Below are 67498 nucleotides of genomic sequence, written 5' to 3' on the forward strand. Positions count from 1 at the left end.
ACGGATCGCAAAAACATTTGCACACTACCGCCACCACGAGTGTGAACCGATACTACAACCTACACATTAAGCAAACCAATCAAAATCTTCTGTTGGTTTGTACAGCCCACTTGCAGCTTAAGTCCCGCCCACCTGCGGCTGGCACCCTGGCTCCGACCTCCGTTTATACCCATCTCATTTTACATTTACATTTATTCATTTAGCTGACGCTTTTATCCAAAGCGACTTACAATTGCTATATATGTCAGAGGTCGCATGCCTCTGGAGCAACTACGGGTTAAGTGTCTTGCTCAGGGACACATTGGTGTCTCACAGTGTGTAATGAGTATCTATTGTGATGAGTACTGATTTAAGCCTGTAGGTGGCAGTAATGTAGGGTATAAGATGAAGTGCACTCTCCAGAGGAAGAGGTTGTAATGGAGACATGCTTTGTGTGCCACATGGAATAAAGACGCCAGTACCATCTATTCTTTTTATCTTTATTTGTTGTATCTGGAACAATACATGGTACCAGGAGTGGGGTCCGAGAAACCCAATGGATGCCATTAAACCACCGGGATCGTTGAAGTTGTGTGGAAATGTTGATGCACATTGGAGGACTTTTAAACAGCAGTTTGAGTTGTATGTTGTTGCTATTGGACAGAAAGCGGCGGTGGATGAAAGAAAAATCGCCCTGTTACTTACCATTGCTGGAGCTGATGCCGTGGAGGTCTATAACACCTTTAATTTTGATGAAGAGACAGACAAGAAGAAACTGGATAAGGTACTGGAAAAATTTGATGCTCATTGTTTGTCAAGGAAGAACGAGACATATGAACGATATGTATTCAGAACACGTGTGCAGCATGAAGGAGAGGCTTTTGATTACTTTCTGACTGATCTCAAGATAAAGGCAAAGACTTGTAACTTTAATGAATTGAGAGATTCAATGATTCGTGATCAGATTGTTTTTGGTATCTATGAGAAGAAACTGAGAGAAAGATTGTTACGAGAATCAGAACTCACCTTGGATTATGCTGTCAAATTGTGCCAATCCAGTGAAGTAGCGAGACAGCAAGTGAAGCAGTTTGATGGGACTAATACAGCCGCTATGTCATTTCAGAGTGTAGAAGTTGATGCCATTTCCTTCAGAGACAAGAGAAGAGGTAACACACGAGGTTTCAGAGACAATGATACAAGAGGTTTCAGAGATAATGACAATGAAACATTCTCATGCAAGCGCTGTGGGACCAAACATAAGTTCAGACAGTGCCCAGCTTTCGGAAAAAGATGTTCTAAGTGTAATGGCCCCAACCACTTTGCAAAAATGTGTTTTTCAAAAGACATGAAGAGGGAAAATAAAGTGCATTTAGTGGAGGAGGCAGATGACAGTGATTTGAGCGACTCATTTTATGTGAACATGGTTTCTGAAGAGAAAGTAAATCTGGATGCTGCAACGTGTGTATCAAGTGATGATTCAGTCAAGTCTTCGCTGTGGATTGTTCCTCTTGTAGCGAATGGGACCGTAGTACCCTTTAAATTAGATACGGGTGCAAAAGTTAATTTAATTAACATCAGAGATGTGAAAGCACTGAAAGAAAAACCTCTAATTAAAAAACGTACAGTTCCCCTCAGAGCCTATAATGGACAACCAATTGAAACACGAGGAATATGCAGACTAAACATACAAGTAAAAGGAAAGATGAAGAGTTTGATGTTTGTTGTAGTTCCCAATGGTCATGAATCTCTTTTAGGAGATAAAGCGTGTGAGGACCTTCATTTGGTTAAAAGAGTGTATCAAGTCAACAAGGAAACCGTAGTCTTACAGCCTGTATGTGACAATATAACTGACATTGTCAAACAATTTCCAGATGTTTTTGAAGGTCAAGGCACACTGCCATTTACCTATAAAATACAATTGAAAGATGATGCTTCTCCAGTCATACATGCTCCTCGGCGGGTCCCTGCACCTCTGCGTGAGGCCTTGAAAAAGGAATTGGATCGCATGACCCAATCAGGAGTAATCCAACGGATTGATCAACCTACTGACTGGGTAAATTCTATAACTTGTGTGAAGAAGCCTAATGGTGACTTAAGAGTGTGCTTAGATCCTAAAGACCTTAATGATAGCATCAAAAGAGAACATTACCAGATACCCACTCGTGAAGAGATCATTAGTGACATGTCAGGAGCTAAGTTTTTTAGCAAATTAGATGCATCTCAAGGATTCTGGCAGATCCGATTGGATTCTGAGAGTAGCCAGTATTGTACATTTAATACTCCCTTTGGGCGATATTGTTTTCTTCGACTTCCTTTTGGAATCAAATCAGCTCCTGAGATTTTTCATCGAGCCATGGAAACCCTTATTGAAGGTCTAGAGGGTGTTCGAGTATATATTGATGATATTGTGGTGTGGGGGTCCACCATTCAACAACATAATCAGCGATTAGTAAAAGTGATGGAAAGAGTTCGAGCACATGATTTAAAGCTCAATCAGAAAAAGTGCCAATTTGGAGTCACAGAGATCACGTTCTTAGGGGACAAGCTGTCTGCAAAAGGTGTGGAGCCACATCCCGCAAAAGTGCAAGCCCTCCTTGATATGCCTCCACCTATAGATAAGAAGGGAATTCTGCGTGCTTTGGGAATGGTGAACTTCCTGGGAAAATTTTTGCCAAATTTGTCAGCTAAAACTACCCATATGAGAAAGTTGTTACAAAATGATCAGGAGTTTGTCTGGACTTCAGTACATGATCAAGAATGGAAGCAGTTAAAGGAGTCTCTTACTACTGAACCTGTCCTTGTTTTTTTTAATCACACACGACCAACTAAGATTTCTACAGATGCCTCTCAGGATGGATTGGGGGCGGTACTTCTTCAGGCCTTTGAGGATTCCTGGAGACCTGTGGCCTATGCTTCTCGATCTATGACAGAGACTGAAAGACGATATTCACAAATAGAGAAGGAGACTTTGGGTTTAGTATTTGGCTGTGAAAAATTTCATGGATATGTCTATGGATTACCTACTTTTATAGTGGAGACAGATCATAAACCATTAATCTCCATCATTCAAAAGAACTTAAATGATATGTCACCCCGAATTCAACGTATGATGATGAAATTACAGAGATATGATCTGAATCTAGTCTATACACCTGGAAAGTATATCATTGTGGCTGATGCACTGTCTCGAGCACCAGTAGCTTCGGAGATCAGCAAAATGGACGAAGTTGAGAGACATGTGAGTATGGTGTATTCAGCGTTACCAGTTTCAGATGAGATGTTAAAGCTGATCGCAGAGGAAACTGCAAAGGACGCTGAATTGCAGAGGGTTATTGCACACCTTCAACATGGATGGATCAAAGGCAAGTGTCCACAGTACTTTCCTTTAAGGGCAGAACTGAGTGTGGTTGAGGGCATGCTGTTGAGAATTAACAGAATTGTCATTCCAGTATCAATGGTAAGGATTATCTGGTGGTTATCGATTATTATTCCAATTATCCTGAAGTTGAACAGCTCCATCACATAACATCGAATGACCTGATTCAACGCATGAAAAGCATCTTTGCAAGGCACGGAATTCCTCATATTGTGCAAAGTGACAATGGTCCTCAGTACACTAGTTGTGAATTCAAACTGTTTGCGGAACAGTATGGTTTTAAACATACTACTTCAAGCCCATTTTATCCAAAGGCAAATGGTAAAGCAGAAAAAGGGGTACAAATTGTAAAAAGACTTATGAAAAAAGCCGCAGCAAGCAGGTCTGATATAAATCTGTCTCTTCTGAGTTACCGTTCTTCTCCACTCAGTTGTGGATTATCTCCTGGTGAGTTATTGATGAACCGAAAACTGCGTGATACACTGCCAAAAGTATCCCTGAAAACAGAAAACAACAGTCTATCATTGAAAGAGATGCAACATCTTAAAAAGAAGCAGAAAGAATATTATGACAAGGGAGCTCGACATCTGAAACCTCTTTCTGAACGAGATACAGTTAGAATTGCGGAGCCTACTGGATGGAAAAAGAAAGCTACAGTCCTAAAAGAGGTAAACCCAAGATCATATCTGGTTCAAACAGAAGATGGACAGACATTGCGGAGAAATCGACAGAGCTTGCTTAGGACTGCAGAGAAGTGTCCTCTTGTTGATGAGACAACCCTGTCTGCAGAACTGCAGTCTTGTGACATGCCCCTTGTTGATCTGCAATGTCATGAAATGCTATCTCCAGGTATGTTTAATTCTGCAGAACAAATTCCTGAACTCGAATTATCTGTACCAAAGACTGATATGCCTCTCTTGCGGAGAACTAATCGAGTTCGAAAAGCTCCTGTTCGAATGGACTTATGAAAGAAAAAAAAAAAAAAAAAAAAAAAAAAAAAAAAAAAAAACATTGACATTTTTTACAGTTGGGTTGATGTGAATTATTATTAATTGTGAATCTAATGTGTTAAAAAAAAATGTGTTAAGATTGTGTTAAAAAAAAAAAAAAAAAAAAAAAAAAAAGGAAAAGAGATGTAATGAGTATCTATTGTGATGAGTACTGATTTAAGCCTGTAGGTGGCAGTAATGTAGGGTATAAGATGAAGTGCACTCTCCAGAGGAAGAGGTTGTAATGGAGACATGCTTTGTGTGCCACATGGAATAAAGACGCCAGTACCATCTATTCTTTTTATCTTTATTTGTTGTATCTGGAACAATACACAGTGGATTCGAACCCGGGTCTCTCACACCAAAGGCATGTGTCTTATCCACTGCGCCACCTCCACCCCATCTCAATATCATTGCGTTCTCACTACGGCTCCGAATGTGAAACTTGACATACTTAGTCGAGCTTGGCTCCATCGCTGTGACACGGCGGGATTTTATACGTTCCCAAAGCAATGTAGAGTGACTGAATTGAAGGGGAACGCTCTCGGTTACTCACGTAACCTCGGTTCCCCGAAATGAGGGAACAAGACATTGCTCTTATTGCCGTGTCACCGAGCTCAGGATCTTACAATGCCTAGTTGCTTCAGTCAAAGATTCTGAATGGATGACGTACAAGCGCTGCTTTATATAGTGACGAGCCCCCTCATATTTCGCGCGCTTGAACGCCATTGGCCAGTTTCACTGGCGTGATTCAATAAGGCTTCAGTAATATTCGAGGAAAATGTATTTCCCAAAGCAATGTCTCGTTCCCTCATTTCGGGGAACCGAGGTTACGTGAGTAACCGAGAGCGTTTCCTTCCACCACTGACACTGACACCACTTCATCTGTCTTGTCTAAAACAGAAAATGAACTAATTGTCTTAGTTTATATTGCCATCTGGAAGTTACAAACACATGCAGTGACAAAAATGTTTATGGCTTGGGTAAAAACAAACAGCAGAGATGTGATTTTCATTATTATTTAATCATCCTTTGTTGACCAGTTCCAAGATAAGAATGACTTTCTTTCCAGAAAAGAAGATATTTTGAAAAAGGTTTAGGTCTAATCAGAAACCGTAGAGCATGTGCTGATCGACTGAATATGAAAGAAAAGACTTCAGTTAAAGAACAACTTAATTGCAGAATATACAAAACAGTTCCTACAAAGGTTATGAAAGGGGTTATTTTTTTCGCTCTCTTCTGCTATTAATGGCTCCATTCCAGTAGGTGGCGGAATATGCATCAAAACTGGTTTCCCAACCGCCATTAAACGTCGAAGAATAAGATCAAGCTCAAGAGGAAGAAGAAGCAGCAGGAGCCGCCATTTCGAGCGACTGTTGTGCGATATCTAATTTCCTCCTTCGGATATATATTCATTGTCGCTTTCTGCATAATCTAGTCGTTGATAAATAATAATAATAATAATTCTGTCGCACATCTCAGTTGTAATTAGGTGGCTTGTTTGCAGTAGTTTCGGCGCGTCGGAGGGTTTGGGCGCGGCTCAGAGACAAACTCAACCCAAATTCAACAGAAAAATACTTCAATAATCCACATCGATCATTTCTATTAAACTCTGACTTTACAGCAACATGCATAACACGATGTTGCTCTTGCTATTCGTTTTGTTTGTGGACGGTAAGTTATGGTTTTATCTACTTTCGGTTTCGTTTTCGGTAATATAAACTGGAAAAATGAGCTTTCATCTTCAGTTTATTCTGAGAAATACATGTCAGTATAAGAACATAAGACACGATTAAACGAGTCTGAAGAGGGGTGGATGCGATGGGTTTTCATCTCATGAATGGGGTACAGTTCGGGTAGTTGTTGGGTAGAAAGCCTGTATTTTTCGAGCAATGGAAATCCAAAGGATGGGCATGAAAATGAGTTTCTGCATCGAGAGTCTGGGAGAAATTCCCATGCAGTGTATTTATAAAAGAATAATTAGAGCCGTTCCAGTTTAATGATCATTTTGAACTTCCTCAGAAGTTTTTATTTTATTTATTTATTTTAGTTTGATCTATATATGTGTAAACTGTTCTTCTTCCAGGTGTGTCTGGTGCAGACACTGATAAGACAGTGATGGAGGGAGATCCTGTCACTCTACACACCGGTCTTACTGAAATACTGAACGATGATACCATAGAGTGGATGTTTGGACCCAAAGGCTCTTTAATATCTCAAATAGCGAGAGAGAACGATTTCACCTCATTTTCTTATGGCAATGATGTGAGATTCAAAGGCAGATTGCAGGTGGATGAAAACACTGGGTCTCTCACCATCAGAAACACCAGAGAGAGACACTCTGGACAATATCAACTAACCATCTCTAGAGGAAAAACTACATCCAAGACATTTCATGTTACTGTCCAACGTGAGTATCATCTTTTCTTCTTTCTCTCTTTTGTGGGGGGAGGGGGGTTGTTAGTACAGGGTTGTTCTAATCCAGGGGTCACCACACTCGGTCCTGGAGGGCCGGTGTCCTGGAGAGTTTAGCTCCAACCCTGATCAAACACACCTGAAGCAGCTAATCAAGCTCTTGTTAGGCATACTTCAGACAGGGCAAGCTGGAGCTGAACTCTGAGTCTGGTGACCCCTGTTCTAAACTCTCGCTACGAGTAATTCAGGTGACCTTTTTATGTTAGTAATTCATGTTTTTGTAAATGTTGTTAAATTCTTTAATTTGTTTTTGATTGTAAATGAAATGTGAGATCAAAGCTGCATTAAAGGGTCATGAATGGATGTAAGTGCTGCACTTGATGGAAGATCAGCATCTATTGTTTTAAACAGATGCACATGTCTAGATTTAGCACCAAGCAGGGCCTCATAAAGGGTCCAGCCCTCTTTTGAAATTATAAGTGTGAATGGTTTTAGAAAAGTGGACTAAGTTTGGTTATTAACACAACCTTAAAGAATGGTAACCTAGGGTTATACACACCCACTGCTCCGGGTGTGTGTTCACTGCTGTGTGTGTGTGTGTGTGTGTGTGTTCACGGTGTGTGTGTGTGTGTGTGTTCACGGTGTGTGTGTGTGTGTGTGTGTGTTCACTGCTGTGTGTGTGTGTTCACTGCTGTGTGTGTGTGTTCACGGTGTGTGTGTGTTCACTGCTGTGTGTGTGTGTTCACTGCTGTGTGTGTGTGTGTTCACTGCTGTGTGTGTGTGTGTGTGTTCACTGCTGTGTGTGTGTGTGCACGTTGGATGGGTTAAATGCAGAGCACGAATTCCGAGTATGGGTCACCATTCTTGGCTGAATGTCACTTCACTTTCACTTCACTTCACTTTCACTTCACTTCACTTTCACTTTATATACAGTGTGAAAAACCCTGATGTGTTATACTGTTCTTTGATTTGTGAAAGTTGTTACTTAAACTAAATAATTGTAATAATCTGATGAGAAAAGTCACAGTGGTGCTTTTGATACAAGCACTCCTTTATAAGGAAGTGCACTCCATTTCAGTCTGTTTTCTGTGAGTGTCATGACACCCTGTTATTCATTGTTATCTTGTTGCCAGGTTAAAGCTACCTGTATTAGCACTGTTAAATGCAGCACGAGGCTCTTTCTGGGCTTTAATATTAACTAGAATTAACAGATGTAAAGGTATGCCATATAAATGAAGTTAGATTGTAACAGCTAGCATGTGGTTTTGTAAGCTAATCTCTGTCTGAGAATCTGTTTGTGTTTGTTCTCCAGGTGTGTTTAGTGGGACAGATGGAGTGAAGGCAGAGTCAGTGTCAGTGATGGAGGGAGAACATGTCACTCTAAACCCTGATCTCACTCAGATACAGGGAGTTGAGCTGATGCTGTGGAGGTTTGGAGATAAAGGCATCCTCCTGGCTAAAATTGATGGAGAGACTAAAGAGATCTCTTTAAACGATGCTGATGAGAGATTCAGAGGCAGACTGCAGGTGGATCATCAGACTGGATCTCTGACCATCACAGACACCAGAACCACAGACTCTGGACTCTATCAACTACAGATCAGAGGCAGTGGGAGCTTGCAGCAGTTCATTCTCACTGTCGACCGTGAGTAACTCAGGCTTTAGAGAACAGGTTTTTTAATGTAGTAACACATACAGTATATTTACATCAGCACTTTAGGTTAGAAAACAATAGATGACATGTTATTCACAAATCAAGGCTCGAAATTGAGACCAGTTTGGTCGCATAGGCTCCCATAATTTAATCTGTGCGACCTCAAAATATATTTAGGAGCATCTGTGCGAGTGCATATAATTGTTGTAGTGCGACCTGTTTTCATTTCTCTAAAAACGGTCACAGTTATGTGCCTTCTGTGTGCTGATACGGTAACCAGTCTGCCGTTCACAACATCTTTACATTCTTAAATGTAATGCAGATTTTAGATTGGTTAATATTAGCTGTCAATCACTCAGTCACAGCTTTCAGCTGTCAGGTGACAGAGAGCTAACTAACATTAGGGAAATGCAAACGGCTGAAGAAGAGAGAAAATGAAAAAAACACTGACAGATTTCTTTTGTAAACCACCTAAAGTTACAAATAATGCTGGTGATAGCGATCATGTGGTGAATGTTGATCCAGCAGCTGAAAAGGTGTACAGAATTCGGAGAGAATGGTTGAAAGGCCATTATGAATGGTCTTTCTATGAAAATGCACTAAGCACTGCATTCACTTTAAACCCTGTGGGACAGCGCAGGTAACACTAACAGCATTCTCCACTGAATCTACACATTTTAATCTCAAGAGCTCAGTTAAACACTGAGAGAGTGCCAAACTCAAGAAATCCAGGGACAAGTGTGTGGCAAAATGTTCAGGATCATCAGGTTCAATCGTTAAGGCCTTTAATCATCAGGATGCTCACATAGGGGTCTGCGCGATAATATCGTAATTGTTGTTTTAACAATTTGCGATTTGACATTATGGAGTATATTGCAAAAACCAAACAAAACACCTACAGAGAGTGCACACATGCATTATGTGATGAAGTCTAGGTTAGACTAGTGCGCGTGCGCATTTAGAGTGCGTTTTTTTTTTTTTCACTGCATGATTCAGTCTGCTAAAAAGCATCACAGAATTCAAGATATCGGGGCTTTATATCATTTCATATAGTTAATATCACATGAAGAGTGCCGTTTTTTTCCTCCAAAAATCAGCATGATTACAAATGTGATATTGATTTTATGCAACAGCTCAATAAACAAGAAGTTAATTTTTAAGAGAATTACGTTTTAGATACCATATTTCCTTTTTTGTTTTTGTTCTATTTTGACCAAAATAATTCCAAACTAAGCCTCAGCACTGTTTTGTGTCTCTGAGCAACATGACGGTGTTTCGTTCCTGAATGAATCAACCGTTTAAATGATTCGGTTCAGTCGCAGTGACTCACTTATTAACAGTGATTGGTGCCACCTGCTGATGGTTTTAATTTCACATTCAAAGTATCTTTTCTTTTCTCTTTTTTTTTAAATAATTTCAGATATCGGTATTCAATGTTTACAGTATTAAAACATTATATATGCATGTGTAACTGCAGGTTAAATGCATTCATGTCCTCCATTAAGCAGTATGTAAATGCATCTTACACACTTAGTTGGTCACACTTTCCATTCCTCCTCGCCCTCTCTGTTCTGCTGATTGGCTCTCCTTGTATCAGCCTCGTTGTAAATGAGGGGGGGGGGGGTCTCTTTCTTATAACGGGCCTAAGCTATAGAATGCATTACCTGTCTTCATTAGGAAGGCTGCTTCCTTAGATACGTTTTAAGAAGTTTCTTAAAACAATTATTTTAGTAAAGCTTTTAATTTGATTATTTACTGTGATTCCATTTTGATATTATGTAGTTTTGGTTGATTTGTTATTTTGTTTGTATATGTTGTGGCGCTTTGAGTTTAAGAAAGGTGCATTATAAATAAAATGTATTATTATTTTTATTTTTTTTATTATTATCTAAATGCCGCTTCAGAAATTCAAAATTCAGATTCAAAGATGAATTTTGTTTATGCTGATTTAATTTGCTTGATAATAGCCCAAATGTCTTTGGGCTATTCTAATTGACTGATTAAATGTAAGAATTTGACTCAAATGATGATGCACACTTTTAAAAAAAATGGCTTAATTGTAAAATTACCATAAAAGGTAAAAATCAATTTAAACTTATTGGAAAATATTAATTTCTTTCACTGCTGTGAACTGACCACCACACAGAATATGAATAATATCAAACTGTCCACGGTAGTCCTTAAGATCAGTACAATAACACACTCACCAAAATATCGTCTCATTATCGTTATCGAAAAAATCCTAGAATATATCGAGATATAATTTTTTATCAATATCGCACACCCCTTGTGCCACACAGCCATTCTGCACAATTGCCAGAGCTGAATGTAAAATTCAACACCGCATACACCATCCTAACCCTCATCAAAGAGGAGCTCTCTCTCTGTGTTTAACCAAACTCAGATTAATTTATGTGGTTTACGAAAGAAATCTGTCAGTGTTCTTTTCATTTTCTCTCTTCGTCAGCCCTTTGCATTCAAGTAGAGGTAACTGCAGGCTGGAGCAATGGGCGTGCCGTAAGGTCTTTACAATTGGACGCATAAAAGCATCCTGATCCGCACAAACTTAATCACTATTGGCCAACAAATAATTATACAAGACCAAATACATTTCTTTCACTGTAAAAATAGCAATAATGATATTGAGAATACATTCAAAAGTACGTTACCTTAGAAACCTTCTGTATGGCGCGGATTACATGACGTCATCACCACCGCGACTTTTTTAGGATCAATCATTAAAAAACATTCATACTGTTTGTGATAAATGCACTTTTTGTAACACAACATTTGAAGATATTGAACATTTATTTTTGTTTTGCCCTTTTTCTATTTCTTTTTGGACTGACTTTAAAATAGATGACAAACAAATGTATCTTAATTTAGAACCTCATGACATTTTACTTTGTTTCCAAAACCCATATTTTTCTGAAAAACAAAATTACATAAATTATTTTGGCAAAGTTTTATATTCATAAGACAAAAATAACTCAAAAGAAACCCTCCTATATTACCTTTTATAACACTGATCTCACAGTATACTTTGAAACCATTTCAAACATGAGATCACAAAACAAAGAGTTTCTGAAAATATCTATAACTCTTGATATGAACTTTTATTTTTGTATTTATTTGTATTATGTTCATTTTATACTTCAGTTGTTATTGTTATTCTCTGGTTTACACATTTTGAGCTGTATTTACAATGTATTCATCTTGTTTTTTTATTGCATTATACTTGAAATGTCTGTACATGAACTAAATAAAATAAAATCATTAAAAACTAATTATTTTAAAGATAAAAATGTCTCCTGACACTATTAAAGTCATACTAGTTTTGTACTTTCATTTTAAGTAATGATAATAATAATAATGGTACAGCAAATGTTTTTGCTGTATAAAGGCATACATGTACATATGTTTGATCAAACACTCACCATATAATTATAAAATGAAGTAAAAACGAACACCATTTTATCCAAAAAACATTTATTTTGTTGTCATCTTTACAATAAATTTTTTGAAACGTCAATTGAATTTGTCATCAAAGGCTTGTGTTCCAAGTCAAAACTCATTCCTTCACTGATTCATACTGTAGTAGCAGTCCATAGAACAGAAGCCATCAAACTCTTTGTCTGAATAGAACGCAGTGAAGACCCCCTTCTTTCCACTGCTGCAATATCCAGTGGTGTTTTTGTAGAGGAATCCACAGGCATCACACCTGGTGAGCTTAAACTGCACCCTATATTCGCTTAAACTGCACCCTATATTCCTCCCTCACATCCGGATTGACTGACTTCCAGTCAACGATACCTACAAGATAAAAGAAAAAAATATATTTTTAATGCAAAAAATGAATTTAAGATATTAGCTTAACTTGTTCATTTCATAAAGTAATACTTATACATACTGTCCAGCCAGGCAAAGTGAGCTTTTTTAAGAAAACCTGGATGGTGGACTGTTTTATTAAACTTTTTGCACACTAGTGACAGAGTGTGAAAGGCTTTGTCTCCTTCATAAACAACATCAAGAAGAATGTGACTGAGGATTTTTATTAAATATTTTTAAGTTATATTTCAAACTGTTTAACATACCAGTTTTGACTTCACATGGGCCTTCAACCTCAGCATCTTTCCTGTGCCTTTTCCAATGAGAGAGAGAGAGAGAGAGAGAGAGAGAGAGAGAGAGAGAGAGAGAGAGAGAGAGCAACACTTCCTCACCAGCTGTCCTAACTATCAACACATTAGAGAGGCATTTTATCCCAAATTTGAAACACTTTACCCTGACTTCAAAATGTTAAACAAGAAAACACAACTTCAGTATTTATTAGGTGAAAAACAAGATTGTATCTCACTAGCAGCAAGATACATTGATGCCTGTCACAAAAAGAGGGAGGAGTCAACAAATCAGTGATGAGCGCCCTCACACACACACACACACACTTTTAAACTGTTCACAGAATTCTAGAATTGATTTGTTCTATTTTGTTTAATTATATCTACACATGCATGTATTTTTTTTACATACTTGTTCTATATTTAATGTAAACACTATGCTTTGGCAATACATTGTAACAATTGTCATGCCAATAAAGCACATATTGAATTGGGGAGAGAGAGAGAGAAATTACAAAATGCTAAAATGTAATTACTTTAAATTTATATTAGAATTAGAATTTACCCTGAGTCTTCAAGTAGCAGTACAACACACCACCATTTCTTTATTCTTGACATGTTAGTCTTGAAAAAAAAAAAAATACTACAATGTTTAAAATTATGTTTTTATCCTGGCTTGCAAAACAAATGTGTTGAACAACGATCTGAAGACTCACCTCTGAAAAGTCAAAAGCCACTGTTAAGGTTTCATTTCTATCCGTCATGTCTATGTGCAATATGTTGTTGTCATCCATCCATTAAATAATAATCCAGATATAACTTCTTAGTATTATTTATTTGTTCGTTTACATCTCAACGCACTGGTATAACATCAATGCCCGAGGGAGAAGCATCACACACCAAGCATATAGTACTTAGTTTTTTTTTTTACATTTTTAACTAGTCAAAATAAAAGTCCCGTTTGTTAACACATGCGCACAATGAACTCTCGCACATTTTTGGCATACAACAGTCAGTAGTATAATCTAAAAAAATAAATACATAGCAAAACATAAATTTATATGATTAATGAGAACATATAATTCAACACCCTCACTTGTTCTCATCATCTTAAGCCATGTACAATGTCATCACAAAAATTTAGTTCCCAAACAGAAATCCTTTGAACTTTAGAATTTTAATTTTTGAAACAGATTTTGTCAAAATGTCTGCCACCATGTCTTCTGTTGGGCAGTACACAATATGTATTCTTCCCTTACTGACAGCATCACGGATAAAGTGATATTTCACATCAATGTGTTTAGATCTAGATCTATTCACTGGATTTCTACTCAGTGCAATGGCCCCCTGATTATCACCATATATTGTGGTGCAAGTGTAAACACTACTGTCCATGCCATTTAGCAGTTGAGTTAGGTACATGCTTTCCTGAGTAGTGTTTGCTAGACCAATGTATTCAGCTTCGCAGGTCGACAGTGCCACTGTCGGCTGTTTCTTAGACTTCCATGAGATAGCAGGGCCTTGTTCTGTCAGGCTGAAACAGTATCCTGAAGTGCTACGCCTATCTTCTACAGAAGATGCCCAGTCAGAATCACTGAATGCTATTAGACTTAAAGTCTTGTCTGTTTTCTTGTAACACAGCTCGTAGTCAGCTGTACCTTTTAGGTATCTCAGGACATGTTTAGCAGCTACTAAGTCATGTGTTTTAGGCTTTGCAAGGGTTTGTGACAGTTTACTGACTATCCAGCTAATGTCTGGTCTGGTACAGATCATTGCATAGATCAAGCTTCCAACAAGTTCATGGTATTCTTTGGGGTTCTCAATCTCGTTGTTGTTTTCTTCCTCATTCATATTACACTCCACTTTTAACTCACTTGGGGTAGCTTTTGGTTTACAGTTTGACATTCCAAACCTTTCAAGCATTTTGAGGATGTACCTTTTCTGATTCATTTTAATTTCTCCCTCTTTTTGCTCAAACTGAATCCCCAAAAAATAAGATATTTTCCCTAAATCCTTCGTTAAATTTGGACTTCATTATTTCTTTAAAACTGTTGAGCTGATCGTCACTGCTTGCTGCAATTATCAAATCATCTACCCAGATGATCACTATGATTGTCTCATTTTCAATCTGCTTTCTATACACACAGTGATCAGACTGATTTCTCTCAAAGTTGTTTTGTTCCAAATGATCATTTAAAAGTTCGTACCAGTTTCTTCCAGACTGCTTTAGACCATACAGAGATTTTTTTAACTTGCATACTAACTTGTCTCCTATGTCAGATGTTTCTTCAAAACCCTCTGGTTGTTCTAAGTATATGTCTTCCTCTATTGGAGCATGTAAGTATGCTGTTTTGACGTCCATCTGATGAACTAAGAAGTTGTTCTGAGCAGCTATCTGCATTAATGCCCGTACTGAGGTGAGATTTGCTGTAGGAGCAAATGTCTCATGGTAGTCTATGCCTTCAGTTTGGTTGTATCCCTTTGCAACATACCTAGCCTTGAAGATTTTTCCTGTTTCTGCATTTTCTTTAAGGGCATATACCCATCTTCCCCCTACTGTCTTTCTGCCCTCTGGTAGAGTTGTCAATTCAAATGTGTCATTTTCTTTAAGTGAGTCCATCTCTTCCTTCATAGCGTGCTCCCATTCGGGAGCCTCAGGTGACATAAGGGCCTCTCTATAAGTTTGGGGGACTCCACACACTGCCCTGTAACAATAATCAACACTCACATTGGTTACGTCATCTTTGGAGTATGTCAGATAATCTTGTAAATACTTTGGGGCTCTCTTTTCTCTTTTTGAGTGGCAATGTTTTTGACTAGCCGTGGCTGTTGGACCTGTACTGTCTTTGTTGTCTTCTGTGTCTACTTTTTCTGTAGTTCCATCATGTTCTGACACCTCTGTATTGTCTGTATCAATACTTTCCATGTTTCCATCTAGGACCCTGTTCTCTGTGCTTTCCTCACTTTGTGGGGCATCACCACTGTTCCCACTATCCTGTGTCCTGTCTCTGTATTGTATTTCTAAGTAATCTTCATCGGTTTGTGTCTGCTGTTCAGCACTGCTCTTCCTAATGAATTTCACCAGTCTATGTTTTGACACCTTTTCTGTCTGTGGATTGTATACCAGATAAGCTGGGCTATTTTTACTATACCCCACAAATATTCCCTTCTCACATCTGGGATCCAATTTCTTATGATTGTGTTTGTACGCATAGCATTCTGATCCAAAAACCCACATTTTAGAAAGGTCTGGCTTTCTTCCTGTCAACGTGAAGTATGGAGTATTCTTAATTCTGTCATTATAGCATCTGTTTCGGATGTGAGTTGCAGTTTGGACAGCATAAGGCCACAGAACTTTTGGTAATCCCTTCTCTATTAGCAGACACCTTCCCATTTCAAAGATGGTTCGCCATTGTCTCTCAGCTGTACCATTTTGATGGGGAGAGTAGGGAGATGACGTATCATGTCTTATACCCTTTTCTCGTAAAAGTGACTGAAATGCATTGCTTGTGTATTCTGTGCCATTGTCTGATCTTATGCAGTTGACTCTACCGTATGGTGCACTGTCTGCAAGGAACTTCTCTGTCGCTAGAGTAGTGTCACTCTTGTTCTTAAGGAAGTAAACAGATACTGCCCCTGAAAAATCATCTGTGAATGAAACTGCATACTTATATCCATCTTGAGAAGTTGGTTCAATGGGACCTGCTAAGTCAGTGTGTACCAACTCTAGGGCCTCACCAGCTTTTGTGTCAGTTTTCCTATTTCTGTTGTTGATGAACTTTCCCTCAGTACAAACATTACAGTCTAATTTGGTATTACCTGTGATTTTCATACCTTCAACCACTTCAGGTAATTTCAACACATCACTAACATTACAATGTCCCATGATCTCATGCCATGTTTTAACATCACAAGTTAGACTCACTTTGTCCCTGGACATCATATCAGTAACTGATGCATCAACACATTGTTTGTTGTTATTTCCCGTTTTCAGATAGTACAGTCTCTCGTGCTCTTCTATGCGGAACACAGCTCCATCCTTGCTTATCAGCTCATTCTGTCCTTCCAGGAAGATCACCTTGGCTCCATCTGTTGTAGCAGCTTGAACGGAGATGATGCTCTGTGGGTATGATGGTATGAACAAGGCCTTCTTTAGAGTGATCCTGACGCATTTCCCTTCCACGTCCAGCAGTAGCACCTCTGCGTCGCCCCGCTTTAATGCCACGTTGTTCATCCTGGTTCCATCCGCTAGCTCCATATAGTGTGATTTTGGGTCGAAACTCTCGTCAAATTTCGTGAAATCGTTTTTCTCTGTTAAGATGTGGGATGTTGCTCCACAGTCTACCATTAGTCCATTTTTCGTAATATTGTCTGGAAGAAATGTTTGACTGACTTTGAACACAAATGTTTGTTCTTTCTCATGCTCCTCTTGTTTTTCTGCATCCTGTTTTGCTTCATCTTTGTGTCCGTCCTTTCTTCGGCGGCATGTCTCATCACTGTGTGTTGAACTTCTATGGTAGTTGCACCACTTGGGTACGCCTTTTTGGCGGCAATCGCGTGCAATATGACCGCGGTTTCCACATCCGTAGCAGGTCACGGATGCTATGTGCACTTTCATCACATTGTCAGATTTGGATTTATCATCAAATTTTTCTGTCTCTTCATAGCTTCTTAGTTTGCTTTTGAACTGGGTAAAAGTCAATTCTTCACTACTCTGTGTAGTATGGATAGCGAAAGGTTTGTAGGACTCTGGCAGGCCCTTTAGGATCATAGCTATTATCAGACCGTCACTTATTTCTTCTTTTGCGTTTCTTAGCGAAGTCACCGCTTTCTCAGCTCGGATAATGTAGTCTGTTATCGTCTCATCAGATTCCTTCTTTAACGAAGTTAGTTCAGTGTATAGGGCGATAATTCTAGGCTTTCCCTGACTAGCGTAGTGATTTTGAAGTATTTGCAGAGCTTTCCTGCCATCATCAGTCGCCTCTCGCATCACCAGTGACAAGCTTTTATCATCGAGAAATTGAATTAGTTCGGCGTAGCACTCCTCATTTGTTTCCTCGTCTATATCCCCGGTAGACAGTATTGTTTCTTTTAAACCCATTATTCTCAGATGACCAAGAAATTTTACTTCCCATAGTTCGTAGTTGTTTTCGTCTCCGTCGAAAACTAGCCTCTGCCATCTTCTTCCTGTAGCATTGGCACGCCTGGGCCCATAACCTGTTAAGGTTTCATTTCTATCCGTCATGTCTATGTGCAATATGTTGTTGTCATCCATCCATTAAATAATAATCCAGATATAACTTCTTAGTATTATTTATTTGTTCGTTTACATCTCAACGCACTGGTATAACAGCCACCCCCAGAGAAATGTACAGGCCATACTGAAATTCAAAGGCTACTTGTTTAGGCCTTTTTTTATTTGGTTTCTAAATTAAACTGATGTTACTGTCCAAACTCACCATGAGCACAAAGACTCCAGAATTATTGGAGAAATGCTGCATTGGAATCTCCTGGATTAGGTTTGCAAGCAAATCAAGAAATGGTAAAAAGTTAGCAAGCAGTGGAAGCAGTGAAAGCGCTTGCTTTTTCTGCATTCCAAGTGGCAGTCAAAGATGATCAAATCTATAAGAATAATAAACAAAAAAAAACATTTAAAATAGGAAAATTCATATAAAGCAAAACATGTTTGACATAAGTTTCCAATTATGATATGTAACATCACCGTTCACATTATTATCTATAACCTTAAGTTATCTGTAAGGTAACAGGCATGCATATCACAACTGAACTTATACTTACGTTCATGACGAACCACACGAAGTCTGTGGCTTTGCAAATGACTATGTATCTTGTGTATTTCAGGTCTAAAAACTCTGATTGCACAAAACGGACATCGATATAAATTGCCGACTCTGAAGTCTTCAATGCAAACGCAGTCATTGCTTCGTCTCACTGTAATATGTGTCTGTCGATAAAAATTAAATAATTACCAAAGCTGAAAGATCTAACGCAAAGAAAACAACAAATTATGATATGGTATACTGGGGTCGACAATATAATTGGCCCGGTGGCCCGGACGTGCTTTTAAAACCGTCAGGGCCACCAGATCGCTCCAACCACTAGCCCGGTGGGGCCAGTAAAAATAATGCCTCGATTAAAAAAAGTCTAATTTCACATTAATTACCTGTGGTTCTGTGTTTTGATTTCTGTTAAATCGTCTCGGTAACCACCGCTAACACGTTACGTGATCCCGACAGCCTTACAGATGCAGCGGTTTATGCGCTCCGTCTGCACCGCCTTGCTCGCTCCCGCGGTTACGCGCGCAAACTGCACACTGCTGCTCAGCACCTACCTATAGCTACTATTAAGCTAGGTTTCTGAAACCCCCATCACCCGGCCAAACGCCGGGTAAAAAAGAGAAGGCAAGGAAGAGAAAATCACCAGAGGAATTGAGGGAAAGCGAAAGGGAATACGAAAAGAAAAGGCAGAGAAAGTTTCAGCCCCAGTGGCGAGACCGCTGGAATTGGCTGGGCTTAGGGGCTTGTGCGATAAAACTATTTTTGATCGTGGACGATAAAAATGTCTCCACGATCTGCTTTTGAAGAAATATGGTAGTATCGTGCTGCAGCACACATTATATCAAATACAGTTCTGGCCTCCGTCTCTATATACTGTACAACACCACATACAGCAGTAGAGTTACTCTGACAGGACACTGCACTTATTCACGATCGCAGAAGTACATTATTTGCATACAAGCCTTGCTGGTTAAATGTTTAATTCACGCGCTGGTCTGAGGTGCCCTTTTTCTGATCGCATACACCTGAAGCACGCGCACTAAAAACCCTGTCTAACAGCGCCTGATTACTCAACTAACTTATCTTTTGCGCTAATACTGTCAAAACACACAAGGTTTACATACAGACTCAGTTGGTTCTCTCTAAAATGAAAGTAAATAGTTAAGAGAGAAACAGATGCGTGTCTGTATATTAGATGCGTGCAGCTCTTAAAGGGACAGGACACTAAACATGCTGTCGACTGTCATTAAATGGATAGTTCACCCTAAAATTTTATTTCTGTCATTATTTACTCACTCTAATGTTGTCCCAAACCTCTATTAATTTCTTGTGCTGAACCCAAAATAAGATATTTTGAAGAATGAGGGTAGCCAAACAGTTGCTGGTCTACATTGACTTTGATAGAAAGAACAATCCTGTGGAAGTCACTGAGGACCAGCAACTGTTTGGTTTTCCACCTCCTTCAAAATAGCATTTATGTTCAGCAGAAGAAAGAAACTCATTCAGGTTTAAAACAACTTTTGAGTAAATGATGGTATAAAAATACAACATTATGACAGAATTGACAGACAGATGACAGAATATTTATTTTTGGGGGAAATATTCATTTAACGTTAACAAAACAACAAAACGCAAAGAGAATCACTCACTATTCTTGACTGAAAAACTTTAATACAGTTGCTTTAGGAATCTAGTGTTTTATTTTTATATTTGTTCATTCAATTTCATTGAATGCTCTGTTAAATACACCTATTGTACCTGGAAATAAAGCACTGTTTGTTTTATTTGTATATTATGTGTATTTGTAATGTGTATCTTTGTTCTTATTTTTTAATAAGAAAGATAAAATGATGACAGATTTTTATCTTCTCCCACTTTGGCCTAAATATCTGCCATGTCTTTTTTTTTTTTGTTACCTTGAAAGGCTTTGTCTTTCTAGTTTGGCTGTAATGCTCAGACAACTTGTAAAACCAACATGACAAAGAATCGTGATAAACTTGTAAAACCAACATGACATAAAATCGTGATAAAATCGTGAATCGTGGGCCAGAGGGCCAGTGGCAAATTTCCCTTATTGTCTACCCCTGGTATACATGCATTACCTCCGCCATATTCTTTCAGTCTAAAGGATTTTTTTTAGCAAAAGGAAAGGACGTATATAAGTATGGTTACTACTGATTGGCCATCGCAGTAGCCGGGAGGAAACTCCTTTCACCAATGAGAAACCTTTCTACACGCCCATTACTCCAAGCTGCAGCTACCCCTGTCTCTTTGCATTTCCTGTGGTAGTTAACTCCCTCTCACCTGACAGCTGAAAGCAGTGACTACACAGTAAACTCCCCAGAGTAAAATTAACTCTATTCAGAGTGTATTTGGTCCCACTCTAAATAGAGTTAAATTAACACTGAAGCAGAGTTAAAGTTCATGAGATAATTAAGTGACTAATTAAATGATGCTTGAGCATTAGTGATGAACACCTGCTGTTAACGAGCAGAATCACTGAAGAAAAGAGAAACATAAGAACTACAACTGACTTCAGCCACAGATGAAATCAACTGAAATAAAATAAAACATTAAATCTCTGAAGATCTGATTAAACAACTCCACAAACAGCATCAGCAGCTTCACTCATTACTAACCAGACTGAGTTTATATCTGTTAGAGGTCTACATAAGATGTTACTGAGAATCACAGAGGATCAGATGTTGATGTTTTATTGGTTAAAATGATGTCACCATCATGGAAGTCAGTGTTTGCTTTAGTTGATCTCTTGACCCTTGACTCCTGTGTTAGATCTCTCTGTAGCAATGCATGTGCTGTTGTAAAGCAGAGAGATCAGTGTTGTTGCAGTTCTGTAGCAGGTGAATGTCAGTCAATAAACCAAAGAAAGACCACTTCATGATGTTCCTTCAAATGATTTATAAGCAGAAAGCACAAGTTAATCTGCTGCTTCAAGCTTCTAGTTCAGTAATGCAAAAATGTTTGCTGTGAAACAATACAGCAACTGCTTAGAAGCAAGCAATTTTAATTATTATTAAAAGGGTTCAGCGCCCAACTAAAGTAAGCACTGACCACCATTATGGTGGCATCATGTGTGTTTTGTTTTTTTCTTAAAAAAACATCTAAATCTCTGTTAATTCTCAATTACAGTTTCTGTAGACATACAATAAACTCAGTCTGGTTAGTAATGAGTGGAGCTGCTGATGCTGTTTGTGGAGTTGTTTAATCAGATCTTCAGAGATTTAATGTGTCATCTCATTAACTTTAACTCTGCTTCAGTGTTACTTTAACTCTATTTAGAGTGGGACCAAATGTTCTCTGAATAGAGTTAATTTTACTCTGGGGAGGTTACTGTGCAGTGGCTCGAGGTTAGTCAGTCTTTGATGAAACAGCCTGCAGAGCTAACAGCACCACGATGCTCTGAAGGGAGGAATTTCAGTGAGCGAGAAATATGAGTCAATGGATTACCTGAACGAGAACGATTCGTTCACTTAAAGATTCGTTCAAAAAGAACGATTCGCTCATGAATGCAACATCACTATAACAGCACAATAACCAAAACCAACAAGACACTGGCCAAATACATAAATATAGTAAGCAATGGGATCAAATCGACAGATCATTTCCATGTTTTGCCACAAAATTATATTTTATTATGTACGTAAAGCACATAGACTACTCTAATTCTCCCGCTCTCCCTCCCTTACATCCACACACAGTTTACACACATGAAAACATACGTGCTAATGTTGTTAGCGCCGCTCTGAGGACTGCCAGTAAATAGCTTAGCAACTTAAAAGTACATGACATTTCTCACAAGCCAAGCGAGGTAACAACGGCACTGTTTGTGAGGAAAATGAACTTAAAGTTTCACTAGTAGCTGCTGCCGAACAGTGATGAGAAACAGACTCAGAGACTAATCTCAATCTCTCTCTTTCTCTCTCTCATAACTTGGTTATTAGCTGCATTTGTCTGCTATCAACGGCTCAAGCATCCATTGTTACTACTTTACTACGTCTAAAATTATGTTTTTGAATTAGCAACAGAGGCGATGGATGAGATGCAGAAGAAATAATCCTCCTCACAATAGCGATTTAAGTAGAAAAACCGGACAAATCCCTTGAAATATATCATCTGATCAATGTGTTGAGGTGTGGTAACTGTAATATAAGTGGAATAATTGACTTCGGTCCGTTGAATTATTAGGAAAACACCCGAGGTGGTGATGCAGCCACGACGCTATAACCTGAGTGAAGATCCGATACGGTCTCAGCCTCAGTTAGTGAATAGACTTTAGCAGGTCTGTGAAAAAGATATTGAAAACACTGTATTGTTTCAATATCTTGAAAGAAAAAAAAGGTTTGACATGACATCTAAAGGATAATATTTATGGTTTAGGAACATTATTTTATTCTGTTATAGTTGTAAAGTGGTTATTTGGGTCATTACATCAGACTATATTCGCGTGATCACTAATCAAAATAACAAACATGATGAGAATTTAAACAAGTGTGAAACATTTTGCTCCGGTTTCTCAAAAAAGGGGTCTTTAGTCAAATGTCAAAAATCAATTTGTATGAGGAACTATTAAAAATGTGTTACATTTGCAGGGCTCGAAATCAACTTTTTTACTTGATAGCACTGGTGCTCCCAGCTTTAAAAATTTAGGAGCACCCACCAAAAATGAATGAGCACCACAACTACAAATTATATATTAACAGATATCATCTTTACATTCTTAAATTGAATGCAGATTTTAGATTGGGTGATTGACAGCTATTATTTACCATTCTCATTTGTGAACGTAACAACCAGTTGTTGAAGGATAACGATGGCGCACAGGTAGAGCTCGGCTCATGTAGTTTGGCATATCTGCAGCAAAGAAAGAAATTTATACTTTACCATTGTAATGAAAACTGACCCACTACTGTGTTTTAGACTTAGTTTAGTGGTATATTTAGCACTTTAAACCATTTAACTGTTTTTATTAACAATTTACTTACAGTTTACTGTACGGAGTACTGAACGAGTAACAAGAGAGATTTTGAGATAATTGTTCAAAGTGCAAAAAATACTACAAGACTGTCTAAAACACAGTAGTGGGTCAGTTTCATTACAATAGTAAAGTGTAAATTTCTTTCTTTGCTGCAAATATGCCAAACTACACGAGCCGAGCTCACCATATCATTTAACAACTGGTTCTTCTCATTCACGAACGGTTGTTACTGAACAAACCTGCTAGATTTATGTCAGGACAACCAGCGAAGGATTGAACTGTTTTGAATGAGCGCACCTTTCTTTAAACAACCAAAAAATGGCTGTTTCGTTGTCTGTTGAGGAAGTACAGACGATCCTCTCTTTGATAGCCGAGGAGCGGATCCAGCGAGAGCGTGATGAACGACACTGAATTAAAAAGTTTTTCAGGAGTCACAGCATTAGAGGCGGCGCAACTATAACACGTGAATAATCACGCTATTAATAAACAGACATGTGAATAATCCCACCCACGCTAAAGCAGTGCTAAGCTGCAGTGGAAGCACAAGCCGAGCCGAGCCGAGTCGTACCACGCAGTGGAAAAACACCATTAGATCTCTTTAGCAATGCATGTGGTGTTGTGAAGCAGAGAGATCAGTGCTGGACAGTGAACAGCTGATTTTATAAGACTAAATAATCATCAGGCGCTGCCCTGATTACATCCAAAACAACTTTTTATATAATTTACATGTTTAGGTATGAACAATCAACCCTGTGAATTTACAGCATAGAAGGAAAATGTTTCTCTAATAGTCATAATTAATTCATTTTAAATCTACTGTACATAATGCATATAGATCTTCAAACCTTTGATTAAATCAGCCACACAAAGACATCAAGAATCAACATGTCAACAATGGTGACAATCAACAAAATGCTTCATGCTGCAATGCATGCTGGGTAACACCATTGTAAAAACTCCCATCAGGCACTGCTGTATGAATAATTAATGTCACCACTGTTGAGGATCATATGATAAGTGTTCATCACTAAAAGCCTGAGCTGATATAGTTCTTCCCCCCAGTATTTAATCATTACAGTGGTATTTGTTTAATAGGACTTTCTTCACAGTTCAGCATCAGCTGAATATCAGTCAACAATCCAAACAAAGACACTTTCATGATATTCACTTGTGTCTTGAAAGAAATGACAGATGAAAACCTTTTGATTGGCTGTTACTGTCAGTGGTGAGGAACTCAAGCTTTTTGAGATGATTATTGCTCATCAGTTGTGAACAGATGATATTACATTAATGGAATCATTATGACAATTCAAACCATCCTTTTAAATAAAAATAAATAAAATTGGATTAAATTAGAAAGAAAAAGTGTCTGTGACCCATTAAAAATACTAGCATTTGTTTTCCGAGATTAATTTTCCATGTGCAAAAAGCAGCAAGCATCAGAACATGAGGATTCACACGGTCATCATAGCTATCACATCACACAGCATATATATTATAAGCTATATATTATAACCAATAAATAGGCCTATACGAGAAATATGTGCTCACTTAAATAATAAACTGTGCAACAAGTAGCTTATGCAGAGTTTCGGTTCATTTTTGTGATGCGCGAAAGGAAACTAGACGACAGAAAGTGGCATCCTATTGTTTTTAGGCTTATTTTACAAAAGTGCATAGATTTGTTTTTATTGTGAATGTACACGAATAAACGCAAACCTTTACAATTCCCATTATCTTCATGACTAAAAGGAGTAGGCTTGTTGCTTCCACTGTTAGAAGGAAATAAATAAACTGTTGTGTTGTAAAAATGATAGCTCAGACACACGTTCACAGTAATGACTGTCTCTCTCTCTCATTACAGGACCAGGTCTGTCTCCAGGTGCTGTAGCAGGGATTGGTGTTGTAGTTGGTGTTCTAGCTGCTGCTGCTGCTGTTGCTGGTGTGATTTACCATCGCCGCAAGATCGCTGAACTACTAAAACAACTACGAAAACAAACCTGTAAGTATTACAGTTGATACAGCAAGACAAAAACATTCAGCTTTACTGTTGTTCAGCAGAGTTTAAATATGATTTAATAATTGATGCAATAATTAATGAAATGTGTGATTTTCTAATATTGAGCTGAATTACATTAATAACTACTGAATCTCAGTCTCTTTGAAATGCTGAATTTAAGATCTGTCTTTGATTATGTCTGTTTGTGTGTGGCTTCATTCATCTTGATCATTTAAACATATAGACTATTAACTCAGAACTCAAAACTCAAAACCAAGAAAATGATCTGGAGAGAGTGTTTGTGGGGATGCAACAATGCCACTTTTCTGATCCGATCCAGAGTATCGGCCAGTTCCGATCCGAGCCAAGCACAGTTATTTTTATTTATCAATGTAGAATTTCTATACTTCTGTGTCACTCTTTTGTGTGTTAAACACAATCTACTAGACTTCATTTCAATGAAAAATAACAAGAAACCATATATAGAGGCTGTTTACACCTGGTCACTTCATGTGTTTTGTGATATAAATCCCTTCAGGAGGTGGTCTGGGCCGCATTCCAGATGAAACTGGACGAGTGTAAATGCATCTGGTTGGTGAAACCACATATAAATGCATCTGGTTGGTGAAACCACATATGTGTCACGCGTCGTGGTTGTAGGAAAAAAGGCGCACGAAGAGAGAGTAAATGTAAAGGGGTTTTAATAATCATCAACTCACGTATTGCATTAAAATAACATTACATTAAGACAGGACAAAGAACACAACGAAACTGATGGCTTATAAAGATCAGGAAACAAAGGAATAAACGAGATGATTAACGAACACAGGTGGAAACTAATAAACTAAATCAGGGAACACAGGAAAATGACCAAAAAAGGGCAAACCGGAAACTCAACAGCAACATAAACTTAATATGTACATTTTACTCCTCCCTTAAATGTTAAAATAATAAACCTGTGAGAGTGTTTATATGGCATGTTATAGTCAGATATGATAGCGCTAATGTAACGAGCATCAGTGTGGATGAGTAGCTGAGTATCTCTTCAGCAAGCCGACACACAAACTGCTGTGAATGAAACAAAGTAAGCCGCAGACGCTCAACACACAATCATCTTCATTAAAAGTAGTGAGACTAACCTATCTTTCCAGTCAGTGGCGGCTGGTGAAAAATCTTTGAGGTGGGGCTGTTTGTGCGGGGGGGGGGGGCTCCTCTGGGGGTCTGGGGGCTCCTCCCACATAAAATCTTTTATTTCATAGATGTGATTTCCTGCATTCAGGTGCATTTTAGGCCACCCATGTCCCTTGCTTATACCAATAAAATAACTCAAACCAGTCAATACCAATGGTCTAAAAAGACAATATTATTTGAACTGCCATGTAGAAATCAACAGTTTCACAGGTAATGATAATGAACAAGTTGCATGTTTATTATGCTCCGTGTCCAGATAGAAAAAGTGCAAACGCATAACGATAAATTATTATAGGAAATACAACAATCTAGTTCTTTAATCAATCCCCAGCTGTAGACTACATATCTTTAAAGTTCACTGTAGACAAATTGGATAATGGATAACAGTCTGTGTTGATACTAGAGAAAGAGAGAAGGCTCTCAAAGAAAGGGTGGGACAACATTCTTGAAGAACACCAAGTATGAGAAGAAAAATTATTTTAACATTTTAACTAGTATGAAACACAGTAATCCAGCTCAGAACTCAGAAACAAAAAAAGCAAAGCAAACATAAAGTTACATTCCTATTGAGATCACTATTTTAATGGCAAATGTGTGTGAAACGTGTGACTGTGAGTGAGAGAGAGAGACTGAGTGAGTAAGAGAATGACAGCATAAAAATCAATACGCTATATTCACTCAAAACTGTGCCAACAGATTACAAGCAATATTATTAAATACATTTAACAAATTAGAATTGAGTAATAATTAATCTAATTAATTCCTTAAAAGTTAACCATTTAAAATGAGTAAAATTTACAAAAAATGTTTTTAAACAGAAATATCTGAATTAAGAATTCTTTCTTTTTTGTTATTTACATTAATGCTACTGGACGTCGCCGGCGCTGCCATACTGCACTCGCGCTCCTCTGAGGTAATGTCCCGCGCAGCAGGTGCACTGCTCTAATCTTGGTACTAGGGGCGATATTTTCAGAGCCCCCAAACCATAAAATTCGACGACGATGATTGGCAAAATATTTTTTTTTTGCGTAGCAACAGGGGAACCATTGGCTTAAATTCCAGCACTGTAGGGCTGAGCGAACTGGCGCCCAGGGAAGACAGCCTATTGGCTACTACTACACCAACATGAAGTGAATGCAAATATCATTCTGGAGAGTTCTAAACACATTCTAAACTAAAACCATTAATAGCATGTCATTAACACAGATCAGTTTTCAAAATGAGAGGTTATTAAAAACTTCTTATTATTAAATAATAATAATAAAAACTGGCAGGGAGGTCGGCGCCCCAGAGCCGCTGCTGATTCCAGTGCTGATGCTGCGCTCTCTCCTGTTGCAGTCTTTGATCTTGAAATTAGCTGATAATTAATCAAATGCAGCGCTTATCTTTTGATTTCGTTGACGTGAACTTTGTAAAATTAGGACTGACACACCCACTATTTTTAAGATTTTCTCCTAAATCATCGAGTTATGAGCTACTTTTAGCCTGAAGATGTTTTGTGAATACGGGCCCAGATTTATATCTGTTTTGTGAAAACACATTTATGTGACCAAGTGTAAATGGAAACGATTTAACAAATCAGACAGATATCTGATTAGAGAAAACACATGAAGAGACCAGGTGACCAGACACACATATTATTATAAACTAAGTTAGTGGATAATTTAGCAGCAAAAGTTATTCTAGAAAAATCATGAGTGCACAATTTAATAAAATCTAAACATTTAGTGATAACATTATTTAGTGAGGAACAAATAAAAGTGAATAAGTGTAGGACTATATCTGGTCAAATGTTACACATTGCTCTTTGTATTGTTGTAAAATACATTAATGAAAACAAGTAAATGTGTTTTAGAAATATAAACTACAAAATTAAAAGACATTTCTTTTAAATGTAGGCTATAGCACAGTGATGAAGGCAGCAACATGATAGAGGAGTCCCATCTATCATATATATATACAATCATATATGTCGCTGCCTCCATTACAGTGCTATACATTAGATTATTAATAGCCTTGATAGGACAGAACAAGAAACGCTATAAATAATCTTTCAAGCTCCAATACTAAAAGTGCTTATGCACATCCCGTGCGCAGAATGATGCTCTTGAAGCAGCACGGAGTCACAGCGCGCAGCTCCACAGAGAAGTTCAGAGCACAAAGGAAACAGATATTGATGCGTAGCTTATTAAATCTGTGCGATTAGTTTATTGTAGGGATGCACCGAATCCAGATTTTTGGGGTTCGGCCGAATACCGAATCCACAGTTTAAGATTCGGCCGAATCCGAAACCGAATACCGAATCCTACTCGCATCCTTAGTTTTAACATCGGCGATGTTGTGTACTGCTTAGGGTCCTTGCCAAGAGGGCTGCATTGGGATTGGGACCCGCCGGGTCCCGCGGGACCCAATGCAAATCTCGCGGGAGCGGGCGGTTTGAACTTTGCTGCGGGCGGGAATGGGCGGCTAACCTAGCGACATGATGTCATTGTCAACAAAATCAAAGTACTTGAAGTCTAAAGAAACGCGCGGTAGCCTAAGCGTTTTAGATGTCCCCGATAGCCCAGGCTATATTCATCTTCCCTACCAGTGCATCAGAATACATGCAGGTCAGGGAAAGAAACAAACATGAATCTCTTTAATAATAGCAATACAATACGTTTTTTTTTTTCCCTGCGGGACGGGAGAAGACACAAAATCAATGCATCTCTATTATCGTGCGGGAATAAATTCTCAGAGTTTTGCGGGTGCGGGCGGGAGTGGACATACATATTGCGGCTCGGAGCGGGCGGGAGTGTAACACACACGTTGCGGGAGCGGGCGGTAATGGTCAGAAATTCGGCGGGCGCGGGATGAAGAAAACAGTCCCGCGCAGGGCTCTACTTGCCACCACGAGACAAATTGGCATTGCAAATTGAACATAAAGCTCGACTTGAATCGCCTTCTTTTGGTTGAAAGTACTGCCAAACAAAACTTTTTTTGCTTACGAGTTCCATTTTCAGATTCTTACAGCCTACTAAATTCGAACGGGTCCTATGTAAACACCTTCACGTAATCAACGGCCGTGTGACGTCATAGCGCAAGTCTAGGGTTCGGTTTCGGTGGAAAATAAATCTAAGGTTCGGCCGAAACCGAACCCCGTCAAAAAGCCCAGGATTCGGCCGAATCCGAATCCGAATCCTGGATTCGGTGCATCCCTAGTTTATTGATATATATATATTACTCGTCATAGTCGGTTTTATCCAAAGCGACTTACAAATGAGGACAACAGAAGCAATCAATTGTAGTATAAAAAGAACTAAAAACAGATCCAAAAATAAAAGCTAAATCTTTACAAATACCTATACACATTTTAAAAATAAAGAAATTAAATAATAAATATAGCTGCGAGCAGCGATGACGGGCCCAAGCCGTCAGCATACGCCACCCCGGTGGCATCGATAAAACGGTGCCCAGCGAGCACACACATCACAGTAACCCTCTGGCAGTTTGGTTTTAAGGGATACGGCAATTAAAGGGTTAATCCAAACTATCAACTCTGTGAAGCACACACACACAGAACAACATATAAAACTTTAAATTCTGTCAAAATATATTTTTCATTGGTAGTTGATGTTAGTTAATGCATTTACTAATGCTAACAAATGAGAAATTATTATACTTACCAAAGCTTTTAATGATTTATAAGCATTTTTTAATTATTTATTTTTCCATTAACTAACATTAATAATTTACTAACAAAAATTAATAAAGTAAAAAATATATTGTTAATATTTAATGTTATTTGTGAATTAACCAATGTTAAAAAACAACATTATTTAACTGTTGTTAGTTAACATCATTAATAAATATATACCATTTAATGTTTATCAATATTAATTCCAAAATGTGTTAATATATTATTAAATTTGAAAGTTTTATCTTTTGAGCATGACTATTTTTCTAATAAAAATATTTTGTTCATTGTTAGTTCATTGTAAGTTCATACTATCAATGAAGAATTAACATGCTGTAAAAAATATATTTTTCATTGTTAGTTCATGTTAATTAATGCATTCCCTACTGTTAACAAATGAGACTTAATTATAAAGTGTTATCAAAACCTTTAATGCTTTATAAGCAGTTTTTAAGGATTTTATTGAGAAGTTTAAACAGACTCTCTCTCTCTCTCCCCCCCTCCACACTCACTGAACTCACACAGTCAGTCACCTACCGCACACATTAGGAGCGCAGAGACAGGAGATCTCTAAGTTTTAAAATGTTCCTTTCGCCATAGTGTATTGTAAATTCATGAAATTAATCACATATCCTCAGACGGTATTGTTCTGTGTATGTAATTTTTTATGAAGTGTTTGGAAGCTGCTATTAAAAGAAAAAAAAAAAAAAAAAGTGTTCTTTTTTACTGTAACTTTAATAAATTGCCATTAAATCACCGTTCAAGATATCCTAAATCGGTCCGCAATTTAGCATCTTCAGTATTTTGGCATCATGAGAAAAAATGTTTGGTGTGATTTCCGTGTTTCTGTTTGGAGGAGTATTAATTTGTTTACAGCCCGTTTTTTAAAAAAACCCACATTAAAATAAATAATGCCGACTTCCTGTTGGTCGTAGCTAATGACTGTAAATTAGAAAGTTGTCCGGATTAATTAGAACAATTTATGTACCGAGTTTGGTGTCTGTAGCTATCATATATATATAATCATTAATAATTATATTCCATTTAATGTTGATCAATATTAATTCCAAAATGTGTTTATATATTATTACATTTTAAAGTTTATCTTTTGAACATGACTATTTTTCTAACATTAAAAAGATTAATAAATGCTTTAAAAAAAATTGTTCTTTGTTAGTTCATACTATCAAGGAAGAATTAACATGCTGTAAAAATATATTTTTCATTGTTAGTTCACGTTAATTAATGCATTTCCTAATGTTAAGAAATGAGACCTTATTATAAAGTGTTATCAAAATCTTTAATGATTTATAAGCATTTTTTAAAGATTTTAAAAAACAGACCCTCTCTCTCTTTCTCTCTCTCACCCACTGCCTCAATCCACACAGTCACTCACACCCCACCCCACCCCCACCCCCACCCCCACCCCTCACTCAGCTGCAGGCTGACAGGGAGCTCTCACTCAGCAGTTTAATAACTCTCTGATAGTTTTTAAATTTTCTGCTCTCCATAGTGTATTGTAAATTCATGAAATTAATCACATATCCTCAGACTGTATTGTTCTGTGCATGTAATTTTTTATGAAGTGTTTGGAAGCTGCTCTTAAAAGATAAAAAAAAATAAAAATTATCTTTTTTACTGTAACTTTAATAAATTGCCATTAAATCATCGTTCAAGATATCCTAAATCCGTCCGCAATTTAGCATCTTCAGTATTTTGGCATCATGAGAAAAAATGTTTGGTGTGATTTCCGTGTTTCTGTTTGGAGGAGTATTAATTTGTTTACAGCCCGTTTTTAAAAAAAACCCACATTAAAATAAATAATGCCGACTTCCTGTTGGTCGTAGCTAATGACTGTAAATTAGAAAGTTGTCCGGATTAATAAGAACAATTTATGTACCGAGTTTGGGGTCTGTAGCTAAAACTAACCCCCTCATTTTTGACAAAAGGTGGCGCTATAGAGTGCCTCTTCCACGCCCGTTTATAAACATGTTATCTGCCTCAAAATCACCAGAAACGAATTTTCAACTTTGACACGTTGCCATGGCAACATAATTTTAGATATCAATATTCCCTTCACAGTTTTACATCGGCCGTGTTTTGACATTATTCTGGTGAAGTTTGAAGCAAATCGAGTAAAAATAAGATGCTGAATTCAAAGCATTTTGAAAACGACACACTTCCTGCAGCCAGTTGGTGGCGCTATAACTTTCAGTCATAATAGTCACATCTATCCGATCGGCATCATACAACGAACAAATCACTGAAGTTTGATCTACATCACACAATGTATGTGGACGTTATTAGGCATTTCCTGGGTCTCATTTTTCGCCATAACTTCATCGCCTCGCCACGGGCAAACCGTTCGACATATCAAAAATATCTTCGCAATTTAGCGTCCCCAATGTCTTGAGATCATGTTGAGTTTGGTGGCAATCGTATGGAAATCCTCAGAGGAGTATATCAAATTCCAGAGCATGCGCTTTTTAAACAGCCCTGAATAGCCGACTTCCTGTTGGGCGGAGCCTAAGACATGCTGTGCGGAAGTTGTTCAGCTCAATGAGTTCTATATGTGTACCGAGTTTCATATGAATACGTGCAAGTATGTGTGAGCTATACATCGTGTTTTCTGACAATTTTCCAGGGGGCGCCGTAGAGCCCCTGTGCCACGCCCGGGTCCCAGCCTCAGCGGCGTCCTAATGGCCGCAGGTTCCAATGTGCGTGCCAATTTTCAAGAGTTTTCGAGCACATTAAGGCCCCCAAAAGTGCCCGGATGATTGAAAAAAAAAATAATAATAATCCTTAGAAGAACAATAGGGCCCTGCGCCTTACTGGCTTGGGCCCTAATGACAAATGCATTGACATGAAATGAAATTAAAATAGATAACAAATCCAGTAATCCTGAAAAATAACACTGAGCCACATAGGCGTAATTTACGGGTGGGACATGTCCCCACCACTTTTTACCAGGCTCGATATTGTCCCCACCACTTTTAAAAAGTAACTGAAAAATAGATTGCGTAAGGTATATATTAAAGGAAAAGCACCATCTACAAATCGTCACTCTTCATAATCTAATTCATTCATTTAACACATTTTTCCGCCGGTCAGACGCTTTTCAACGTCCTCAAAGATGAATATTAAGTCTCGTTGTGAAACTATCGCGAGATACGCGATATGCGTCATGGGATATGTAGTTTCCTTTCCCTATAATTAGTCTACAGATCCTGTACCTTTCTTTTTACGATGTTCGTATTGTTTGGATACTGTTTCAAGGTTGAAATATTTTATTTGAGATTTTTTAGAAGATTAATTGGACAATATCTCTGGTCCACAAGTCAAATCATCACTCACTGTAGTCATCAAGTGATCAAGTGATGACTAGAAGGTGGACGACGGTTCTTCTTCAACCACGCAGCGAAGTGAGTTCACTTGAGGCATTGTTAAAAACTCACAAGTCACGGTTATTATTACAAGTCATGATTAAGTGTTATAGGAAAAAATAAGTTATGTAAGAAGTAAATAATTCATTTTGGGATCTAAATGTTTACATTTGCAATCATAAGCAATATATTGGCATTTGTCCATCATTGAAGGCACTTTCAGGCAACAGGACAATTCTATGTTATGACTGGGATTTTCACAATTAAAACAAAAAGTACACAAGTCTTTAGTTCATAGTCCTTTAATTCAGTTTTGTAGTAAATCACAGCGCGCTCCAGTGGCCGCCAGAAAACATGATTAGCGACAGTATGTCTACATTCACGTAAGTTAAATATAATATGTTTTCGTGTTAAGCAAAGTAACTTACTGTGCGTGGCTGCTTCACTAAAAAGCTTCTGATATCACTTCCACACTTTCTTTTGGACATGTTGTTGATGTTTTAACATTTATGCTATAGGCAGCAACATTTACCGTTAACTAGCCTTTACATGTGGGGTGGGGGAGGAAAAAATAGAGCTTTTATAAAAACGTCATAAAAAAAAGATTTGTTAAAACAATTTCATTTATTTAATTAATAAAGGTAGTTTGACCATTTTAAACACAAATGAACTCTCATTCATGTTTTACACAAGGTTTTGCGTAGTTCAGGATTGGTTAAATTATTTGATTGGATGAGGAAAATTTTGTGGGCTTGTCTTGACTCTTGACGTAATGTTGATTAGAAAATATGCAAGTAATTCAAAGTAGAATGAATCGTAATACACACACACACACACACACAATTGTGCAATTAATGAATACGCTGCAGCTGAGCTGACTATTTCCAACTCTGAACTCAGTCCCCAAGTAAATTCGGTTATTAAATAAACAAATAGCAAAACGAGTTGTGCGGTGTCCCCACCACTTTTCAAAGCAAAGTTACGCCGCTGCTGAGCCACATGCTAAAATAACACAACTTACTTAAACATAGTAAATGGTTATAAAAACTGAAACAGAAGTGAAACAAGTAGTAAATATAAAAAGTGATACTTATATCCTCTGCCAGTGTCCCTGTCCGGTGGAGTCGCACGGTAGAGACGATGGTCTTTACACTCTTCGGTCATCAGAGTCAGACTGACTTTATTTCTGTCAGACGTCTACAGAAGCTCTTATTGAGAAATAACATGAGAATTAAAGATCCCAACTAAAGCAAACACTGTCCACCACAACGGTGACTCCAAATGAAACACATACCAACATCTAAACCTGTTAATGCTCATGATAATTCTCAATAAGATCTTCTGAAGATGTCTAACAGTTATAAAGTCAGTCTGGTTATTAATGAGTGAAGCTGCTGATGCTGTTTGTGGAGATGTTTGATCCTCCTCTACTGAGATCTTCAGAGATTTGCAGTTGATTTTAACTCCATTTCTTTTATTTTCATGATTTTTGGACAAACACAGTGAGTTGCTGTGCCATTACAAATGGAAATTACATTGAAATAACCTGAGTTTAAATCTAATGCATCCTGAGAGTGTTTATTTGGTCCAGAAACAGTATAAATGATGTCTAGATGAACCTTAAATGATGTTAAAACATGTCCACTGAACACAGTTGAACTAGTTTTAATTTGAACGTCTAGATCAGACGAGCAGAACACGTCATAAAGACATCATAAAAACTTTCATTCTGGCTCCTCAGTGGACGTCTCTTTAACATCTACAAAGACATAAAAAGACATCTAATGGACGTAACTTTGCCCAGTGGGCACCTTCCTTATTTATTCACAACAAATGGCCACGCAAGTGCAGACACTGAGACAGAACGAGACCAAATGCGATAACCTTTTCTTTGAACAGTTTTACATGTTAGTTATTGTGTGCTCTTGGAGAGAGTTTAATCATCGTGACTGTCTTAACCAAACGTGACACAGACAGACGCGGCAGAGAGAAGAGTTTACCTGAACTTGAGTTTAATGGCTTAAATACTCATCTGTTCCTCACATTAAACTATGGAAGGGCTTCAGAACACTCAGGACTTTGACTCTATGCTGCTTTCTAATGTTTTTGTGCTTTCGGGTCTTAACAATAACACAGTAGTACACGCACAATATGGATTTGGGTCGGTCTCTTCTGACCGATACCCGATCTGACAGAATATGCCAGTATCGGAGCCGATACCGATCCTGAGTATCAGATCGATGCATCCCTAAGTGTTTCTACTGTAAACGACACTCATGGTTATAATTCAGCTCATATCTCAACATATCTGCTCAGTTAGTGTTAGTATTTATTCCTATAAGAGGATAGTTTATTCTAAAATATAATTTCTGTCATTTACCCACCTTCATGTCATTGCAGACGTGTATGACTTTATTTCTTCTGTCAAATACAAAACAAGATATCTGGATAAACATTATGGAGCTCTTTTGTGTTCAACAACAGTCTTTAGAGACCATGTCTGTCAGACTGGTTTATATAAGTGTCATCTGTTATAAAAGTGTGACTGGTTTACTGTATTCATAGTCTTCTCAATCATGTGATGCTTTGTGTGAGAACAGACAGAAATCTGAGTAATTATTCACTGATCATCTTCCTGCTCTGAAATGCAACACTAACGTTATTTGAGCTACAAACATGATAGAATTAATTAATTCGTATTTCATAGGTGAACTCCACACGTTTGAGTATGGAAATAATATAAGCAAACAAACAGTTAAACGGCACATAAAGCTGCTGTATGAGTTCAGAAGACTTCTTTTCTTTCATGTTATTTTGTGAAGAACACTAGAAACATGTTACATGGACAAGAGCTGCATGAAGATGATCAAAATCTACTCGTTCATTTGAACAAACATAAGGACGAGTAAATAAGTGTTTGTATTTAGCTCTATGATGATGTATATTAGTATTAACCTGAATGAACAGTTTAACAACAAGTTTGATCCTTACACTAAAACCTGAATTGTTTTTTCTTTTGTAACTGTTTTATTAATTATTTAATTAATGTTAACACATGGCACATTATTGCAGATTGTTATAAATGTTCAGGTGAAGGTGATCAGAAGATGAAGTGATTATTATCTGAAGAATCACACACTATCCTCTCAGTCTTTAAATGATACTGACATGTTCATCTTCAGACTCAGTAATAATCTCCTCATTTCTCTGTTTCTGTGTGCTGCTGTCAGTGACTTTGACGGTGAAAGAGGGAGAAGATGTCACTCTGAAGCCTGATGAAGAAATAAAGAAAGATGCTGTGATGCTGTGGATGTTTGGAGAGGTAAGGCAGCGGACTGGCATAGCTGAAATCAGTGGAGAGACCGGAGAGATCGTTATAAATGATGCTGCTGCTGGTGGGAGATTCAGAGGCAGACTGGAGCTGGACAAGAAGACTGGATCTCTGACTATCAAGAACAGCCAACCTGAACACTCTGGACTCTATTCACTACAGATCAGATCCAGCGGTGGGACTTCAGAACAGAGATATTTCCTCACTGTCAACCGTGAGTAGCTCAACTCAGTATAATAATGATCACAGATCTTCACCGGCAGTCATTACCCATAATCCTGCTCTTCTGCAGGGAATTCAGTTCAATGTTCAGACCCCATTCAGAGTCTGTTCTGTAGAAATCTGTGATTAAAGTTTGAACATCTTCTGAAATGAACACTGCTCTGTTGCTGCTCCAGAAAGTATCTCCTTAAGCGTTTATTGAGATCAGCTCTCTGTATAAAGCTCACTTGCATTTATAGTTTTGTCTTTGAATGATCAAATCTGAAGCAGAGACAGTAATATAGTTTAAGAAAACAGCGAAGCGTCTTCATTTCAGATAAAACAGCATCTGAATGTTCCTGATGTTCACTTGATCTAAACACACATCTGTCTTTGTTTTTCTCTGTTTCTGTGTGCTGCGGGGACAGAAAATGTGGAGGAGATATCAGTAGAAGGAGGTTCTGTCACTCTAAACCCTGGTACTGAAATACAGAGAGATGATCTGATCCTGTGGATGTTTGGATATCAATACAATCTCATAGCTCAAATCAGAGGAGACACTAGAGAGAGATATGATGGTGTTGGTGGGAGATTCAGAGGCAGACTGGAGCTGGACGAGACTGGATCACTGACCATCAGCAACATCACATCTGAACACACTGGACTCTATAAACTACAGACCATCAGCAGCAGCAGAAGGATCTTGTGCAAGAAATTCTGGGTTGACATTAAAAGTAAGTAACTGTCTCTCAGTTTATTTTATAAATGTACTCGAGTGTAAGAGTGATGATGATGATGCTGTGAATGAACAGTTCTACTCTGAGCTGAATTTGGTGCTCATTATAGTGTTTACTGTAACAACATTCATTTTGTCTTTTACTCAATTTATAAATTATCCAGGTCAAAATTATGATTTAATGCAGATCAGAACATTAACATAGTCTTGAGAAATCCAACTTACTTCAATGCTATTTAAACTTATTAGTTTTCTTACTAAAAACATTGACTCTATCTCCTCCTAGAGCTTTAACTCTACAGACTCCAAACTCAGCGCAGATCTTCAGACTGATCTCACTTAGTGTGCTTTATCTTTTCTAACTGATCAGACTTACGGTTTTCATAAAACTGAAGATTAAAAATCATAAAAATCCCATAGACTTACATTGACGGACTATTCAGATGAGCCAAGACTATTCAAACTCCAACTGTCAAAATTCAAACTTAAACTCCCAGAATCCCTTGAGGCTCAATCAAGCTTCCCTTCTGTGAATGATTCTTCTGTAAATGAGACCATCTGGAGGATGCATCCTTCTAAATGAGACGCAGCTTATGCACTATTTCCAAAGTCTCTTTAAAACAAGTCTCTGTCACTCGGCGGCCATCTTTGAAACGCCTCTCGGGCGTCCAAGAGCAGCTCCTATCTCTTTGTATGAGGAAACATTAACCCTCTGGGGTCTGAGGTAATTTTGGGGCCCTTGAGATGTGTTGACATGCCCTGATATTTGTGCTTATTTCAGCTACTTATAATATACTATTGACTAACATGTATTTTTTTTGTATTCAGCACAAACTATGCTACAATAATATGTGACCAAGGTGGATGTACATGTTTGCATTTGTTAGAAAAAAAATATTATGCATGGTTAGTAAGTTTTGGGGGAAAAAAAGTAGCTGAAATAAGGCATAAAAGCCACACTAAATCGTCCTGAATAAGACTTTTGTGTAATCAGTCTTCTAGGCTAGAATATTTACTTCACAATTATGTGAAAATCATTCAGCTTACTCATTCACAGAAAACAATATATTGATTTAAATTTTTAAAGACATGTTTTGTGATAGGAAGCGTATATGCGAGGGAGTGGTAATAGCCTTGAATATTAAGTGATTCTCACCTGAGAGACAAAGGGCCCTCCCCTAAAGCTGCTAATGGGCCATCAGTGTGACTGTGACTGAGGCAGGTAAGACAGAGAGTGTGAGGAGACTGAAAAAATGGGGTTTTTAAATTATTTGTATTTTATTTACAACACAGTATAATCAAAGCATACATAATGAAGGTCAAATACACATTATTGTGCACACTGATCTAACCACAGAGATGTGAACAGACTTCGACTCGTTCCTGCAACAGATTCTGTTCAACAACATTTACTTATTTCCATGTATTCAAGAAGAAAAAAAACATAATCAGTAGTCAAGGATCTTGTTTTACCATAGAATATCAGTGTAGTTGACCATCTGATGTTGGTACAGCGCTCTCAGAGGAAAACATCTTGAAGAAAGTCATCAGGATTCATCTGTGGTTCAGGTACCTGATTCAATAAAATACAAACAACCAAAAACATTTGTGAGCATAGACTCATGCATGCTTTGTACTATCATACACAAAAAAATACATTTTATATCTGAGAAACTAATTATTATTGTTTAGTACGTTATTAAAATCTATTTTTGAACAGAGTAGGCTATTAATAATAAACATGTTGTAAACATACTTAGACTCGTAGCATTCATCATTACAATGTACTCTCATATTACTTTTATTGTTTTATATAGAGCATGAAAACAACAGTTTGGGGGAAAAAAACAAAAAAAAAACAACTATAATTTTGTAGTCATACAGCCTAGTATGCATGATTTTATAGCAGCTGTTATGATTCTGCAGCCATAGACTCATGTATGCTGTGAACTACAAAAGGATGTAATTTGTACTATAAAAAATATTTTATATCTGAGAAACTAATTATTATTGTTTAGCACTTTATTTAAATCAATTTTTTGAACAGAGAAGACTATTAATAATAAACATGTTGTAAACATACTTAGACTCGTAGCATTCATCATTTTACAATATACTCTCATATTATTGTTTTATATAGGGCATGAAAACATCATCGTGCCGTAAGAAATTGAAATACAATGAATTGTCCATCATATTCAAACACTGTAGTCTGGAATTACAGTTTGGGAGAAAAACAACTATGATTTTGCAGTCATGTAGTCTAGTATGCATGATTTTATAGCAGCTGTTATGATTCTGCAGCCATAGACTCATGTATGCTGTGAACTACAAAAGGATGTAATTTGTACTATAAAAAATATTTTATATCTGAGAAACTAATTATTATTGTTTAGCACTTTATTTAAATCAATTTTTTGAACAGAGAAGACTATTAATAATAAACATGTTGTAAACATACTTAGACTCGTAGCATTCATCATTTTACAATATACTCTCATATTATTGTTTTATATAGGGCATGAAAACATCATCGTGCCGTAAGAAATTGAAATACAATGAATTGTCCATCATATTCAAACACTGTAGTCTGGAATTACAGTTTGGGAGAAAAACAACTATGATTTTGCAGTCATGTAGTCTAGTATGCATGATTTTATAGCAGCTGTTATGATTCTGCAGCCATAGACTCACGTATGCTGTGAACTACAAAAGGATGTACTTTGTACCATTAAAAAAAGGATATTTTATATCTGAGAATCTAATTGTTATTGTTTAGGACGATATTAAATATATTTGTGAACATTAAACATTCTTAGATGCGTAGCATTCATCATGTTGTCGTTTGGGGAAAACCCAACTAAACGCGTTCAGGTTTGTCACAATAACACGCTAACTAATGCAAAAAAGAAGCATTTACTTACTTATCAGATCGATCGATGTATTCTGGACTCTGTAACTCTCCTCTCATTCTGAGGTAAAGCCAGCCTTTACTCGGCGCGTCTTCTTCCAGAAACAAACAGCAGCAGAGATGAAGGAGTCTCGTGACTGTGTGTTTGTTGTTGGGCGTCTCCAAGCGCGCGCGCGTCACGTGGTTATTTACATGTGAACACGAGGGGGCGGGATCACATTAGAAATAATGAGTTAGACTGGACAGACTGAACATCGTGTCGGTTTCATACGAATTACTTTATCACAGAACATTTGTTTTCGGCAACACTTACTTCAGTTGAAAGCAGACACTTTAGGCTTTCTATAGATATAACTCTCATGTTTCTGTGTTGAGTATTTGCTGAGTTACACTTCATTTTAGTGACGCGTTACTATAAACATATCGCGGAGAAGGAGAAGACCGAGAGCGCATCCTGTTTGTTTTCTTTTTTCCCCAAAACCACAAAGTTTTGTTGTAATCGTGAGTGTACTGAAAAAAAAGTAGACACTTAACAGTTTCGATTGATGTATAACACTTATTTGTGTGACCAAAATCAACAGAGCATTTTTAGTGTCTTTTGCACTTATCGTAAAAAAACCGAGTTCGTATCGCCGGCGATACAGCCGACCCCAAAGGGTTAAATTCTCCAACTCTTCACTAAGCTTACGATTAAATTTCATATTTGAAATCACCGACGAAATCTGATAACAGCTGTGTCATGAATGTTGTTTCTTTTGCTCAAATAGTGTTATAAAAAGCGTATTTCTCAGGCTAGATATGTTTCTATAGCAACTGTGACTTCTAACAGCAGCTGCAGTGATGCGCTGACTTTACAGATTAGCCATTGGCTCTTTGATTCAGAAGGCGGGGCTTCCTGCGATTGAGCGGCCATGTTTAGTGTTGCATTTTTCCCCATTCAGAACTATACGAGTGACACGTCTTGGGTATTCTATAGTCTTTGATATTTCTAACCCATTCACACTCATCTATCCATCCGTCCGTCTGATATTGTGATAGTAAATGTTCCTCTGTTTCCAGCTCTTTCTGAGAGCACAGTGCAGGGGTGGACTGGGGATAAAAAGTGCCTCTGGACTTTTTTGGCACAGAGCGACCCACTAAACCCAGTCCACAACACACCGCCCCTCTCCATAAATGACTGGCATAGTTCTTCACATTACAATTTGTCTTGGTGTATATGGCAAATAGTATTTTTTTTTTAAAGAATTTTTATGAAGGACAGTTTAATATCACAAAAGTTAAATATCTATATTATCAGTCCATATGACACGATGCTCTGGTATCGTCCAGAAGACTTGAATAGTGCAGAATGTGGACTGTTTTAATAGGCCTTTCTATTGGTCATATACAGTATCTGTCCTTCTGCAGGAGCTTGAGATCTATCATTATAAGAAATAGAGCTCCAATTGTGGAAAAGAGTATACTAATTATTTTGATGATGAAAAATACAGTAAACAGTACCGTGAAATATATAATGTTACAATTTAAAATAGCTGTCTTTTATGCAAGTATATAGTAAAATAATTTATTTCTGTGATGTGCAGCTGTATTTTCAGCATCATTTCTCCAGTCTTCAGTGTCACATGATCTTCAGAAATCATAATAATATACTGATTTACTGATCAACAAACATTTCTGATTATTATCAACGTTGAACACAGTTGTGCTGCACAATATTTTTGTGGAAACTGTGATACCATTCAGTCTTGGGTAAGACTAAATAATATAAATATATATTTTTCTTCAACAAGGTTGCATTAAATTGATTTAAGTGACAGTAAAGATATTTACACTTAAGTATATCAAATAAATGCAATTGTTTAACTGAGAACCATTATACCAATAATAAAAACCATTATTAATAATTGATCACAAATAATAACTGATTATAATTAAGCAGCATTAAAATGATTTCTGAAGGGACACTGAAGACTGGAGTAATAATGATGATGAAAATTCAGCTTTGAGCACAGAAATAAATTACATTTTTAAAATATCCTAAATAGAAAACCACTATTTTAACTGTAATATTTCATAATGTTATTGTTTTTACTGTGTTTTTGATCAAATAAATTAAATCTTCTTTCAAATAAATAAATAAAGCTTTCATTATTACATACTTTTAACACCTAAAATAATGCATGTGTGAATTAATAAGCAAATGATATTTTTATTAGACCTATAAAATAAATCACTTTTTTATGCACAGCACTCGAAAGCAAAAGTCTTCAGATTTACAGTGTCCTAGAGTAAGATTGAGTAAGATTTTTATAGATTTTTAAACTTTTGTTCGACACGTGAAATCACAGAAGAAAGCCAGAGATATACATTAACTCTTGTCTCATGTCTGCTGAAAACTGCTATATTATGTAGGGAACATTGATGAATAACGTAAATGGCATTACAATCTCAGAAATTTGAAAAGGCCAGTGTAGTAGTTTACATTCCTGAAAATGAATGTCTTTCGTTTAACATTATTATTATTATTATTTTTCATCGTAAACGGTTGGCAAATATTGCTGAATGGTCTCGTCGTGTTTAGCTGCTTACATCTTACCTCAGCTGTAAAAGTGCTCTCTTCTGCAGGGCTTCAGTCTGGTAAGAGCTCGGATCACTGCATTTCAGCTGCTGCTGGAATCTCACAGCTCTCTTATCAATATGAATTAATATTGTCCTAATTCAGCTCTGTTTGGGGTTGCTCTGTTCATTTTTAAGATGTTTTTACAAATTTGGGTGTGCATAATTTCAATTTCTTCTTTTTCCCATTTAGAGAAATCTTGTGTTTTTAGAGGTCCCCATATCTCACTGCTATAGTGCAATTGGTTGGATTATTGCTTTTAGGATTTTTAGCCAGGTTTGAATTGGAATTTGATACTGAATTGTATTTGTGATCATGTAGAAGCCTTTGCTTTCAGTGCATTCACAGCCAGATTGAAGTTTCCTGTTGAGCTGGTTTGTAGTCCCAGATAGGTGTATTCATGGGTGTGTTGGAGGACCTGGTTTCCTGCTCTGAAAGTGGATTTATTTTCCTTACACCTGGGTCTTTTGAGCAATCATTGTTTTTGTTGTTGTTAGATTCATTTTAAGAGCCCATGTTTGATTGAATGTCTCTATGATGTCGAGGAGCTGTTGTAGTCCCTCTTTTGTTTTGATTTCTGCTTCAGTTAGGTTTGGGCCGGGGGCAGTCGAATTGTTTAATTCTTTGGCTAATTAATGTATATAAATGTTAAACAGAGTGGGGCTCAATGGACAACCTTGTCTAACTCCTCGTCGTTGAGACAGAAATTCTGTTTGTTTGTTTCCTGTTTTTACAGCACATGTAGGGCTGCACAATTAATCAAATTTCTATTCACAATTACAATTACGGATGCCACGATTACATAATCGGTCAAAGCAGCGATTACAAAAATAAAAAATTAAAAATGGCCCCTTGCATTACTCTGTGTCCTTAAGAGGTGTTTGCAGCGCGGGGTTTAACAAACTCAAACACACTGGATAAAATACATTTAGTCTAACTGATAGTCGTTGTCTCTCTGTTGTGCATGATAGATATGTTAAACGCTAAACGCGTCAAAAGCAGAACAAAATATCTTCTAAGAGACAGAACTTGTAATATTACATGTTCAGTGCTACCAGATCAGGTGCTGCTGCCACTGCTCTCCAATGTTAGTCTGGAGCCCTGATAATATAAATGGTACTGTAAAATGTTACTGTAATTAGAAATTTTGTCTGTTCAATTGTAAAGAAAATATAGCTTTAGTAAACCTTTTTTTTTCTTTTAGTTTAAGTATACCATTATTATACCATGCATAATTTTACCTTTTTTTGTTTAAAGAAGAAACCAAACCAATGTACAATTGAAACCAAAAAACACAAAATTGTTTTCAGCCTTTTTTTATATTTTATATAAAAATATGGCATGCAGCTTCAAACAATGGCATAAATCTGTTCAAAATAATCATTATTAATAATGGCAATTACAATCTCAAGGGAATAATTGAGGGAATTATGTGTTTTTGTCATAATCATGCCGCGCTAGCACATGTATTGTTTTTATACATGGTGCTGATTAGATGTAAAGTTTTCCCTCCAATCCCGTTCTCCAGTAGTTTTAGAAAGAGTCCTTCATGCCAGATTGAATCAAAGGCTTTCTCAAAGTCAATAAAGCAAGCACAGATGTTGGTTTTGTTTTGGTGTAGGTGCTTGTCAATGATAGTGTGGAGGGTATAAATGTGGTCAGATGGTCTGTGTTTGGGCAGAAATCCAGTTTGACTTTTCTCCAAGATTTTGTGGGTTTTGAGAGTTTTGTAATCGTATATTAATAATCGAGCAGAATATTCTCCCCAGGTTGCTATGGACACACATGCCTCTGTAAGTGCTTGGCTTGAACTTGTCTCCTTGTTTAAAGATGGGTGTAATTAGGCCTTGATTCCAGGTGTCTGGAAAATATCCTTCACTCAGAACAATTTTGAATAATTAATGCAGTTTTGAATTTGTCATTTGTGTATTTGATCATGTAATATTCCATCAATGCCACATGCCTTGTTGGGTTTCAGTGCATGTAGTCTGGCTGTTAGCTGGGAAATCCAGCGCATTCGGATTGGCTTTAATGTTTTCTTTCAGGATTTCTAATTTGGTTTTTATTTCATTTCCAGCAGGATTTGTTTCAATTGTTTTGTACAGATTGTCAAAGTGTGTCCTCCATATGTTTTCATTTTGAATGGCCAATTCTTCCTTTTGTGGTCTATAGAGAGTGTTCCAGAAGTTATTGGTATTTATTGATTTGGTATTTATTGGTGGTTTTTGGTTTTCTTTTTGATGATTTTTTTCAAATTGCACATGGATGCTGATTGGTGGAATATATCTGTAATGTCCTTTAGTGCCAGATTCTACTTTATTTTTTGGATATGTTTTAATTATTAATTTGTCTTATAATAATTTGATAGTTTGACTTTCTAGTGCACTTTGATAGTTTTCTGTGCTGTTTGTTTTCCATTTGTAGGATTGATGTATCTTAGTAAATGAGAGGGCTGTCTGCATATTTGATTGTTTTGAGTTTGTTTTAGTTCGAGGGTAATTTTACAGCGGTCTGACAGAGGTGTTTGAGGACTGACTGTGAATGCTCTGAGAAATAATCTACAGTACTGTTACTAAGAAAAGAATGAAAGGTATTACCACCAAAAGCGTCTCCTCGTATGCGATCGTTCTCTATATACAGGCCCAGTGATGGACAGAGCTGTAGTAGGCTTCTCACACTTCTGTTTGTGAAGTTGTCGTCATTTTTCTGAGGTGATATGAGGGCATATCTATCTGTCTGTCTGTCTGTCTGTCTGTCTATCTATCTGTCTATCTATCTGTCTGTCCGTCCGTCCGTCCGTCCGTCCGTCCGTCCGTCCGTCCGTCCGTCCGTCTCTCTATCTGTCTATCCGTCCGTCTGTCTCTCTATCTATCTGTCTATCCGTCCGTCTGTCTCTCTATCTATCTGTCTGTCTCTCTATCTATCTGTCTGTCTGTCTGTCTGTCTCTCTATCTATCTGTCTGTCTGTCTCTCTATCTGTCTGTCTGTCTGTCTGTCTGTCTCTCTGTCTGTCTGTCTGTCTATCTATCTGTCTGTCTCTCTGTCTGTCTGTCTGTCTGTCTGGCTGTCTGTCTGTCTCTCTATCTGTCTGTCTGTCTGTCTGTCTGTCTGTCTCTCTGTCTCTCTATCTCTCTGTCTGACTGTCTGTCTGTCTGTCTGTCTGTCTCTCTATCTGTCTGTCTGTCTATCTGTCTCTCTAGCTCTCTATCTGTCTGTCTGTCTGTCTGTCATGACAGCCTTCAAAACTTCAAACTATTTCAGACTGAAAACTTTTCAACCTTTTTCAAACTTTCTGGTCCAGCTTTCTCAAGCCAGTTTAAAGTTTGTCTTGACTAAATTGTGTATCTAGTTAGTTTGGCTTGGCAATGCCAGCATAGGCCATGTTCACACAGCAGCAGAATACGGTTGTCAGTCCTGTATTTGAGTCCTTAATACGGTTACGTTCACACACAGTTCAGTTATGTACGGGTGTGACAACCGCATTCTGTAACCGAACTCACACCTGTACATTTTCAGGATTCACAACTGCATTCTGGGAACACAGACGCTGTGTGAACGGATCAGGACTGAACAACTAGTGTCTGTGACTTCATACAGAGAGACAGAGAGCCGCTCTGCTTACAAACGCGCGTCTACCGTGTGTTACGTGTTTTCATGTGTGTTTTCGGTAACTTACAGTGACGGAGAAATGAGCTGCGTGTCATCTGAAAGTTTTAGATCCTGTTAGTTTGACTAATGCTCCGCTCTCCACCCAAATTTAAAAGCTGCTGTCAGTTAATGAAGATTTGAAGAACTGGACTCTTGTCGTAGACTTTCAGTTTTATGGACGTCGCCATCTTTGATTTTACTTTGATCACTGTCGCTATGGTTACTGGTAAGGAATACGGGCTTGACTTCCATTGCATGTTCATACAATACAGCATTTACATGTGTTTTAAAGCCTATTAAATTAAAACATTAAAGTGATTTCATACAATCTACTAATTAGAAAACTAAATTCAGGTGTTGTGACTCCTTGTATGTGTGACTGAAAGCCGTGCATCACTTCTGAACGCTCGTGCCCAGCACATTGACTCTCGCTGTCCTCGGAGCTCAGACGGACCAACAATACAAGATTATTTCCAAATACATGATAGCTTGGCTAATATCATCACCTGAACATAAACTGCTGAGAAATAAATATGGATTATTATGAGCATTATATTGGATTTGAACATTAACGCAACTGCATTTACATACCAAAAAACAGAAAATCATTCATTTGTCTTGGCTTTTATTCATTTATTGCTCTAACAAGAATCAATATTTAATAAACTATGCAATTTAATCTTACATGTGATTCTCAACACTTACAAACCTAAAACGTGCTCTTTTATGCTATTGCTTGCAATTACTTATTGCACAATTTAACTGGTATCTACACTTTTATTATAATAATAAACTTGTTTGTTAGAATAGAAAATTACAGCGGTCTATAACAGATATTACCAGGGTTTGTACAAGCTGCTGAAAATGCTTGAAGCACTATACACTTTGACTTTTTGAAATGTGAGCTAAATCCTAAAAAACCCTTAAAACTGCCATATTTATGAAAATGTGCTTAAAACAATATATATGAAATAAAGTTAATTTTTCTATTGACAATTTCTCTTGTCATAAAAAGCTTCATCACAATTCAATATAACAAGGGTCTAAAATATTATGAACACAATAACTGTTGTAGCCTACGTTTTAAATCATTATGGGTGGGTTGCAGCAACAAGGATTAAATTAAGCAAAGTTTAGAGCTAATCGAGGATTTGTTGATCTGGGTTTTATTTACATAGAGTTGTTGCACCACTTAATTTTAAACACAGATTAACAGAATTCTAACCTTCGATTAAAATCGTTTTACATCCTGGACTCGATAGCAGACGCGAGTTTACTACAGGCTGCCATGACCCTCACAATCTGTGCTCAGTGCACTTTAATTTTCATTTATAATAAACACCTCTCTGAGACCTGACGACACACACACTGTTTCTGTCTTTGTTCAATCCGCCACATACTGTAACTGTAAGTGCACTTTAATGTATTTAAACCTCCTCGCCTGCAAGTTTAAAATTAATCCCTAATTGAGATTTAAATCTGAGTTTAAAGTTATGGAGCAACAGGATTAAAGTTATTCTATCTTAAATATAAAATAAATCCAGGATCAAAATGAGTTTAAATGTAAAGCTGCTTATTTTAAACAAGGTTTACATTTTGATGCAACAAAATTATTAGATAAGCCTTGTTTTAATCTAGATTTAAGATTAATCCTTATTGGTGCAACCCACTCTAAATCGTTTCTATATTAATGTGTATAAAGTGACACAATCACATTTACATTTAGTCATTTGGCAGATGCTTTTATCCAAAGCGACTTACAATTGGGGAATACAAAAAGCGATTAATCTTGAAGAGGCAGTCAGACAGAGGAAGTGCTCAAAACACCAAGTCTCAGTCATTGTTCAAATAAGTACAAGCTAGCAAGGGAAGGAGAGAAAGATAGAAAGATGGAGGGAAAGATTAAGGGTTTTTTTTTTTTTGAGTTTAGGATGAAGTCAAGTATTGCCGAAAGAGATGAGTTTTCAGTTGTTGCTTGAAGGTTGCCAGGGATCCGGCGTTCCGGATAGGGGTGGGAAGATTATTCCACCAGCCAGGAATGGTGAACGAGAATGTTCTGGAGAGTGATTTTGAGCCTCTCTGTGATGGTACCACAAGGCGTCGCTCACTAGCAGATCTCAGACTTCTGGAGGGGATGTAGGTTCGTAGTATTGAGTAATCAAAATTAAATATTTATAATCAATCAAAAAGTATTAGTTGTTTATATCAATGTGATTCAGTGATGAAGGCCATAGTACTAACATTGTCCACACGAGGGAGCCACAGGACAGCAAATCCTTCAAGAATTCAATTCAAAGACTGAAAATGGTTAAATAAAGTGACTCAATTACAAAATGCATATAAATTCATTGTTTTCAAAAACTTTAGTAAAGCCTAATATAATAAGTATGCAACAACTGTAATCTCAATACTTATAGAATATTAAGTTTTTAATTTTTTTTAATCTTCTGTCCAAGCTGTTATTATAGTCTAATAGGCTTTTTTATTAGAATAGAAAATAGCAAGGGTCCACAGAAAGGGTCTTTTTTTTTGTGCAGCTCAAGAACGCCGGACACACAAGTACTCTGGCTCTTTTGCCCCAAGGCTGCCCAGATCAAGCCAACAGGGCCGTGCAGAGACCTTTGGAGGGGCAGGTGCTCAAAGTATAAAAGGGGCACATGTAACACAGCTTTTAATAGGGCTGTGCTTCTTGCTGATATGTGCCTCTAAATGGATGCTTCTGTATTGATACAGCAGCAAATGCCATGACGCAGGTTTGAAAAAGAAACACTGAACAGAAAAGACCATTTTAAGTTTAAATGTTAAAGACATTTTTTGCACCTCTTAATTACTCTGGAATGATATTATTATTATTATCATTATTGTTGTTGTTGTTATTGAGTTTACAGGGTATGGTGGTTTTGCTGTTGTAAACACTACTGTTGTTGAAATAAATATAATTAAACAGCAAGAACGAAAGAGAACAAGCGCCTTTGTTTTTACTGCTGTGTGTAGAACTACGTTAGCTGCATTTTTAATATTTAATATTCATTTTAATCAAATGTAAATTCGTCCCCTGCACTTTATTCGAGCTGGAGCAGGTGTTTTCACACAGAGGTTTCTATATTTAAATCTAGATTTAAATGAAAAGAGACATGACCTGATGTTTTATTCGTATCTAAAACGAGGAGAAGTGAATATGAGGAGAGCTGAACACTGGTGCAGTGCATGCTTCATTCATCCTCGAAGCCAGAGGGCGCTCTCGCGCAGAAACTTATGACCTGCAGGAAATCCCTAATGAGTTTCGCTGTTGCTGAGCTGAATAAAAAGCAGAAACGTTTTAACTGATGAAACATGAAGACAATAAACACAAGATTACGAAAATATATGGTTCATGTGTGTTTTTCAAGTTATCTTCAGGTAATAAATAAACTATATGAAAAATGCAGTACTGATTGACATTTAGTATAGAAACTATAAAATATATTTCCTGAATTATTCTGTGATAAAAATGGGAAAAGGGTGTTTGTAGTAGCCTTTATAAACCAATCATAAAATTGTCAAACACTGAACACAAATATTGTAGCTAGCCTTGTTTCCACAGGCTGCACACAGCAATATAATCAACAGCTGTGCATGATCTCTTCACGCCGTTCTCCTAAAATAATAATAATTCAATCATATAAGTTTACAAGCACTCCACTTACCGGCAGCCGCGGACGTTATTGAAGGCATCCTAAAGGTGTCTGAACGTGAGGGATCGTCCCGGATGAGATCGTCAGGTGAAAGGTCATCATGTGGATAATAAAATTTATGGCTAAACTATTATTAAGTCATTTTACTAATAGTTAGATTGGGCAGTCCTTCACAAAAGGGCGTTTAATTACTAAAAATAAATAAAGTTGCCTTGACAAAAGGGCACTTTGGGCATCGATGAGGGCAGGTGCTCAAGCGCCCACCGCACCCCCCTCTGCACGTGCCTGCAAGCCAACATCAAAGTTAGCCTTTGAACTGTAGCCTCTAGTTATTAATGTCACTGCCACTAAATTAATACAGTGGCAGATCCTGGCATAGGCAATATAGGCAACTGCCGAGGACTCACAGCGTGCTGAGGAGCGGCATGAGGCTTTCAGTCCTTCTTTCAGGCCATTATTTTAATGTTGAGAGTGTATTAACATGAGAGCACATGCAGGTAATGTGTGAGCGCAGTTCTCTCAGAGAGACAGTGTGCTCTGTTATTAACTGGCTCTGCTCTCCGTCTGATATTGTGTGTTCATGCTCAAACATTATCCTGTGCTCCTGTGAATCTCTACAGACTCGTGCTCCAGAATTATCCTCTCTCATGGTTTGAGAAGATATCAGCCGTCAGACTTCCACGACTGACCAATCAAATAATATAGAGCCCCTTTAACTTATACAGAAATGAAGGATCTATTGTTGTCTGTAGAATGTACAGATTTCATGATTTAGAAACTTCAGTTTTAGTCAGACAGTTTTCTAGGTATTTGTATTATTTAATAGTTATTTGAGATGAGTGCTTATATAGTTCAACAATAAAAGTGTATCAGTGTATGTGATGTTGCATCTTTATACATTTTGGGAGTGATGTCTTATTTTGCCTAGAGCAATAAAATAAGCCAGAACAGCTACTACACACTCACTCACTCACGCGCACACACACACACACACACATACATCCTGAACGAAACTTTACCTGTTATAATCTCCTGATTTCTCTTTTTCTTTGTGACATGAAGTGAGGCGTGTGAAAGTGACTGAGGGAGACCCTGTCCATCTGTCCACTGGTCTTACTAAAATAGAGAGAGATGATGTGATACAGTGGAGGTTTGGAGATGAAAACGATCTCATATCTGAAATCAAAGGAGGGACCGGAAAGACATATGATGATCCTGATGAGAGATTCAGAGATGAACTGGAGCTGAACGATCAGACTGGAGATCTGACCATCCTGAAGTCTAGGCTGAAACATAATGGACGTTATAAACTGAAGATCCACAGCAGTAAAGGGGACACATACAGGACATACAGCGTTATAGTCGCATGTGAGTCGCTCCAGTCAATATAATAATAACAGTTTTTCTTCATACATTCAGTTATTTTCTGCAGGTAATTCAGTTCATCTGCTTAATGTTCAAACTCCATTCAGAGTTTATTCTGTAGATCATTTCATTCTTTAAAAGTCTGTTATTAAAGATTCAAAATAATTGATTGCTGCCTCACCTCAGTGAATATTTCATTCATCTTTTCTTCATATCAGCACTAGATCTGTAAAAAACACAAACATGTATTATACTGTTCTCCTCGGAAACAGATCTTTATTGTGAACTGATGAAACAGCATCTGAATGATGTTAATGTTCTCCTGCACACACTGATCTGATGGATGTGTCTGTGTTTCTCTGCTTCTGTGTGCTGCTGTTACAGATCAAGTGACGGCGAGACCATTGATGAAGGAAAATAATGGTGAGAATATCTTTAACTTTACAGTAACATCATGATCTGATGTGTGTGTGATTCGGCTTCATTCAGGTTTCAAACAGATGACTGTAAGAGAATTAAACAGCAGCTGTCCTGAGAGAAATGCTTTTAATGCTGCACAGATCCAAGAGAGAAGCACTAAATATACAATTCAACTTCAGTTTGCATGTTCTAGCATGTTCACAAATATAATGTCCTTTTCATTTGTGAGAAAAGTGCTTGAACTAGATATAAATGTATCTTCTCTGTTTTTAATTCATCATTGTCTCTGTGCTTCTCTGTATCAGGAAAGCGAGGGAATGAATCAGCGACTGTAGAGATGCGGTCACTGATGCATGATTAAGTTCCTGCTGGAGTGAATGAGGACGAGAGGAAGAGCCCCGCCCACTCCTGTCAATCACTCTGACATCATCATCCGCTCCAGCTACATCACAAACATGCTTCTGCTCGACTCCGTCCAGTCAAAGAGAGAGAGCTTCATACCTGTTATTATCAGTCTGACTCTCACAGATATGATCTTGTGTGCTTTTATAAGATGTTTTACCACAGCAGTATTCCTCTAACCACTGTTTTTATATCATTCATGTTGATGATCAGTGTCTCTAAAGCTGAGATGCATGTGTGTATAGTGCCTTTGTATTCAAGCTGAAGCTCTTGAAATTAGCCTTACTGCAAACGCCTTTGTTCAGTTCTATAGTGATATGATACATGTGCTTTGTGTTGAATAATATTGATATTATTGGTAATATTGAATGACCTTCTATCTGATCCTTTCTGTCCTCGAGTGGACAAACACTGATACAGCTTCTGCTTCCTAACAACTCTTTAAACATGCAACACATAAACAATATACCTATATATTATACTGGTAATATAATACACGCTTGAGTATGAGTGATATAATCTCAATAAATAATATAAATGCAAAATTGTGTCAAATGTGTGTTTCTTCATACTGTATGTTTTTTTTTTTTTTTTATTTTTTTTTTTTATTGAACAATCCTTAAATGTACAAACAACTTGGCAATGACAAACATCTTCACATTACAATATACGAAACAGGCGCATACAAATACAACAGAAAGAGAGAACAAAGAAAATAAAAATAAAAAAAATAAAAATAAAACACGGCTAGGGTTTTTCTTGTAAATCATATTCTATAATAATAGAAAACAGATTTATGGCATTCTTTCCCTTCATCACCTTAAGGGCTTTTGTATACAAAACAAACTCATTATGAAATGCACAAAAGGTTGGTTTTACTTTCAAGTATTTAGATTTGTGTACATAAAACTTTCCCATCATAAGGATGCTATTAACCAGAAAATCATCTTTGCTATTATTCATTTCACGTCCATAGATAATGTCCTTTAGGGTGAAGCTGTCAAGGTGAGACACCTTTGGATAAAGCCAGTAATGAATATCAGACCATAAAGCATCCACATACATACAATGAAAAAACAGATGATCCGTAGTTTCAATGTCATCACAGAAAATACATTTATTAGAGTCAAATCCAAATCTAAGCCTCAAGTACTCACTGGATGGATAAATCCCATTTCAAATTTTAAAATGAATTTCTTTAATTTTAGGAGATAAAGGAAATGTTATATATTTAGTTCTAAGAGTATGAATGTCATCTTTTTGGAAATGATGTGAAATTGAATTTCTATAAACTACGATAGGATAAGAAATGTTGTTAAACATATTTCTAATACTTTTGTTTGAAAGTTGACCTTCTCTGAATTCACAACCTTCAATTAACAGTGGAGGTAAACATAAGGTCATGGGGTTAGAATAAAAGAGAGTTTCTTTGATTAGACAAATAATAGAATTAGGGATAGCTTTAACAATAGTTTCAAATTTAGCCCGATTGCAACTTAAATATTTCACACAGAAATTCTCGTATGACATAATACCACTATTATCCATTACATGGGACACTGACCAAATACCTTTCTCCATCCAGTCCTTGTCATACAATGATTTGTTTCTAACTGTAATGTATCTATTATTCCATAATGGTGTATTGTGTGGTGTAAAATTATGTTTATATAAAATCTTCCAGTATAACAAGACCTGTTGGTGAAACTGGGATAATTTAACTGGGAGACGTTGAACAGTGAAATCACAACTTAGCAGAAACTCTATTCCTCCTAATTTCTTGAATAACTCTCTGGGAATATGAAACCAAAAATTGTTATTGTTTAACAGGGATTTCAACCAATTAATTTTTAGGGTCCCATTTATAGATTCAAAATCAATAGCTTGTAAACCTCCATCTTTATATTGTTTTATCATCTCTACTTTTTTAATGTAATGTGTCTTCTTCTTCCAGATGTAACCAAAATTTATCTGATTGATTTTTTTAATAGCTCTATTTGAAATAGCAATTGTATATGCTGGATAGATTAATCTTGAAATGCTTTCCATCTTAGTCAAAAATATTCTACCTAATAAACTAATATCTCTCAATAACCAAGAATTGAGCCTAATTTCACATTTGTCTATTATTTTCGACACATTCATAAGTTCATTTTCAGTGGGATCTTTTGAGATAAGCATTCCTAAGTATTTAACTTTAGATTTTATAGGGATGTTATAAGCTTCAGTTAAGTGACACTGATGGATTGGCATTAATTCACACTTGTTCAAATTTATTTTTAAACCAGAGGCCTTGGAAAAAGTGTGAATAGATTGTAGTGTTTTGGGGACCTCTGATAATTGCTTTAAAAAAAAGGCAGTATCATCTGCAAATTGACTGATGATTACTGTCTGGCCAAGTACCTCTAATGGAGCTATTGTTGAGTTTTTGATAAAGATGGAAAGCAGTTCTGTGGTTATAATAAAAAGAAAAGGGGAAATAGGGCAGCCTTGCTTTATGCCACGATTAATAGAAATTCTGGGTGATGTGCCTCCTGGTAAGGAAACAGAACTATTAGAATTCTCATACAGAGATTTTATAATTTTTCTAAATTTCTCCCCAAAACCAAACAATCTTAAACACTCAAAAATAAAGGGGTGTTCAATTGAATCAAATGCCTTATAAAAGTCAATGAAGAGAATAAAACCATCGTCTTCTATTAGATGTCTGTAATCTAAAAGATCAAACACTAAACGAATATTATTGTGTATAGATTTTCCCTTCATAAAGCCAGATTGAGATTCACTTATAATTTTGTATAGAAACATTTTTAATCTATTAGCATATATAAGGGTTACAATCTTATAATCAGTATTTAATAATGTAATTGGTCTAAAGTTATCTAAAATTTTGGGGTCTTTATCAGGTTTAGGGATTAAAGTTATTATACCTTGTTTCATGGTGGATGGAAATGTCATATTTTCAATTGCTTCTTTTAACATAAGCCTAAACGGTTCTTTTAGTATACTCCAAAAGTGTTTATAAAAGTTTGCAGTAAGGCCGTCACACCCTGGAGATTTGTCTAAAGATAAGTTACCTACTGCTTTATCCAATTCATCCAAAGTAATATCTGCATCACACAGTGTTACAAAATCATCATCTATATGGGGAATACAATCTTTAATATGGTCAAAAAAGGATTTTGCATCCTCCAAAGAAAAGGTTGAGGAATATAGGTTACTGTAAAAGGAAACAACTTCCTTAGTAATTGAAGCTTGATCAGTAATTACCTGGCCCTGGATCAATAAAGCTTTAACTGATAGCCTCTCTTGCCTTCTTTTTTCTAACCGACAGAAATATGAAGTACTCCTTTCCCCATCTTCAATCCATTTCGCCCTAGACCTGATGAAAGCCCCTTCTGCTTTACGGAGATATATTTCATCAAGTTTGTTTAGAAGACTTTGTAGTTTCTGTTTTTCATTGTCAGTAGGTGATGTTTTATTATAATAGACATTTATTTCTTTAATGATATTAATTTCAGATAATCTATTACTTCTATTTAGTGTTTTACCAAAGCGAATTGAACATTCTCTAATTTTGAATTTAAGAAATTCCCATTTGGAGATGTAAGACACTATTGATTCATCAGACATCACATTAGAGACTATAGTCCCAATGTCCTCATTAAATGACTGGCATTTTAATAACCATGAATTGAATTTCCAATACCCTTTATTTTGTGGTCTAACACCAGGAGGTTTAAAATTCAATTTAATAACAGAGTGATCTGTGAGAGGAGCTGCGGACATAGAGCAGTCACTAACCAGGTTCATAATAGAAACTGAGATTAACCAAAAAGCTATTCTTGACTTTATTACATTATTTGGTTTAAACCAGGAATATTGTTTCGTGTTAGGATATTTAAGGCGCCAAGGATCCAATAAATTGTTAGTACGACAAAAATCAGTTAAAATAGGGTTATAAGAAGAGCTATGGCTATATCTGGAGGGATATCTATCAAGGCATTCATCACTGACCATGTTAAAATCACCACCCATAATTATATTAGCCGTTGGGTAAATGAGTTTAAGGTTTACAATGACACTGGAAACTTCTGAAATTAACTGTCTGTTTTGAATTACATTATTAAAACCATAAACATTGACCATAATAAAATAATGGTCATCCATATTCAAGATACAGATGATCCAGTGACCATTATTGCTGAATCTAGATGTTATTAATTTACCAGGTGAATTACAAAACAAAACAGCCACACCTGCTGATCTAGTGGACCCATGATCAAAAAGGATTTTGTCTCCCCATTGATTTATCCAAACTTTTTCATCCTCTGGTTTGGAATGGGTTTCCTGCAATAAAATAAATTGTGCTTTTTCACCCTTACAAAACAAAAATAATGACTTTCTCTTAGTGTTCTCTCTTAAGCCCCTAGCATTGAGTGAAATACATGAAAAAACAAAATTATTCATAAACAAACCTGGCAACTGCCAACAAATATTAGTTAGTCCAACAAATTAGACTTTTGGAAAAAACAAAGAAAAACAAAATTGAGAAACCAAGCCCAAACAGGCACTGTCCCTTCATAACTGCATTCAATGCAAAAATACCATCCAAACAAAACGTATTAATCAAGAGGCCTCTTCAAGTTTAACTACTATGGCTTTGTTCATATACCTTGTGCGCTCCTAAGTGATTCTTTGTCCATTTATGTATCCAACACCTCCTCGGTAGTACGCACGCTTTCCTGCATCTCTAGATTCTTTTATCTTTGGCCACAGAGCAGCTCGGGTCTCCCTGTCGGCTTTGCAGAGGTCTTCGATGAAACTGATCCGAAGCTCTTTGCAGATCACGTGGTCCTTGGTCATTCTCCACAGCGCATCCCGGTGTATTCTCTGAGTGAATTGAATGATGACATGCCTTGTTTTGTTTTCTTCACGTCTACCTATCCGATGAACCGAGTCCACGATGTGGTTGATGTTCGAGGACCATGATGGGGAGATCTTCACCAGTAACTGAACAACCGCCTCACGTATGTCTTCACCTTCCTTTTCCTTCAGACCACTGATCCTCAGATTCCATCGGCGTTTGTATCGCTCCAGCTCCAAGACACGCTCCATCAACTCCGCGTTGTCTTTCTTTAAAGCCGATACTTCGCGCACCGAAGACTGTAGCTGAGTTTTGCAGTCCTTGATTTCAGCCGCGTTGAACTCGACTGCCTTGGATATGTTGGTTAACATGATGGAATTCTGTTGTAGCTGAGTACCTAGTGTGTCCACCTTATCCGTTAACTGCTTTATTGCTTCTAAGACTGCATTCATTCCTTCTTTCCCTTCTGACCCTGTATCCTTCCTTTTAACTGTTGGCGCGTTCTTCACCGGCGAAAAAGGGTCTTTTCTTTTAGTGTTCTCGGCGGAAACTTCCATTCTTGCAGCATACTCATGGCCGTCAACTGCTTCGTTACAGCGGGATAAGGCAAGGTTCTTTTTTGTTGTCATGGTGCACCTTATTTTCCTTTATTTTTACAGGTTCCTAAAATATGTTACTTCAAAAGGAACACTTTATAGCGATCGGATAGCATATGTGGAAAAAACTGGGACAGTCCTCGAGAGCTCACGACATGATGTGCACCCGGTACGCCATCTTGCCCCTCTCCTGTTCCCATACTGTATGTACACAAGCAAATATTACACAGGAAAACAAGTCAAGTCAGCTTTATTTATATAGTGCTTTTAACAATAGAGATTGTGTCAAAGCACTTAACAGTATCAGATTGGAGGATAGAGTGTCAGTAATGTATAATAATAAGATTAAACACTTGAGTTCAGTGATGTCATTGTCTAGCTCAGTTCAGTTTAAATAGTATCTGTGAAATCAAACTGACGATAATCACTAGAAATCAAGTGTCCCCAACTGAGCTAGCCAGAGGCGACAGCGGCAAGGAACCAGAACTCCCTCTGAGACAGAATGGAGAAAAAACCTTGGGAGAAACCAGGCTCAGTCGGGGGGACAGTTCTCCTCTGGCCAGGATATTAGTGTTTGTTTATTGTTTACTTATTGATTTAATTAAAATTTTAATGTATACATGTATTATATTTCTATTTTATATTGTTGCACACCTAGGTTCCCAGCTAACATAAGACCAGCGGGCCACCGGCGTTTTGCTCATCGTTACTCCAGCGGACCACCTTTTCCTGACGAGCTGCTGGTTTATAATCAGTGTCTGCTGGTGGTCTGTGGTTCATAATCAGTTCGATTAATCTAACCAAAATATCCTTGCACACAATAATGGATCAAAAACAATGCAAAAACACAATTGCAAATGTATTTTCAGTGAACAGATTAAACATACAAATGCATTTACAGTATATTTATCAGATGGTTTTATCCAATGTGACTTTCAAATAGAAGCATTCAGTTCACATATGTCCATATACTAAAGTCAAACACAAAATTAACCATGGTTTAACTATGATCGTTGTAGTAAATTCATGGTCTTATTACAGCATAGTACTAAACCTAAACTTTACCATGGTTTCAAACACTATGGTTACCACAGTTTCACTCCAGCCTTACTAAAATATTACTATAGTAGAACAATGATATCAAAACTTTTGTTTGACGAAAAAAAAAATAGTTACTACAGTTACGGTTACTAGTTTTACCATAGTAAAAACATGGTTAACTGTTGTAAGGGTACAATGCTTTTCACAATCAAAGCTGCTTTAGAAAATGCATATTTCAAGGTTACAATAATAATAAAAAATTCCTTTAAACAACCAGAGGTGACTGTGACTCAAAGGGGAGCATCTTCTGGCAACAAATTAACGTCCATATGTCAATAACTCTAAGATAATACAAGTTATGTGTTCAATTAAACAGACAAACATTAAAGGGTAAGTTTGGTGAATTTAAATCCACTTCATACTGTCACAAAGTCTGTAATATGTAAATAAACAATATTCGGATAATGCAAAACATTATTTGGCTTAGAGAAAGATTAAACATTGTTCGTTCACATATATTACCATCATAGTAACAATATAAAGTGGGTTGAAAATCACTCAACGTATGCTTTAAGGCAATGATTACAATACATAATAGTTGTCAGATTGGTATGTTCATCATCTGGAGTCACCACAAGTGAGGCTGGATCCAAAATGTAGTAACATTGGGATGGGCAACCTGACAGATAGACAGGAAAACAAAAGGAAAAGGATTAGCATAGATTATGTTCATATTATTTCAGGCAAAAGACGATCATGTGCATTTATAACTAGAGTACAAGGTTATGAGATGTGTTATTGTAACCCACTCAAATAGTTGAGTTGATTGATTGACACGGTTCATGTTTCTGATTATTGGGAATTTGTTTTTTTCATGTATGTATTTTTTTTTTTCCTGGTGCATAACACGTTCAGGCATGAAAAAAAAATATATATATATATTTATATTTGTATTTAATTTTGTTGCGAAACAGAATTAACTATTTTTTTTTATTTTTTTTATTGAATGCCATAAAGAACATACAAAAAAATTAAATATACAATGCCAGGGGTGAGTGCAATTAGGAATACAGTTAGTTACAGAATCGTGAAAATATTATGAAAATGACACAATGTGACAGTTTTAAGAGCTTTGGAATTGTTGGATATAAGAAGAGTGTCCAGGTAAGATTTAAGGTCCTTACAGAAAACAGGAAAGTGAGGTTTAGCACCTTGAAACTTACATTTGTGTAAAAAGAATTTTGCAAGAAAAATTAATAAGTTTATCAGATAATATCTGTCCTTGTCTTCTTTAGTAAAGTTATGACAACCAAATAAGACATCCTTATATAACAAAAATAAACTCTGTGAAGAAAAAGCATATACAAAAATACAAAAATCCTTCCAAGATAAATTAACATATGTACATTCCCAAAAGAGATGGGACAAAGATTCATCTTCAGCCTCACAAAAGGAGCATAAAGAGTCAATATCTGGAAACATTTTTTTCATATAAAGCTTAACAGGGTAGAAAAGATGAAGTAATTTGTAAGAAACCTCCTTCACCTTATTAGTTATTAAATATTTAGATGACAGAGTCCACACCTTCTTCCATGGAATATTATCGTATAGACCATTCCAGTGGGATAAAATATATGGGAGAGAAGTTATCTCAGCCTGAAACAGTTGTCTAATTCTTTTGTTCCGACCGGAAGAGGGAGATAAAAAGCAAATCTTCCCAATCACTGTATCAAAAGGATGAATCTCTGACAAAGAAAACTGGGATCTAACGAAGCCTTTGAGAAGAGTTATGGCCCCACAGGGAATGGCATCCATTACAATGGCCAACTCTCGAGGAGTGACGGGAATATTATATTTATTTAGAAATTCAGAGTAAGAATATAAATAACCATCAGAGTTTAATAACTGAGAAACTAGAATAATATTATTATTGATCCAATTTGGGAAAAATAAGGATTTATTTTTAAAAAGAATATCACCATTGTTCCAGATAAAATAGCTGTGAGGGCTAAAATTATGTTTATAAATCAGATGCCATGCCAAAAGCACTTGTTTATGAAAGTTTGATAATTTAAGGGGTAACTTAGCGATATTGTAATTACATAACAATAAGAAAGGAAGACCTCCCATCTTAGAGAAAACAATATTAGGAAGAATATTCCAAAATGAGTCAGGATTTGTTAAATACTGCTTTAACCAATTTATCTTAAATGTATTATTTAAAGAAGCAAAATCTAAGAAATTTAAGCCACCATATTCATATTTATTTATAACAACAGATTTCTTGACATAATGTCTTCTATGCTTCCACAGAAAGTCAAATAGCATTCTATCGATTTCTGCACATACAGGTTTATCTACATATAAAGAAAGAGCGGGGTACGTCACTCTTGAAATACCCTCAGCTTTAGCAATGAGGGTTCGGCCTCTTAATGATAAATCTCTCTGTAACCATGAATTGAATTTCCTTTTAGCTTTTCCAACAACTGGGTCAAAGTTTAACCTGCATCTGGCTTTATCATCCTTACATATAGACACACCAAGATAGGTCACCTGTGATTTAACTGGGATACTGTAAAGAGGAGGAGAAGAACAAGTTTTAATGGCTAATAATTCACATTTATCAAGATTTAGCTTTAAACCGGAAGCTTTAGAAAAACTTTTAATGAGTTCGATAGCGACTGGAATTTGTAATTTATCTTTAAGAAACAAAGTAGTGTCATCGGCTAGCTGACTAATAAGTATATGCTTATTGGCAACAGTAATACCTTGCAGATCTGAGCCATCCAAACCTCATTGCCCCATTTCCAAAAAGTAGAGTCATTGAACACAGAGTGAGACTCCTGAAAAAAACAAAAATCAGTTTTAAAGGATTTAGCATACAGAAACAGTGCTTTGCGCTTTACATTTTCACGTAACCCCCTGGCATTGAGAGAAACAATTGAAATAGACATAGAAAAATAAAAAACAGAACAAAAATAGTAGAACAAACTTTGTTGAACCTTCTAAAGAGAAAGTGCATCAGTAGCTGACTAACAAAGTCAGATGAATCCAATCTTCGGCATAAACGCAGTCAGTCACTCAGTCCTTTCTTATACAATATGAGACGTTTCATCCACTTAAATCAAACAGGTTTACCGTGCTAAGGTGGAAATATTTCAGATCCAACAACGAAGGCACGGGCTCCCATGAAGTGAGCCCTCTTCCCCTCCTTTCGAGCCTTTTCGACAGCGGGCCAAAGCTTTCTTTCCCGATCAGGCGCGATGAGATCCTCCGAGAAACGAAGATGATCAGACTTGCACTCCACTCAACAGAATTAACTATTAAACCAGTGCGTCGGAAGCCCTGCCATATTAGGCGATATTAGGCGGGACCTGCTATTTCGTGGCAGCCAATCAGTATCGTGCAACGTAGTAGCAACCAATCACATTTAACTGGAAGTTAATCTTCAGTAATGGCGGCTGTATTTGGCTCGGAAAGGTCGTATATTAATGATTAGATTAATAAATAATTGTTGCTCTGTAAGTTGGATTTTTAACTTTTATGTTAGAGACAGTGTATCTGTGACTACTTTAGTTGAATTGGTTAATTTAATCATTTGTAGAAACGCAGCTTGTGCACCGTGTGGTCCTGGTTTGTGAGGGGCTGTATCATTCACTTAAAATACTAACTTACGTTACCATTTGCAGCTACCATTAAATATTAGCGTATGTTAACTTAATCTATTGATTAGAATAAAACTCATGCTGATTTATTGGAATTATTGACAAGCTTAGCCTTGATGATACATGTGCAACACTAACCATATCGTTTTTTGTGTGTGTATTTAATTTTTCAGGGGATTGTCTGATATCCATCCATGTGTTGATTTTTGTTTTATTGCTATTGCATATTTGACAAAACAGTTCTTTTAAGAACTAACTTTTTTCTCTAACTCTGTGTTCTACACCTCTTGTGTAACTTCCTATCAATTATGGCAGGTAAGAAGCCATTTTTTTCCCCAAAATCTTACTAACAAGTTAATTTGAGCAGAACATGCAAACACCTGTCCATGGTAAAAATGTAATTAGACTTCTACAATGTTCTACCTTTTATATATACTATGAATTTGTGTTGCTATTTTGAAGTATGTTATTTTCTTGTATACACTGCATGTGTAGGAATACCCTTTGCTTTTGGAAAAGATGCCGTCTTTTCTGGGACAGGCAGCTGTCCCTACTGTACTACTGGGGTGATGTCAAGTCCTGAGCACTTTCAGGCAAAGCATGTAAAGCATGCCATATATTTTGAGGACAATGGCATCCGTAAGCATTGTACAAAGCACACATGCATTTTACATGTTTGTTGTACGTTCAAATGTATTGACTTTCTCCTGTCTTTCTAGAAAAATATTGTTCCTTGCTTTTGTTTGAATGCCCAACAACAAAAGAGGTCCCATTACTAATCTTTATTTTTTCTAACAAATCCGTCTTTCTTACTAATCTTAAGGTTACAGGGGTTAAACGCATGATTTATATGATCTGATTCACAGAATTGTACTTTTGTGTATTTCTTTAAAGTGAACATTATCTGTACTACTTTCTGAGGAGGGAATGTTTTATCAGTGTTTTAGTAGTCTGTCCTGATAATGGTGAGCTCAGGCCCTCTACAATCTTGGAGGACCCCAAGACGCCTTTCTACGACCTCCGAGGTCATTTGTGTACAGTAGAGTCTCTGGTCTGCGAACCCTGTGAGACTTTGACGCCTGGCTCTACTGATGTACTGAACTATTCTTCAGTAAATGTTTACTTATTTGATGGACCTTACGACTCCTGGTGTTCTTTCATCATATCTGGCCCTGGGTCTTTAAGCTGTTATCCCCTAACACTAGAAAATGTTAAACCATGCTAGAACATTGTAAAACTTTTTCAAACTTTCTGGCTTGGCTTTTTCAAGCCAACTTAGTTTTTCAATTAACTTTACCATCTAGTTCAGAATTGTTGTTGATCATTCTGATTTCAGAACAACAAATAAAGCCTATTTTAAGTTACAGCTGTTTTATAAAACAAAGACAAAGTATTGAAATACTAATGTAACTTATATGATAGCAAAATATAATTTAAAAATAAAGGTCATTCATGAGACAATGTTCTTTTTTCTTTTACACAGGACTTTAATAAGTTTAATGAATGTTTATGTACATTTAATAAATATACTATATGATTATAGGCAATCATTTATGTATACATTTCATTATTTAACAAACATGTACATTCCTAAGTTATATTTATACATGTACAAATTCATAATTTCAAGTGTAGCTTGATATTTGTTTTTTGTATCATGTCTATGATCTTCGTTACTTGATTTATATTTGATAAATCTTTTTAAATCAAATACAAAATAATTAAAAATTTAAGTGTTTTATTTAAATAAGTACTAAAATTATATATACATTTATATAATAATTGATTTACCTTGATAAAAGCGGCATCCACCTCCGACTTCCGGTTATTAGCGGCAGCTGACGTCAGCTGCCAGTAGCAGCTACTTCAAAGCTACAAATGTAGTGATGGAATATCAGTGTTGATATCAATATTTAACCAACTGAAAATATCCTGCCAGAATTTCAGTGTTACTGGACAAGAAAAAAAGAAATGTTCAATGGTTTCAGGCTCTCCTAAACTTCTGCCAGCTGCCGATTTCTCGCTGAACCCCTACTGAGAGTAAAGGTCACTGCACACGGAGTCCGAAATTTTCATCTGAAATTTTCGCACGTTAAAAAATAAATATGACCTCACGTTTTGTCAATCACCTTTGCACACTGCCTCCGAAACTTTCGTCCGTCAAAAAAAAATTCGGATCAGGTTCGATTTTCTGCATTTTCGCATTCGTAGCATGCATTTTGATAGGAAAGGATGGGGAATATGAAAAAAACAGAAAAACGCATCCGAAATTTTCGTCCATCATAAAAAAAATAAAATAAAATAAAAATTGGATCAGGTTTGATTTTTTTCAGTTTATCGCATACGTAGCAAGCATTTAGAGGTGTCTTGACAGTTCAGAGCCACCGTACAAGCGAACGCCAAAATCCAGAATGGTGAGTTCATCCACTTCATCTTGCAGCACAAAGCACTGTATATAGTAGGCATGGGCTAAAATGGGTCTAAAATATGTTATTTTTAAATGTCTGCGTAGAAAACAACAACTTTTTCCCCCACTGAACACAATAGATTTTATTTTTAAGAAACATAGAACATTTTGGAAAGGTAAACGTCAAGCTAAATAATTAAAATAAATAATTGAATTCTTCTTAAATTAAGTAAAGTCACTTAAGTGAGCCTAAACATGCAGCTCAACAATAATCAAAACATAAATTATTTTCTGTAAAAAAAAAAAAAAAATTCTTATAAATTAAAAAAAAAATGCAGTAACTTAAAGTGAGCCTAAATCTGCAGCTCAATAATCAAAAATTATAATTTTTTTTTAAAAAGCAGTCATTAAACCTGTGGCTCAACAAGGTTTTTGGAGACATGCTCACTTTCTACACATTCATCTTTAGTCACAACTGAGGGAGTCCTGCACCATCTGTCTTTGACAACATGTAAAAAACTGCGCATACCGCAGAAATGGTATAATGAAATATTTTAGTGGTTTTGAAACCGTGACTTTTCCAAACCGCGGTATACCTTGAAACCGATTATCATCCCATGCCTAGTATATAGATCCTTGCACACTGAGTTCACAGAAATTGGTGGTTTTCTTTTTAATATGTGGCTCTAGTATCACTAGCAAAGCATCAAACTGAGACACTGACATCCTGGAGTAAACTTTGAATCTCCTGGGATAATCCCGCTGCTCCTTAATAAGAAGGGGGAACTCTCCTTCCTCTCTATATCTCAGGATTGGATGGACACAATATTTCCTTTCTTTTTCTTTTTTTTAAGAAGTGAGAGGACAACAAAATCATCCTCAATGCTTGAAGATTCCATTTAGTAGTGTGGAGAAATCTAGAATATGTATATTGATAGATTCATTTTTGAATAAATAACTATGCCCCCCAAATATATTAATTTTTCTTTGTAATGTCTGTTCAACTGTTATTGTTTTATTTATGTTAAAATATTCAGTACATGCATAAGTTTTTTGCATACTGATAGCTAAGCCATGGGTGTCCAGTGGGTGACGGTAGCCAGATGAAAATCCCAGAGCAGACCTGAAAGAGAAAAAGAGAAGAGTTCGTAGTAGTTCACACAAAGTTGTATTGCACGGAGCTGTGGTGAGATCTGTAAAAAACTGCTGGCTGAATAAACGAAAGAACCCAAAAATCAATCACGCTTGTTGCCTTCTTCAAGTGTGTTACAGTAGGCTACTGTTTTGCTCATTTTTTCGCAACAGATTAATTAACACGCATCGAACTCATTGTTCAGAGACCTTAAAACACGAAAAAGCTCTGCTTCCTTTTCTGGAGTCTGATATTCTGGGTACTGTCAATACTACAGAGTTTTGTGATGTTATTTAGCTTACTTTGCTATAATTTGGTTAAATCACAATCCGATTTATATATTTATTTATTTATGTATATATTCTTGTATTATCTGTGTCCTGTCCTGTTACTGTCTCTCTGTTGCACTGTGCAGCTTCTGTCACTACAACAAATTCCTCATATGTATAAACATACCTGGCCAATAAAGCTCATTCTGATTCTGATGTTATTCTATATCTCTTAGTAAGCATATCATTTGTCCTCAGTATTCAGGGAACAGACATAGTCTACATATGCCACAGTATTATTGAAGTGAGAGGAACATCATAACTGTTCAAAAGTCAGTAGGATATTTTGCATCTTTGGAAGAAGTCTCTTATACTCATCACAGCTATATTTATTGTAAAAGAAAATTAAAAAACGCATTAAAACTATACCATTGTGAAATATTACAATTTAAGATAACTGTTTTTTAATTGGATATGTTAAAATTGTAATTTATTGCTGTGATCAAATCTGAATTTTCAGCATCATTACTCCAGTTTTCAGTGTCACATGATCCTTCAGAAATAAATTTGATGTTGATTTGCTGCTCAAGAAACATTTCTGATTATTATCAAAACAGATGTGCTGATAAACATTTTAGTATAAAC

The 67498-nt window shown here is 36.8% G+C and overlaps 1 protein-coding gene across 2 annotated transcripts; it reads left to right on the top strand.

Moving 5' to 3' along the window:
• Positions 1–5655: 5655 nt before the first annotated feature.
• LOC306875136 (uncharacterized protein) lies at positions 5656–53418 on the top strand. 2 transcript variants are annotated; one of them, XM_079425563.1, is made up of 9 exons: positions 5656–6018; positions 6431–6754; positions 8072–8404; positions 25187–25324; positions 36802–37116; positions 37532–37837; positions 51752–52057; positions 52439–52477; positions 52780–53418. In XM_079425563.1, exons 1-9 carry the CDS (start codon positions 5973–5975, stop codon positions 52833–52835), a joined length of 1863 nt encoding a protein of 620 aa, XP_079281689.1. In that variant the 5' UTR covers positions 5656–5972; the 3' UTR covers positions 52836–53418. The 2 variants fall into 2 exon arrangements, with proteins under 2 accessions (XP_079281689.1, XP_079281690.1); XM_079425564.1 differs by lacking the exons at positions 51752–52057; positions 52439–52477 and having other exon boundaries at positions 52780–53414.
• Positions 53419–67498: the final 14080 nt, after the last annotated feature.

The sequence above is a fragment of the Barbus barbus genome (assembly GCF_936440315.1).
Source record: "Barbus barbus genome assembly, chromosome: 9".
Taxonomy (NCBI): Eukaryota; Metazoa; Chordata; class Actinopteri; order Cypriniformes; family Cyprinidae; genus Barbus; species Barbus barbus.

What these genes read in the sequence shown, in the direction of transcription:
- LOC306875136 (XM_079425563.1), top strand. Translation starts at nt 5,973, where the DNA reads ATGCATAACACGATGTTGCTCTTGCTATTCGTTTTGTTTGTGGACG. An exon ending in ATTCGTTTTGTTTGTGGACG is followed by an intron (nt 6,019 to 6,430) that starts GTAAGTTATGGT and finishes TTCTTCTTCCAG; the next exon opens with GTGTGTCTGGTGCAGACACT. An exon ending in ATTTCATGTTACTGTCCAAC is followed by an intron (nt 6,755 to 8,071) that starts GTGAGTATCATC and finishes TTTGTTCTCCAG; the next exon opens with GTGTGTTTAGTGGGACAGAT.